The sequence below is a fragment of the Triticum urartu genome, chromosome 2A (assembly GCF_056163025.1).
Source record: "Triticum urartu cultivar PI428250 chromosome 2A, HENAU_Tu73, whole genome shotgun sequence".
Classification (NCBI taxonomy): Eukaryota; Viridiplantae; Streptophyta; class Magnoliopsida; order Poales; family Poaceae; genus Triticum; species Triticum urartu.
In genome coordinates this window covers 181,019,102-181,091,190 of record NC_141874.1, presented here as the reverse complement: position 1 = coordinate 181,091,190, position 72,089 = coordinate 181,019,102, and positions in this window count along the sequence as shown.

Below are 72,089 nucleotides of genomic sequence, written 5' to 3'. Positions count from 1 at the left end.
TAAGGTTACCGGCAACAAAACCCTGCCCCGACATGCGTAAGCTCGTGAAGATGCGTATTCAATTTGACACAGAAGGATAATTGCTATGATTGTTTACATGAGGGGCTCCCCCTCTCAAAATGCTCTTACAATCTTCCGGGGCCACACCCCAGTTTTTATAGGGTAAACAGCAGGGGAACGAGGGATCAGCCGGATATGTCACTCGCCGCGGCCCCCACATCACCTTCAGATGCACCGCTGGCGTCGCGGTCGCCATCGTCGGCATCGCCCCCACCTTCATCGACGCCGGCATCGCTGCCGTCAACCACGTCGCCTTCGTCTGCCACAACCACTACCCCATCGTCATCGGAAGCGAAGGCCTTGACCAGTGCATCCACATTGCCTTCAACCCAATGCGCCAGGTCGCCCCGGATGGCTTCCGGTGCGTGAGCAATGGCGGCGTCAAAATCAAAGTCGGGGTCGATGTTCCGGAGGTGGCTGAAGATGCGGGAGAACGCGCGCCCGAGTAGACTGCAACTCCTCTCCTCAACAAATTGGCGAGCCCTCTCGGAACGGTTCTGCAGGCGCGTCACGACATCCCCAAAGAAGTGGAGGTGGCCGGCGTAATTGTTTGCATGGGGATGAGGAGCATTCTCATCGCAAATATGGCTCAGGGCGCTGTTGGCCCTGTTCCTGGGGTCCTCGAGCATGGGGGCGTGCACACACTCCAACGTCCGTCACTCGAGCACTTTGTCCCTGTTCTGCCGCGTGACGGACTCGGCATCGGCGACCCACTGTTGAAGAGAGAGCAGCTCGGTGCGGGCAGAAGCGAGCTCAGCCTGCGCCGAGGCCAGGGCTGATGCGGTGGCTTCCTCGCGCCGCTCCACCTCGACCAACCTAGACTTGAGGGCAGCAGTCCTACCGGCAGCCCCGGCTTCCACGAGCTTCAGCTTCAGGTTGTGCCTGCTCTCAAGATCCACGCGAGCCTCGGCCACCCGGTGGTTGACCTCTTACTGGGCCCTGACCTCGCGCGCGCTGACGTCGTCCTCCGCTTGAGCAACCTGGTGCTATCTCATCTCCAGCCATTCGAGTTCAAGGCTGCGCTCTACGGCTTCCAGCGCCAGCACCTCCTCGCGCTTCCGGATCTCTTCCTGGTCGGCGGGCGACCCCCTCAATGACTCAAGGGCAGCCCTATGCGCCTCCACCTGCTGATCCAAGATAGCGCTCCAGGCTTGGAGCTCCCACACGTGTTTCTCCCCGGCCTCGCGACAGCGGTCAGCTTCACGAGCCTCCTCCAGAGCTCGGGAGCAGGCCTCACGGGAGGCTGCAAGGGAAGCCTCGGCCTTCATGTTATCTAGCTCACGCTGGTGGCGCCCGAGGTTGATGGCCACTTTCAGCTTGTGCCACTCCTCTGCCAACCGAAGGCCCTCGGTCTCAAGGCACACGTTGACACCCCCAAGTTCTTCACTGAGTCAGTTCATCGCGCCCATTGCCTCCTGGAAGAGCTCATGACGAACAATGCTCTACCTGCGCTCGAACTCGAGCGCACAACCCATCTCGCCCTCCGCTACGGGGGCTGTGGGTGACGCCCGGTGGGGTGCGCCCCCACTCAGCAGGGGGCTGGGGCCTGGCACGGCCCCAGGAGCTAGCCGACCCTCGCGAGGGGCCTGCTGATTGAATAGAACCCCAGGATCAAAGCAAGCCAGTTGCCGACCGTGACCAGGGGAGGAGCCCTTGGCACGCTTGCTGCGCTCCGAGCAAGGCCGCGAAGGAAGGACGGCGAAGGCGCAAGCTCAAGGCGCCTTGATGATGGGCCAACTGCAGCGGTTGACCCCACTCCGTGGGCATCGCATGAGCTTGCAGCGCTCAGGCTTGGCGGGTGCAACGGGACGAGAGGAGCTGCTTATCAGGATATTTTACGGCCTTGGCAGAAGGGGTCATGAGGGGACAATCGTCAGGAAGGAAACCGGCACATAGAAGATCACCAAGATAATGTACTTACTCGTCAACGGCGATATACTTCCTCTGTTTCAACGGCCCAAAGGTGCCGCTACCGCAGCTTGGGGACCCCTTTCTCTTGCGGAGTTCTGCGAAGTCCACGCACAGCCGGCCGAAGCGCTGGACATGGAGGCCGACACGAGGCGCGACTGGAGAAGTGCTCGGAGGGGCAGCCTCAGAAGCGCCAGGATGAGGAGAGCTGGCCGGCTCCACCTTGCAGTGACTTGCCGAGGCCTCAGGAGCCCCGGTCGCGGGAGACGTGGGCTGCATCGCCCCTTCAATCTCTGCCCTAGGGCAATAGTGACGAGACCCCGAGGTCGACGCTTCGGGAGTCCTGGGCGGCATCAGCATCTCGGCACCTTCACTATCGGCCCCCAGCGGTGTACGCCCCCCTGCACCAACACTAGGGGCTAGCTCTGCGCGAACGTCGAGGAAAGTAACCACGACGATGGGGTTCTCGCGGGGCCCCATGAGGCCAGCTGGACGCAATGCCCCCACTGGTCGAAGGAGGGCATATGCTCCGCGAAGGACATCTTGTTCGAGCAACGGTACAAAACACAACTCTTCCTCGGCAAGTCGTACGGCAACGGGACGCCCGTCAGGACCTCAAACACCATTCGCCGCGCCTCATGGGGGAGCTTAGACTCCTGAAGTCTCATGTGGTCCTAGCTGCTGATCAAGGCCCACATCGGCTAGGAGTGGCGCTGAAGCGGAGCAATTCGGCGCTGGACGAACTCCCTCACCACCATAGGCGCAGTCACGCCAAGGTCTTTGAGCCATCTCAACCTCAGCTAGACGGGGACAAGGCATGGATCGGCGAGCCTCCTGTGGCACCAACCGGAGATAGGAATGGCAGGCTCAGACGGAGAAGAGAGCAGGGGGCTGAGCACTCCGGCATCAACAAACACCCACCGTGTCCAGAACCCACTCGCATATGGTGGAAGCTCGAAGTCAATCCCTTCGCCGTCCGTCGCCGCCACGGCTTGAAAGCTCAGGCACCCGGAGCTCTGCCTAGGATCAATCAGGTGTAGCGAGAAGAAGTGGCGGAAAAGATCCACAGAAGGAGCAATGCCGACCATGGCCTCGCAAACGAAGGCAAAGACGGCAAACAGGGTCACGGATTAGGGATCAAGGTGCAACATTTGGATATGATAATGGGAAAGCACCGCGTTGAGGAAGATGGAGAAAGGAGGGACCAAGCTGTCCTAGAGGACGTCGATGAAGAAGGGGACCTCAGTGGCCGTCCGGTCAATGTGAGCACGGGAAGCAGGCCAAGTCACCGTCTCTCCCCACTCGTTGAAGCTGGATGCGAGCATGGGACGCACCTTGCCCATGGCCTCATCGTTGAGCACCCGCGATCGGCCTACTGCGGGCTCGGCGGCCGGGGGCGCACTAGCCGAAGACAGAGGCTTCTTACCTTTATCCGCTTGCGTCGGCGCCATGGCAATGGGGCGAGCAAAGCTAAGGTCAGATTGGAAAGAGGAGCAGAGTCTAGGGGAAGCAGAGGAATTGGAGGAGAATGAAGCAAGCGATGGAAGAATAACCGTGTAGACCGCGGTGGCCGTCTAGCCAGGCGGGTATCAAGGCAACGTGGGGAAGCGGAGACGCCCACGTCCAATCAACCGCCACGCGTCGACCGAGGCTGTAGGCTATTGGGGTCCGCGGCACTCTGCACTTGACCCTTGGCCTTGCCTCGAAGCCAAGCCCGAGCGCGCCTTGGTCCCGGGGGCTACTGCCGGCATTCTGGGAACGGGGGTCCCCTGACTTGCCTGCCTGCGGTCCACGGCGTGGCTTTGCTGGCAGGCATGTACGACCCATCTTCATCAACAAGGAATCAAGACCCTCGCGAGGGGCCAAGCCTCGCCAGGCGGACGACACAAGACCTCCTCAGGAGCGGTCTCGCCAGGCTGGCTCGTGAGGGGCGGAGAGTTCAAGGTCGGGCAAACCTCACGAGGTTCTTGTGACGTGAGCCATGACGATCGAGACCAGGCGGGCGCCAGCGCGCGCTGCGTCCTCATTTCCTCTTTGGTGCTAAGGGGGCAAGCGCAGGCGCGGAGTACCGAGGCATCAAGCAAAGGTTTCCATATTGGTGCAACGAGACCAAGACCAGAAGGACGGCAAGACAGAGGTCACCATGGAGCCCAGGACGGCGTCACCACCAGAACCTTTGGCAGGCGAGGACCACCTTTTGTCAGGATAGCTTGTACTAGCTATCCCCTTTCAAATTGGCCGTTGTTGGCTCACTTCCCGCTCAATATTTGGGGAGAGGATCAGGGCCTCTATAAGTAGGACTAGCCACCACAAAGGCGAGAGGAAGAAGGATCAAGTTCATCCTCAGCCACACAAGTGTACCAAGCACAAGAACACCTCAACCTGAGGAGGTTGTTCTCCCCCTTGTACTGTTCGTCCTCAGCCCAAGAGGCAATCCACCACCACACTGTAGTAGGGTATTACACCACCACGGTGGCCCGAACCAGTATAAATCTTGTGTCCTTTGAGTTACGAGTTCATCGAGTTAGTTCGTGAGATCTAGGCTAAGTTAGGAAACAGATCGATGGCGGGGAGATCTTCGCACGCACCCAAGTGTTCGAACCTTAAGGGTTTTGCCGGAACTCGTGATCTGACAGGATTGACTTCGATGAAACATTTGCTCCGGTGGCTTGGCTTGAGGCCATTCGCATACTACTAGCCTATGCCAACCATCACAACATCCTCCTGTACCAAATGGATGTGAAGAGTGCTTTTCTCAATGGCAAGATTGAAGAAGAAGTGTATGTTGCACAACCACCTGGCTTTGAAGACCCAAAACACCCTGAGATGGTATAAAAGCTCAACAAGGCACTGTATGGCCTCAAACAAGCCCTTCATGCTTGGTATGACACACTTAAAGACTTCCTAAAGAGCAAAGGCTTCAAACCTGGTTCCCTGGACCCCACTCTCTTCACGAAGACATACAATGGGGAAATGTTTGTATGCCAGATCTATGTGGATGACATTATCTTCGGCTGCACTAACAAGAGATACAATGATGAGTTTGGATGCATGATGCAAGAGCAATATCAGATGTCCATGATGGGTGAGCTGAAATTCTTCCTCGGTATTCAAATCCGTCAGCAGAGCAATGGCATTTTCATATCTCAAGAGAAATACCTCAAAGATTGCCTGAAGAAATTTGGAATGCAAGACTACAAAGGGTACACGACACCAATGCCAACCAAAGGTCAATTGGGTCCCGACTACAATGGTAAAGAGTTTGATCAAATGGTATACCGCTCCTTGATTGGTTCCTTACTCTATTTATGTGCATCTAGGCCAGATATAATGCTTAGCATTTGCATGTGTGCCCCGATTCCAAGCGGCACCAAAGGAATCGCATCACTTAGCAGTGAAGCGAATTCTTCGATATTTGGCTTACACCCCAACACTAGGATTTTGGTATCCAAAGGGATCAGAGTTTGATCTAGTTGGATTCTTAGATGCTGACTATGCCGGTGACAAGGTCAATCGCAAGTCCACATCAGGCACAAGTAACTTTCTTGGACGATCTCTTGTCTGTTGGTCTTCGAAGAAGCAGAACTGTGTATCTCTCTCCACTGCTGAATCTGAATGCATTGCTGCTGGATCTTGCTGCGCTTAGCTTCTATGGATGAAGCAAACTCTCAAGGACTATGGCATCCACCTGAAGGAAGTGACACTTTACTGCGACAATGAAAGCGGCATCAAGATTGCCAACAACCCAGTCCAACACTCGAAGACAAAGAACATTCAGATCCGTCATCACTTTCTCAGAGATCATGTCATGAAGGAAGATATTGATATCATTCACATGAACACTGAAGAGCAATTGGTAGACATCTTCACAAAGCCCTTGGATGAGAAAAGGTTTTGCAAGTTGCGGTGTGAGCTAAATATCTTAGAATCCTCGAATGTCCTATAATCGGACACACATCCTAACGCTTATGCATGTTGATGACTTAGATGTGCAACACACGAAGTAACGTATATCTTCAATCAATGAAGACATACACCCTAAGTGTGAAGACATTAATGTGGAATTTGACTTCGGAGCACCATGATAATTGTGCACCGTGTCTGGGTCTAATACTTCCTGTACGGTGGGTAACGCCACCACCAAATTTTTGTTTGATGTGTTTCAATTGGCATCATAATTGCATAGTATTCGCATTTGATTTGTCTCTACATTTAGTTGACTTCATGTTTATCTTCACAATGTTGAGTTGGTCTTATGCTGATATATACATATATTCGTGTTCAGTCCTCTACAACATTCACTTATAGCTATGTCTTCATATTTGAATTTTTCTTGATCTAAGTGAATGTGATCGGACCCTAACCCCTTCTGTGCTTCTACCTCAAACTCTATCTATCTATATCATATGCATTCTATTGAAACCTGTCAATTGTCTTCTCTAAATCCTTGTTAGGAGAAGATAAAGAGAAAAAAGTTTAAATCTATTTTTAATGCCATATCCTTATTGCCTAAATATCAGAGAAGCCGGAACGACCACCCGACAATCCAGGCGTGCGTGGGAACGTGGAACAACTTCCTATATGTTGCATGCACACCACGTGTCCTTCAGATGTGAACTGCCAGGGGCACCTGCGTAATTACGCTGTGATGCCCCCTTCATTATAAATACACACTCATAGCGGTCATTATCTCTTCTTCCACCTCGCCACCTCGCACAAACCCTAGCGCCTCCGCTAGCTCGCGTCGACGCTGGAGATGAAGCACTTAGCTGGCGCAACTTCTTTGACGCTGTCCTCACACCGGCCGTGGACCTCGTCCTCTCTGCCGCCGCCGTAGGTGTCTTCCGCCGCCAAGTTAGGGCGTAGAAGATTGAACTACTCGGCCTCTCTCTCCACCTCGTCTAGCAGTTCGTCAGCGGTAATTAGAAGTTACTTTTTACTACTTTTTGATCCGTCAAATCCATCCAGTTCAATCAAAAGTGGTTTCTTCACTTTCGAATCCGGATCCGTCTTCATCTGCATCTCATATCATGCCAAGTATATTCACTTATGCTTCACAACTTGTTAGATTCCTCACTTGTACTTATTCATGGATTCATACAAATCTGGAACCAACTCTCATCAAATAAGTGAATGTCTTCGCACTATGAGGTCAATGTCTTCAAACCGATTTATCTTCAAAATCTTCTCAGAATGCATATGACCTCTTCCCCTTCCCTCACACCTCTAATGCTGTCACAGGTACATGTTCGTGGGAGAATCCCTTGGTTCTCATAGTCTGCATTCATTTGCAGAGTTCTTACAACGTCATATTCACTCACCTGAAGCCAGTTCATGTCTGACCAGCAAAAGGAAGCCATTCACTGTCTTGAAGCCATTCAATCTGAATATAATGGCAACAGAGAAATCAGCTAGAAAGGGCGGCAGGCAGCGCCATGGGGATACAACTAAGGATTTACCTCCTGATCTGTTTGAAATGTACAAGACAGATCCTGAGGAAAGCTATGGCCAGCGCAAGACCCAAATCCAATGGATTCGAAGATATTGGGCAGAAGAATGGTTCAAATACAGATTTGTGACTCTTGAATATGCTGAAAAGAACGCTATCAAGGGCCCATGGGGAGATATTCTGTACAGAAATCTGCAGGCCAAGTCCAAGTCTGAATTCATTGCTCAAGGCTTCTACCCATGCATGGTCCGAGGACCGAAGCCAGAGAATGTCAACCCATCATCAATGATATGGTGTCGTAAAGACAATATTTTCAAAGGCAACTATCAATTTGCCAAGGAGTCCGCTATCAAAAACAACAAGGAGCTTGGACTCAACTTCAAACCTGGCCCATCGGCTCCAAGGGCTGATGGCACATGCGATGCCAATCCAAATGTCATCGGCCCCTTCTACAACTTCGATGGCCTTCTCTCTCATATAGTTGTACAGAGGGTTATGATGGAGCAATCTGCTGATGACACAGTTTCTGAAGATGCGCCAGCACCACCGCAGCTGAAGCCTAAGAAGTCAAAGGCTTCAAAGCCCTCTGCCTCACCAAAAGCTTCGCGTGTGAGGCCATTGGCCACTGCACCTCCTGAACCCGGTGTGCAATTTGAAGATTTGTCTCTGTCTCCAAGAAGACCGAGAAGACAAAGAAAACGAAGAAGCCCACGAAGATTTCTGGGCATGAACTAACTTCCTGCTGCCGTTCTGTGCAATGAGGATGACACCATCGATCTGTCCAGCGATGAAGATCTTGATGATGATGCCCTTGAGCTACTGATCAAGAGCAAGAAAGAGGCGGAGATCTTCAACGATCTGCCCCTCTTTGACGTGGATATTCTGAACAAATTCACCGACGAGTGGTTTGATGACCAGAGCATCAACATTGATGATCTTTAACTGCCAGTGGACAGCAGCGTCACATTCCATAGAGCCATTGCTAATGTGTTGGCCTTGGCTTAGAAGATAGTTGAGCTCAAGAACAAAATTGATTATGAGAAGGCTCACTTCAAGAAGAACATGGCCAAGCTCAGCGTGGCAGATGTTCAAATCTTCAAGAAGATGTTGCATGACCTCAAGGTATAGTTTCACAAGAAGCGCAATGAAGCCAAAGGTTCAAGAGAGCACATGAAGTACTTTGCACAAAAATGTGTTCAAGCACACAATGAGGCTGAGAAGCGCAAGGCTCTTGGGCGTCCTTGCATCGATCCCAGGATGGCGGCCAAACAAAAGAAGTCTGCTATGACACAGACTGAAGCACCAAGGAAGGAAGCACCTCGCATTGTCTTCCCTGCCAGCATAACATGCTCGAAGCCTAAGGTCACCTCAGCAGCTTCAGAGCTGAAGAAGACAAGGGCCACTGAAGCCGAAGCCAAGAAACGCAAGCACAAGAATGCTTATGATGACGCACCATCAAAGAAGAAATTGAAGACAAAGTCTTCAAAAAAGAGCGTGCTACGACCTCTGAACCCCTTGGTGTTGAGCCCATTTCTGTTGCCCGTCCAACCTCCACCAACCAAGAACGTCGCCTTGTGATCCACGAGCCTGCTTTCACAGAGGCTCCTGAAGATGAAGAAGTTCCAGCTGTTGACCCCATCACAGCTGAAGACATTGGTCGTGAAGACAATGTTGAAGATGATGAAGTCCTTCCTCAACTCGAGCACCAATTGGTATCATCGCCTGTTCTTATGAACAGTGAACTCGTCAGCATCGGTCGTCCCTTGACGCCAATTGCTCTGGATGATTCATGGGCCGATCGCCCTCAACAAGACACCCCCATTCATGATGAGACACCCAGAACTCCACCACCTTAAGTCACCACTCCGGTGCTTGACGACGACAACTACATGGTGCAGACCACTCCATCACCACATACATCGCCAGCTTTCCGCAGGCTTCATAAAGGCCCTAGGCCGCAGGTCACCATGTCGAGCATTCCAGAAGGGGAAGTTCAACAAATCTCAGTAGCACGCCATGTGTTTCCTGAAGTCACCCCTACTGTGAATTTCTCCGAGTCTGAAGCCAAAGCTGCTAAAGACATTCCGGCTGCATCAGCCGATGATGAGCAAGGAGAAAGAGAAGAAGAACGTGTTGCCACACCCCCTGCTACTGATCAAGTTATTCTTGAGGAGAATGTGACTGTGCCTGACCCTCCTGTTATTGAAGAAACGGAGGTTGAAAACACTGAGGCTACCACAAACAACGCTACTGACGCCAATGACGTTGTCATGGCCGAAGAAAATGTGGAGCCTGAAGCTAATGTGGTGCCTGAAGCTCAAGAACAACCTGAAGCCACTGCGAATGCTGAAGCCATCTATGATCGCGGCCAGCTTGTCACAGTGAGAAGGCCCATTTTGGTTCCTCCAACTACTCCTGGACCATAGTACAACTACCATGTTGAGTAGAGGCCTCAGGTTCAGAAGCCAAAGCCCAGGCTGCCAAGGCTTCTAGGTGCTGCCATATCCCCATGATCGTTCAACATGAACAGCTTCAGGGAACACAATACTTTCTTCGACAGCGCCAAGAATCCTTACTCGAAGCCAAAGATCTCTTCCGATTGATTCTGGAGCTATCAGCAGCGTAGCTACTACTCCCGCATCCTATACAATCAAGAGCGAATATTTCCTCACATGCGTCTTGATTGCGAAGCTATTGCTGGGCTGCCCTGTCTGGAAGAAGCTCTTTATTGCTTCAGGGAGGTTGGTCTTCTCCAATTCATGACTGTCAAGGAGCATTGCAATGAAGAGCTTCTGCTGCAGTTCTATTCCACTCTCCACATTCGTGGCTACAACAGGGATCCGAAGACATGGGTCCTTGAGTGGATGTCAGGAGATGTATATCATGAAGCCAAAGCTCAAGACATCATCGAGCTTACTTCCCTGCCCACTCCAGGCGAGTTCTATGAGCCTGGTTGTCAGCGTCATCGCGATGAATTGCAGAGTATCTTCCAGAGGCCTGAACCCAATATGAGCGAGATGCTTAGCATGATGAAGCCACTACCCCAAGATGCTGAATACCCCAAAGAGTTCTTCATCAAAGACCTCGAGTACCTGCCCCACATAGTTTATCATATTCTGAGGTGTACTCTATGGCCAATCAAGGGACACTCAGCTGAAGCCAAACTTGAAGCAGCCATGAAGACTTTGGTGTTTTACATCATCAATGGAATCAGATTCAACACCCAGGATTTCTTTATCAGACAACTTGCTGCATCTGGGATTGATTTGTTTGTCCTGAAGTTCTATGCTCCATGGGTGATGCGCCTGATCAAACTCCACTCTTCTGTTGACTATCAGCCCTCAGCGCACAACCATCTTGTCTTTCTGCCTAAGGTTGATCTGTCCGTCGAAGCCATCTACCCAGAGCCTGCCAAGAAACCTCTATATCTTCATAATGTTGATCACCAAAGCTTCTCACAACCAATGGAGGGTATTCTTGTTCCAAACGCCGCAACTCGATCCTATCCTCTGGCTGGTAATATGCGTGTGCCTCATCGTGCAAACATCGAAGCCACTGACAGTACAATTGCTCAAAGGCCTCGGAAGCGTTCTCGTGTACTCAATGACCGAGAGCTTCTTGCGGCCTTACATCAGAAGCAAGATAAGCCTCATGACTGGCTCAAGCGTCAGATGCAGAGTATCTTGGTGGATGTCAATGACATTTGAAACTTGGCCACCAAGAACTAATTCGTAGCCCATGAAGCCTGTCGGCGGTCTTGGAAGAGTCTCACACTATTATGCCCAGAAGAAGATCTTCGCGAAGATGGCTTCACTTAGGGCTTCAAATTTGATTCCAGACCTCCATGCAATGTAAGCTGGCGCCGCCCTCCATCAATAGAAGATTCTGAGTACTCGTCTTTGGCTACAACTATTGTTGTGAGAGTCGTTGATGAAGAATACGACGCCACTTCACCAACCATGGATGCACTGCATCTCGACACTGCCCCAGGCCCTTCTGCACCACTGAACTCCAGCGTCGACCCGGCACCTTCATCTACTCCTAATGGGGACGAGTAGATACTCTATGTCTTCAAACATTTTTGGTCATTACTGACAAAAGGGGGAGAAGCATATGAGTTGATAGTCTCCAAGCGGGTCCTTCTGGGTGCTTGCACTATTTTTCCAAGTGTTTACAACTCTCGTCTTTTGATACATTTGGTTCTTTGGGTTGTAACACTTAAACTCGATGGGCGTCTGCTACTTTTTCTGCTACTCTGTGATGCGATGATAAATTCCGCATGAAGTCATTCTGCAGACGTCCATTTTCCACTATGTATGTCATTATCTTCGTTATATCTTTATATGCATGATGAATTGTCTTCATAAGTTGAAGAGGATCTCCACAAAGTAAAACCTGCCATGTGCATCTGCATTCAAAAGCAAACTACTTATATGCACATCTTCAGGGGGAGCCTTTTTCTACTTATGAAGACAATGCCGTAATTCTCAACTTTCACATACTTTTATCCCCGTTGAAAACTTCAACCAGTTTGTCATCAATCACCAAAAAGGGGGAGATTGTAAGTGCATCTAGTGCCACCCCTAGTTAGTTTTGGAGTATTGACGACAAACTTAGTTGAGGGACTAATGTGTTTGTGAGAATTGCAGGATAACACAGGTAGTAGTCTCATATTGATTCGTTTTACCTACTAGAGATGACCCCTAAAAATGTGTGAAGACATTGAAGACAATGGTGGTCTGTGAAGAGATTCATATTGAAGACTATGACATGAGAAGATATGTTATGAAGACTATGGACTGCAAAGACATAGTTGTTTCGTAGTTTCCTTTTCTTCTTTGTTGAGTCATAGGAACCACCATACTGTTAAGTGGGGTCCAAATGAACAAATTCAGAGTGACTGATGTGATGCTCAACTAAATCCGATGTCTTTGAACGAAGACAATGAGAGCAAATGTTATCCAGAGCTGGATGAGTCAGTGTTTCTTGGAGCCCAAGTAAAGCTGCCGCGTGTGTTTGAAATCTGACGGTTGGACACGTGTCAGTTCCTTGGTGACCCAGGGTCATTTTGGACAAATCAGGTTGGGTTGCCTCCTGGCTATAAATAGCCCACCCCCTACAACATAAATTGGTGGCTGCTCAGATTTAGTACACGGCTTTTGTGGTTTGAGAGCAACCCACCTCCGAAGCATTTGAGAGAGAGATCCTTGCGATGACAAAGCCCAAAACACCCAGAGCCAAAGAGTGTTAGGCATCACTGAAGTCTTTCTGTCCGCGTGATCTGAAGACTTGTTACACTTGAGGACTATGAATCCTCCAACCGGTTAGGCATCGCGTTTTGAGCATCCAAGAGTCATTGTGGATTGCCGGTGAACGAATTCTATGAAGGTTTGCAAGTCTACCTTGAAGACTTACCAGAGTGATTAGGCGAGGACTAAGTGTCCTTAGCTCAATGGGAATAAGGTGAAGATGCAGTCTTCTGAGTTAAATCTCAGCCTCCCTATCCAGACGTACAGTTGTCACAGCAATTGGAACTGGTCCAACAAATCCTTGTCCTCTCCAAGCAACTGGTTCTATCTCGTACCTCTCTTTACTTACAGTTTGTCTTCATGAAGTCATTTCCTGCTTGCATGATCTGATTGACTTCACTGTGTGAAGACTATTGTTGGTTGGCTTCATACTATCTTCCATCCTGATCCATACCACCTAGCTGCTAATAGTCTTTGTGCTTTCACTTCATTGCTTACTTGACTATGGCTTGTCTAGTGTAGTCTACCTTTCGCTGCATATCAATAGGTTCATTTCTTCTGTTAGTCTTCAAAGCCCCCATGTTTTGATGACTTTCATAAAAATCGCCTATTCATCCCCCCTCTAGTCAACAACTAGCACTTTCAAAAACAATGTGGAATAGTTTCACAACTCACACCACGTGGAACACCACAACGTAATGGTGTGTCCGAACGTCGTAACCGTACTTTATTAGATATGGTGCGATCTATGATGTCTCTTATCGATTTACCACTATCGTTTTGGGGTTATGCATTAGAGACGGTTGCATTCATGTTAAATAGGGCACCGTCAAAATCCATTGAGACGACACCATATGAACTATGGTTTGGGGATGTGACACTGATGTCAAAAGGCTTCAACCTAATAAGCTCGAACCTAAATCGGAGAAGTGCGTCTTCATAGTATACCCTAAGGAAACAATTGGGTACACCTTCTACCATAGATCCGAAGGCAATATCTTTGTTGCTGAGAATGGGTCCTTTCCAGAGAAGGAGTTTCTCTCAAAAGAAGTGAGTGGGAGGAAAGTAGAACTTGATGAGGTAATTGTACGTTCTCTCAAATTGGAAATTAGCACATCAGTGAAATCCGCTCCTGTGATGCCTACACCAACTAGAGAGGAAGCTAATGATGATGATCATGAAACTTTGGATCAAGTTACTACTAGACCTCGTAGGTCGAACAGAGCACGTTCCGCACCAGAGTGGTATGGTAATCCTGTCCTGGCAGTCATGTTATTTGACCGTGGCGAACCTATGAACTATGAAGAAGATATGACGAGCCCAGATTCCGACAGATGCCTCGAGGCCATGAAATCTGAGATAGGATCCATGTATGAGAACAAAGTGTGGACTTTGGTGGACTTGCCCAATGATCGACAAGCCATTGAGAATAAATGGATCTTCAAGAGGAAGACGGACACTGATGGTAGTGTTACTATCTACAAAGCTCGACTTGTCGCAAAAGGTTTTTGACAAGTTCAAGGTGTTGACTACAATGAGATTTTCTCACTCGTAGCGATGCTTAAGTCTGTTCGAATCATGTTAGCACTTGCCGCATTTTATGAAATCTGGCAAATGGATGTCAAAACTGCATTCCATAATGGATTTCTTAAAAAAAGAATTGTATATGATGCAACCAAAAGGTTTTGTCGATCCTAAAGGTGCTAACAAAGTGTGCAAACTCCAGCGATCCATCTATGGACTGGTGCAAGCATCTCGGAGTTGGAATATACACTTTGGTAAGGTGATCAAAGCATATGCTTTTAGACAGACTTATGGTGAAGCTTGTATTTACAAGACAGTGAGTGGGAGCTCTGTAGCATTTCTGATATTATATGTGGATGACGTATTGTTGATTGGTAATGATATAGAATTTCTAGATAGCATAAAAGGATACTTGAATAAGAATTTTTTCATGAAAGACCTCGGTGAAGCTGCTTATATATTAGGCATCAAGATCTATAAAGATAGATGAAGACACTTGATAAGATTTTTCAATGAGTACATACCTTGACAAGATTTTGAAGGAGTTCATAATGGATTAGTCAAAGAAAGAGTTCTTGCCTGTATTTTAAGGTGTGAAGTTGAGTAAAACTCAAAGCCCGGCCACGACATAAGATAGAAAGAGAATGAAAGTCATTCCCTATGCCTCAGCCATAGGCTCTATAAAGTATGCCATGCTGTGTACCAGACCTATTGTGTATTTTGCCGTGAGTTTGGCAAGGGGTTGCAATAGTGATCCAGGAGTAGATCACTGGACATCAGTCAAAATTATCCTTAGAGGACTAAGGAGATATTTCTCAGTTATGGATGTGATAAAGAGTTCATCGTAAAGAGTTATGTCGATGCAAGATTTGACACCGATCTGGATGATTCTAAGTCTCGATCCGGATACATATTGAAAGTGGGAGCAATTAGCTAGAGTAGCTCCATGCAGAGCATTGTAGACATAGAAATTTGCAAAATACATACGGATCTGAATGTGGAAGACCCGTTGACTAAACTTCTCTCACAAGAAAAACATGATCACACCTTATTACTCTTTGGGTGTTAATCACATGACAATGTGAACTAGATTATTGACTCTAGTAAACCCTTTGGGTGTTGGTCACATGGCGATGTGAACTATAGGTGTTAATCACATCACTACAAAAAAATACACTTCCGTGATGATACGTGTTTGTCATAGTAGGTCACTTTTTTGTCATGCATGCACATCCATGACGATTTTATGACAGAATCAAGATAGTCATACCTGTACTGTCGTAGAAGTGTTCCATGACAATACTAAAATTATCATCATGGAAGTGTCCACTTCCGTGACGATAAATGGCGCGTCATGGAAGTGCTTTCATCAAGGGTAACCGACATGTGGCATCCACCATAACGGGTCGTCGTTAAGCTACCAGGTTCCAGTTTGAATCCGATAACCCGTTAATAGCCCTGACCAATGGGGATTTTCCACGTGTAAAATCATCATTGGCTGGAGGAAACACGTGTCGGCTCACTGTTGGGACAGGTGTCATCCACTCATTGGACCGAAGGCGTCTATGATACGTCAACATGTGGCATGACCCAACAAAGGCCCATTCCTGTGAAAAGGCCACCCTGTTTGACTTGGTCAAAAGGTAGCGGGCCGGCCCACGGAAAGCCTGTTAACGACATGTTTGCATATAGCCCATTTACAGCCCGCTAACCCAGCCCGCTTATCCGAATTAGGCCCAGTAGCCACATTTGGGCCGTCCAATATGATTCCAACCCTTTTTAACTTACGGCCCTTGTATGGCCAATGGCGTCTTTCGGCCCATATGACGCCCTTTGTAACTCTTGGGCCATTAACGGCCTGTGGTGAAACTGGCCCATAATGAATAGTGTATCACTTTATACCCATTAACGACCCATTATTCCATTGGGCTGTTTCCAGACCATGTTATCTTTCGGCCTTCTCAGGGCTCATTTCCAGCATTCGGTTACTTACGGCCCGTTACTGGCCTTTTCTACTTGTAGGCCAAATTCAGCCCGTGGTTCCAGTCGGCCCGTCTATGGCCCGTTAATCCGTTGAGCCATTTTCATAGCGTCATCAAATACAGCCGATTAACGATGGCCTGCTATGGTCAGCCCATGAACGGACAATTCCAACTCTAGCCCGCTGACGACCCATAATGCGGTTTGTTATTGGCCCATGTTTGTCCAATCGATCATATGGCCCGTAGAAGGCCCATTGATGCTACGGCCCGTAGAAGGCCCATTGTTTCTACGGCCCATAGAAGGCCCTTTGTTTCTACGGCCTGTAGGAGGCCCAGGGTCACTACAGTAAATATGTAGCCCATGGTTATTGTGGCCTAGTTTTAAAAAATAGGTTATTGCGGCCACTAGCAAACCACGGAAAAAGAACTGCACTGACTACAAGCAAACAAATAAACAAGACAACAACGAAATAAATAAGCAAGCAACTTATGCTAGGCTATCACGACTATTACACATATTACATCCATTGGGCATCAAAGTTCGCCACCAGTGCAAATATTGGGAACAAAGTAGAATATCACATACACTAGTTGTCAAAATTGGCGACCAGTGCAAATAAACGCCACAGCAAAACAAGTATAGAACTAAAACCACTTCAGAAGAGCTCAAGAAACAATATCCTGGGTACCCATAATGCTGGCAAGATGCTTAGCAAGCTTATTAACTTTCTCTTGTTTGGCGCTTAAATCCTCCAGCGCTTGCTATTGCACCAGAAAGTATGCATTTGAATTCTGCAGGGACTTCCTCAGTCCTACAGCTTCTGTCGCAGAACATCTGATCGATGTCTTTCAACTTGAAGTTGAGACTCAAGAAGCCGAACTGGTTCAGGCAGCGAGTTCGAAGAGCTGGTGCTAGCAGTAGTAGCCAGTAACTCGAACACTACATCAAGACAAGACTTTGGGGTTGTCTCAGTGTCTTCAATATAGTTTTTATCAGCTTTCTTAGAGACCAACAGGGATGTCTCACTATCTTGAACCTTATTTGCATTACTTCCTTTACCATTGCATAACGGGGTACTTTTTTCCAATATCTTATCTGCATTCTAAATGAGAAACAAACAGACACATCACAGGTTCACCATGTTGTATATGAAACTCATTTTGGTAAACCAGTTCAGTAGTAAGCTGGACAGGATAAAAACATGAAACAAACATATATCTATGTAGTATGGTCACTGTATGGTCTATATCATTCTAGTTTATGTTGCCAAATCAAGATAGAGACAGTTCAAATCATATCTATTTAAGACAAAGCGGCATAGACAGAATAAAAGTGGGGGAAACTACACAACAATAACAACACTTGTAATGTGCATGGCATGAGAACATAATTGTTTATTCAATTGAAACTAAAATCAACAAAGAGCAAGTTACAACAGCAAACACGTTAAAGAAATAGGTTTAAAACATACCTATTGCGCCATGGAGTTTCAATTGCATCCTTCAAATTTGAAATTAGTTGGTATTAGTAAATACAGTGATGCAAGAGCAAAGGAGTATGAACCATAGCTACGGAACCTGACATGAGAACAATTCTTCTTCTACTTTAAGCGTTGACTTGGGGTTCGGAGTGGTGGTCCTCGTGCTTTGGGCACTGCAGTTGCCTTACTAACTGCTCGTGTTTGGGAGCTCTGTGGTGGAGACAGTGCTGTGTCAACTGGAATTGGGTTACTATCTACTGGGGTTGGGGTTAGAAGGGGTGTAGCTAGTTCTCTGTCCAACCGGGTAGGGGTAGAATCTGTGTGAGTCTGGGTTATGTGTGTTGGGGCTGGTTCTTGGGAAAGTACAACCGTGGTTCTATCGACATCGACAGGTAGCACAATCTTTTCTGAAGACCGTGTTTTTACTCCCACAGATACTCTCATCACCCCCTCCAATTCAAATGGCTCATAAACAAGAAAAGTAATTGAATGTAAAGACATTGTAAGATAGACAGGTGCAATGGATAGTAGGGAAGAAAACAGGGCATGAAATAATTCACAGTTATGTTGTCTAACCAAACAGAATAGCATGACATAATTTCACATATATGATGGCTAATTAAACAGGATAACATGATACAATTTCACATGTATGATGGCTAACTAAATAGGATAGAATGACATACTTCAAAATATGATGACTATGTAAACATGATGACATGATATAACTATACGATGTGTCTATTAAAGTGGTTGGCATGCCATAATTCACAAACATGTCGTCGATGGAAACATGATGGCATGAATAATTCATGGATAGAATGACATAATTCAAAATATGATGACTATGTAAACAGGATGAGATGATATAAATATATTATGTCTTTACAAAATGGGTTGGCATGCCATAATTCAGATACATGTTGTCTATGTAAACATCATGGCATGATATAATTCAAATATATGTTTTATATACTCCCTCCATTTCAAAATATAGTGCGCCCGCGCTTCCCAAGGTCCAACTTTGACCATAAATTTAACCAACAAGACCAACTGCGGCGGGAGAAAAAATTATATAATTGAAACTTCTTTCGAATATGAATTCACTGATATAATTTTTGCTACCACCGCAATCAGTCTTGGTAGTTAAATTTACGGTCAAAGTTGAAGCACGGGGATAGAGGAAGCACTACATTGTGGAACGGAGGGAGTACTAAGCAAGTGAGCAGAGGGCAATCGCATATATGATGTGTCAACTAAGGAGATGGCATTCAATATTGTGTATATGATGTAAAAACTAAGCATTGCAATACAACAGATGCATGATATGAGTAATATAACCCTTCCAAGATTGAGCATACACCTTAGGGGGAAAATAGGACTGGTTATCTGCCTCTTAATCCTCCCCCGAGGAGCTATCTGTAACCAGCAAGATATCTGCTTCAGCAGGTAGCATTGTCTGGTCTGAAGACCTTGTTTTCACTCCGGATTTCTCCATCACCAATTCAAATGGCCGATGCATAGGAAGAGGAGTTGAATATACAAACATTGCTGACAAATCTAATGAGAAATACAAAAAAAGATGACATGATATAATTCACATATATGACGCTTGGCTAAACAACATGGCATTGCATAATTCACATATATAGTGCCTTACAACAAAATAACATCGCATAATTCACATATATAATTGAAAGTGCTAGTTATCGACTAGAGGGGGTGAATAGGCGATTTTTATGAAAGTCTTCAAAACACGAGGTCTTTGAGGACAAACAATAGAAATGAAGCTATTGATATGCAGCGGAAGGTAGACTACACTAGACAAGCCATAGTCAAGATTGCAATGAAGTGAAAGCATGAAGACTATCAGCAACTAGGTAGTAAGGATCAAGATGGAAGATAGTGTGAAGCCAAACAGTAAACAGTCTTCACTCAGTGAGGTCAATTAAATCATACAGTCAAGCAATTACTTCATGAAGACAAACAGTAAAGTAAAGGAAAATGGAAGATAGAACCAGTTGCTCGGTGAAGACAGGGAGTTGGTAGACCAGTTCCAGTTGCTGTGACAACTGTACGTCTCGTTAGGGAGGCTGAGATTCAACTCAGAAGACCACGTCTTCACCTTATTCCCCTTGAGCTAAGGACACCCAGTCCTCGCCCAATCACTCTGGTAAGTCTTCAAGGTAGACTTCCAAACCTTCACGGACTTCGTTCACCGGCGATCCACAATGACTCTTGGATGCTCAGAACGCGACACCTAACCGTCTGGAGGATTCACAGTCCTCAAGTGTAACAAGTCTTTAGGTCACGTAGACAGAAAGACTCCAGTGATGCCTAACACTCTTTGGCTCTGGGTGTTTAGGGATTTGTCCTCGCAAGGATCTCTCTCGCAAATGCTTCGGAGGTGGGTTGCTCTCAAACGACAAAAGTCGTGCACTAACTCTAAGCAGCCACCAACTTATGCTTTAGGGGTGGGCTATTCATAGCCAGGAGGCAACCCGACCTAATTTGTCCGAAATGACCCTGGGTCACTACGGAACCAACACATGTCCAACAGTCGGATTTCAAACACACGCGGCAGCTTGACTTGGGCTACAAGTAAAGCCGACTCATCCAGCTTTGGATAAGATTTGCTCTCATTGTCTTCGCTCGAAGACACAGGATTTGGTTGAGCAATACTTCAGTCACTCTGACTTTCTTCACTTGGACCTCACTTAATAGTACGGTGGTTCCTATGACTCAACAAAGAAGAAAAGGAAACTACTAAACAACTATGTCTTCGCACTCCATTGTCTTCATATGAATGTCTTCTCATGTCATAATCTTCATCGTGAATGTCTTCACGAACCACCATTGTCTTCAATGTTTTCACACATTTTTAGGGGTCATCTCTGGTAGGTAAACTGAATCAATAAGGGACTACTACCTATGTTATCCTACAATTCTCACAAACACATTAGTTCCTCAACCAAGTTGGTCGTCAATACTCCAAAACAACTAGGGGTGGCACTATATGCACTTACAATCTCCCCCTTTTGGTGATTGATGACAAAGCGGTTGAAGTTTTTAACGGGGATAAAAATATGTGAGAGTTAAGGATAAAAGCATTGTCTTCATAAGTTGCAAAAGCCTCCCCCTGAAGATGTGCATATAAGTAGTTTGCTTTTGAATGCAAATGCACATGGCAGGTTTTACTTTGTGGAGATCCTATTCAAATTATGAAGACAATTCATCATGCATATAAAGAGATAACAAAGATAATGACATGCATAATGAAAAATGGGCGGAATGGCTTCATGCGGGATTTATCATCGCATCACAGGGTAGTAGAAAAAGTAGCAGACGACCATCGAGTTTAAGTATTACAACTCAAAAACCAAACTGTTTCAAAAGACGAGAGTTGTAAAGACTTAGCAAAAATAAATGCAACCACCCATAAGGACCCGCTTGAAGACTATCAACTCGTATGCTTCTCCCCCTTTTGTCAGTAATGACCAAAAAAGGTTTGAAGACACAGAGTATCTACTCATTCCCAGTTGGAGTGGATGATGGAGCAGGGTCGTTGTTGGAGTTTGGTGGTGTAGACGGGCCTGACGCAGAATCCAGATGCAGTGCAACCATGGTCGGTGAAGTGGCATCGTCTTCTTCATCGACGACTCTTGCAACAATAGTTGCACCGAAGATGAATGTTCAGAATCTTTAGTAGACGGAGTGCGACACCAACTTGCATTTGGTTGAGGCCGGGAGTCGAACTTGAAGTTCTCTATGAAGCCATCTTCGCGAAGATCTGTAAGTGCATCTAGTGCCACCCCTAGTTGGTTTTGGAGTATTGACGACAAACCTGGTTGAGGGACTAATGTGTTTGTGAGAATTGCAGGATAACACAGGTAGTAGTCCCTCACTGATTCGGTTTACCTACCGGAGATGACCCCTAAAAATGTATGAAGACATTGAAGACAAAGGTGGTATGTGAAGGTATTCACATTGAAGTCTATGACAAGAGAAGACATTGTGTGAAGACTATGAAGCACGAAGACTTAGTTGTTTTGTTGTTTCGTTTTCTTCTTTCTTGAGTCATAGGAACCACCATACTGTTAAGTGGGGTCCAAGTAAACCAGTCAGAATGACTAAAGTGATGCTTGACCAAAATCTTATGTCTTCGAGTGAAGAAAATGAGAGCAAATCTTATCCAGAGCTGGATAAGTCAGCTTTGCTTGTAGCTCAAGTAAAGTTGCCGTGTCTGTTTGAAATCTGACCGTTGGAACACGTGTCAGTTCCTTAATGACCCAGGGTCATTTCAGACAAATCAGGTCGGGTTGCCTAGTGGCTATAAATAGCCCATCCCCTACACCATAAATTGGTTGGCTGGTAAAAGTTAGTGTACGACTTTTGTCGTTTGAGAGCAACCCACCTCTAAGCCTTTGAGAGAGAAATCCTTGCGAGGACAAAGCCCTAACCACCCAGAGCCAAAGAGTGTTAGGCATCACTGAAGTCTTCCTGTCTGTGTGATCTGAAGACTTATTACACTTGAGGACTGTGAATCCTCCAGCCGGTTAGGCGTCGCGTTCGGAGCATCCAAGAGTCATTCTGGATCGCCGGTGAACAAAGTCTGTGAAGGTTTGGAAGTCTACCTTGAAGAGTTACTAGAGTAATTGGGCGAGGACTGGGTGTCCTTAGCTCAAGGGGAATAAGGTGAAGATGCGGTCTTCTGAGTTGAATCTCAGCCTCCCTAACCAGACGTACAGTTGTCACAGCAACTGGAACTGGTCCAACAAATCATTGTCTTCAACGATCCACTAGTTCTATCCTTCCCATCTCTTTATTTGCAGATTGGTCCTTGTGAAGTCATTGCCTGTTTGCATTATCTATTTGTCTTCACTGTGTGATTGCTTGTTCTGATTGGCTTCATACTATCTTCCATCCTGATCTATACTGCCTAGCTGCTATTAGTCTTTGTGCTTTCATTTCATTGAATACTTGACTATGGCTTGTTTAATGTAGTCTACCTTCCGCTGCATGGGAATAGGTTTATTTCTATCGTTTGTCTTCGAAACCTCCATGTTTTGAAGACTTTCATCAAAATCGCCTATTCACCCCCCTCTAGTCGATCACTAGCATTTTCAATTGGTATCAGAGCAAGGTACTCCCTTGTTCTGTGTGAATCGGTTTAACCACCTGGAGTTTTAGCTATTTCGACTGCAGGGATAATCAAAGTCTCCGTTGCGTGCCCAGCCTTCGATGGAACTGAATATCCCTACTGGAAGAATAAGATGCGCATGCATCTGGAAGCCATTGATGTCGACCTCTGGTATGTCGTCAAGAATGGCGTCCCCAAGGCTGGTGAAGGTGTTACCGTTGCTGATGTCAAGAAGTTTGTTCAAATGGATTCCACTGCCAAGAATATCATCTATGGTCATCTGACCAAAGGACAGTATGACCGTGTGAGTGCTCCAGAAACATCCAAGCTAGTCTGGGACTGGCTCTCCAAGGTCAACGAAGGCGTCTCAATCCAAAGAGATCAAAGAATCAGTGTCCTTCGCAACCTCTTCAACCGCTTCAAGAGAAACGACAATGAGAATGTCCAGCTCACGTTTGATCGACTTACTGACATCACAAATGAGCTTCAAGCTCTCGGCGTTACTGAGATCACCAAGCATGAAGTCGTCAAGACACTCCTGAGATCACTTGACAGCTCGTTTGACACCCTAGCCCTGATGATTCAAGAATGCCCTGACTTCAAGACACTCGATCAGTGTGACATACTTGAAAGGCTCAACACACATGAGTTTCAGCTTTCTGAGAAAAGAGACATCTACGGTCCCAACTATGGGAAAACTCGTGCTTTGAAGGCAAAAGTAGTTTCCTCATCTGAAGAAGAATCTGACTGCAGTTCTGATGATCCTGAAGACATTGGAAAGGAGCTTGCTATGCTTGTGAATAAGTTCCAGAAATTCACCAAGAACAAAGGCTTCAGAAAGTCCTCACAATCCAGCTCAAGGAATGATGAAGCTTATGATCATAAATACAAGAAGAGAACATGCCACAAGTGCAAGAAACCTGGTCACTACATCTCTGAGTGTCCGCAGTGGGACAATGAGAACAACAAGAATAAGTAGAGCAAGGAATATGATTCTAACGACAAGAAGAAGAAGAAATACTCAAAGTCTTCTTCCAAGTCTTCCTCAAAGTCTTCATCACGCAAGAAGAGCTCATCTGGCAAGGCTCGTGTGTTTGTTGGCAAGGAAATGGATTCAGAGGAGGAGTCTGCTTCTGAGGAGGCGAAGGTGGAGTTTGAGGAGGAGTCCGATTCTGGCGTTGCAAGTCTGGCTACAGCCTACGTTGCCAAGTCCATATTCAACACTGAAGACAATGACTTCATCACCGACGCCGATGCTAATGACAAGGACAACTCCGCTCCCACCTACTGCTTCATGGCATGCGGTGCCAAGGTAAACTCACGCACTACTCACTATCAAACATCCAGTGAAGATGACTCTGATTGTGGTTCCAAACCCAGCTACAAAACACTTGCTAAAATTGCAACTGAACAACAGAAAGCTATGGAACATATTAAAAAACTGTTAGACAAAAGCGATGACCTGTTAGACGCTGAAATGACTCGATCTCAGTCCTTAATTGAAGACATAAAAAATCTTCATGTTAAGTATGAGGAACTTGAAAGTCGTCATGAAACGCTCTCAACAATTCATGAAAAGCTTTCCTATGATTATCTTCAAAGGAAGCAAGATCTTGAGAAATTGAGAGTGGCTCATGAAGATCTTCAAAAGGAAAACGAGTCACTTCGCGCCAAACACATCAGTTTCGCTCAGGAAGGATTTGAACCACCATGTCTTAAATGCATTGAGCGTGACAACGCTACTTCTGTTGCTGGATGTTCTACTGATGCTACTGTTGCAATATCTTCAACTGTTGATGTGGTAACCAACCCCTCTGCTAAGGATGCCACTGGTATTGCTGATGAAAATGCTAGGTTGAAGACATTGCTTGAAACAGGGATGTATAAAAGTCTCAAAGGGCATCAGACACTATGTGATGTCCTCAAAAGGCAGATCCTGAACCGAAACCCTAGGAAAGAGGGTGTTGGGTTCGAAAGGAAAATGAATGCTGATGGTTCTTACTGGAAACCTGAGCAGTACCCCAAAACCACATGGGTTGCTGCAAAGGAACCTTCAGTTGATCCATCGACCCTATCTGGCTTCACTTGTGTTAATCCCATTGTTATTGATGAATCCTTTGATGCAAACTATAAACTGTTTAAGAATCAGAATGGTGAAGTGTTTGCCAGGTATATTGGTACTAACTGCAGGAATGGGCCACCTATGAAGAAAGTATGGGTGCCGAAAAAGTGTCTGGAGAATCTTCCTGTGAATGTCGTCATGACACCACAAGTGAATAAGAAAAACCCCAGACCACATGCTTCATGTGGTCCAAAGGCTTCATACAGACAGAGGACTCACCTGAGTCGCACTAACGCAAACGTTTTGCAGGGAAACCATAATCAGGCCTATGAATATGAGCGCATTTCATCAAACTGCCATGTTCATAAGACCAAGAACTACTCTGCTTATTCTTATGAGTACTATTGTCCACCTGCAAGACTATTTGGTAGGGATCCAAAGCCAAAGTTCTCGGATGCTGCACTTAGACTCGTTGCTTCAAAGCCACCCTTGAAGATGTGGGTGGCTAAGAAAGCTTAACTCTCTTTTGTAGGGAAGGGTCTCCAGCCGAAAATCAAATGCGTCTGAAGCTATTGCTGGGGACCTTAAACATCTTGTAGGGCGCAAGATCAAATGCCCAAATGGTCTTATTATGTATTTTGTTCCTGAGTCGCTTGCTACTTGCCCTATCAGTCCTAACCTCGATCTAAGCTTTCATAATCCACTTGCTCGTCAAATGTTTATGCTTCACAATTCTCTTCGTGAAGCCTATCCCCCTAACTGCACTATAGGGTATGACACCAGCTGCTTCAGAATGGATTATTGATAGTGGATGTACTAATCACATGAAGGCAAGCGAAGTCTTCTCATGGACTCAACCTTACGTCCATCTGACAAGAGTCACATCACATTTGCTGATACTGGTAAAAGCAAGGTATTGGGTCTACGTAGAGTTGCAATCTCAAGGGATCAGCACATGGATAAAGTGATGCTTGTTGAATCCCTTGGTTTCAACTTAATGTCTGTCTCAATGCTTTGCGATTTAAACATGATTGTGATGTTTCGAAAATATCTTTGCCTTGTTCTAATGGAATCTGACAAGTCTCTAGTCTTTGAAGGGTATCGGAAAGATGATTTGTACATGGTAGATTTCTCAGCAGGACCACAACTTGCCATATGTCTTCTTGCAAAAGCTTCAGAATGCTGGCTCTGGCATCGGAGGCTAGGGCATGCTGGCATGAGGAACTTGCATACTCTTGCAAAGAAGAAGCACGTCATAGGCATCGAGGGTGTCAAGTTCAAGAAGGATCACTTATGCGGTGCCTGCGAAGCTGGAAAGATGACGAGGGCCAAGCATCCCTCAAAGACAATCATGACAATGACTCAACCCTTTGAACTACTACACATGGAACTCTTCGGTCCCACTCACTACTCAACTCTTACTACTACTGCTTGTCTCGATGGCTTTGTCATTGTTGATGATTATTTAAGATATACGTGGGTGCATATAATCCTCTACAAGACTGAAGTGCAGGATGTCTTCAGACGCTTCGCCAACCGAGCCATGAACAACTATGGCGTCAAGATCAAGCACATCAGAAGTGACAATGGCACCGAATTCAAGAACATCGGCCTCAACACTTATCTTGATACTTTGGGCATCACTCATGACTTCTCAGCCCTGTACACGCCGCAACAGAATGGCATCATGGAATGCAAGAACAGAACACTCATTGAGATGGCTCGGACGATGCTCGATGAATACAAGACTCCAAGGAAGTTCTGGCCCGAAGCCATTGATACTGCGTGCCATGTCATCAACCGTGTTTATCTTCACAAGCTTCTGAACAAAACATCCTATGAACTCCTCACTGGTAAGAAGCCAAACGTCAGTTACTTCAGAGTATTTGGTGCCAGGTGCTGGATCAAGGATCCTCATCACACTTCAAAATTTGCACCAAAAGCACATGAAGGTTTCATGCTTGGTTACAGAAAGGATTCGCACTCCTACAGAGTCATCAACCCCTTTCACTGTAAAGTGGTTGAAACTGTGGATGTGCGGTTCGATGAGACTAACGGCTCGCAAAGAGAGCACCTGCCAAATGTGCTAGATGATGTTCCATCCAGTGAATCCATCAAGCTTATGGGAACTGGAGAAATCATACCGTCTGAAGCACAGACTGAAGAGGAACTCATCATCTCTGCACCTGATCAACCTGAAGACAATACTCAGCCCGAAGACAATCCTTCTAACAATGACAATGATCAGCAAGAGCAAAATCTTCATCCTCGTGTTGCAAATGAAGTACAAATTGAGAAGATAATCGATAGCATCAATACTCACTCGAGCAAGGGCAACACAACTAGCAAATTTCTGTGGGCACTTCGCATTCGTCTCAATATCTGAACCCAAGAAAGTTGATGAAGCCTTCATGGAACCTGAATGGGTTCAAGCTATGCAAGAAGAGCTTCAACAGTTTGAGCTGAATAATGTATGGGAACTGGTCAAGCGTCCTGATCCTCGTAAGCGCAATATCATAGGCACTAAATGGATATATCGCAACAAGCAAGATGAGCATGGTCAAGTTGTCAGAAACAAGGCTCGTCTCGTTGCTCAAGGATACACTCAAGTTGAAGGAATTGACTTCGATGAAACATTTGCTCCCGTGGCTTGGCTTGAAGCTATATGCATACTGCTGGCCTATGCAAATCATCATAACATTCTTCTGTATCAAATGGATGTGAAGAGTGCCTTTCTCAATGGCAAGATTGAAGAAGAAGTGTATGTTGCACAACCGCCTAGCTTTGAAGATCCAAAACATCCTGACATGGTTTACAAGCTCAACAAGGCACTGTATGGCCTCAAACAAGCCCCTCGTGCTTGGTATGACACACTCAAGGACTTCCTGGAGAGAAAAGGCTTCAAACCTGGTTCCCTGGATCCCACGCTCTTCACGAAGACATATGATGGTGAACTGTTTGTGTGCCAAATATATGTGGATGATATTATCTTCGGCTGCACTAATCAGAAATACAATGATGAGTTTGGATACATGATGCAAGAGCAATATCAGATGTCCATGATGGGTGACCTGAAGTTCTTCCTTGGTCTTCAAATACGACAACAACACAACGGTATCTTCATATCTCAAGAGAAATACCTCAAGGATTGCCTGAATAAGTTTGGAATGCAAGACTGCAAAGGTTACACGACGCCAATGCCTACCAAGAGTCATCTAGATTCTGACGCAAATGGTAAAGAGTTCGATCAAAAGGTATACCGCTCCATGATTGGTTCTTTGCTTTATTTATGTGCATCTAGGCCAGATATCATGCTTAGTGTTTGCATGTGTGCCCGATTCCAAGCGGCACCAAAGGAATCGCATCACATAACTGTGAAGCGAATTCTTCGATATTTGGCTCACACCCCAACACTAGGATTATGGTATCTAAAGGTCTTAGAGTTTGATCTAGTTGGATTCTCGGATGCTGATTATGCTGGTGACAAGGTGGATCGCAAGTCTACATCAGGCACATGTCACTTTCTGGGACGATCACTTGTGTGTTGGTCTTCAAAGAAGCAGAACTATGTATCTCTCTCCACTGCTGAATCTAAATACATTGCTGGTGGATCTTGCTACGCTCAGCTTCTATGGATGAAGCAAACACTGAAAGACTATGGCATTCATCTGAAGCAAGTGCCACTCTACTACGACAATGAAAGCGCCATCAAGATCACCAACAACCCAGTTCAGCACTCAAAGACAAAGCACATTCAGATCTGTCATCACTTTCTCAGAGATCATGTCATGAAGGAAGATATTGATATCATTCACATCAGCACTGAAGATCAACTGGCAGATATCTTCACAAAGTCCTTGGATGAGAAAAGGTTTTGCAAGTTGCGGTGTGAGCTAAATATCTTGGAATCCTCAAATGTCCTGTGATCATGCACACATCCTAACACTTATGCATGTTGATGACTTAGATGTGCAAACACACAAAGTAACGTATATCTTCAACAAATGAAGACTTACACTCTAAGTGTGAATACATTAACACGGAATTTGACTTCGGAGTGCCACGATAATTGTGCGCCGTGTCTGGGTCTAATATTTCCTATACGGTGGGTAACGCCACCACCAAACTTTTGTTTGGAATACTTTCTGTTGGCGTTACATTTGCAAAGTCTTCGCATTTTGTTTGTCTTCATTATTAACATGGCTTCATGTTTATCTTCAATGTATTGATTTGGTTCTCGTCCTCTACAGCATTCACTTATAGCTATGTATTCTAGTTGAATCTTTTGAACTAAGTGAATGTGATCGGACCGTGACCTTTCTATGTTCATGTCTTAAGTCTATCTATCCAAATCATATGCATTCTATTGAAACTGTCAAAACGTCTTCTCTGCGTCCTTGACAGCAGAAGACATAGAGACAAACATTAATCTGTTTTCAATGCTCAATCCTTGTTACCTGAAACCCGGATAAGTGGGAACGACGACCTGACAATCCAGGCGTGCGTGGGAACATGGAACAACCTCCAATGTATTGCATGATCGCCACGTGTCCTTCAAATGTGAACCGCCAGGGGTACCTGTGTAATAACACTATGTCGTCCTTGTCCCTATAAATACACGCCTCACCCCAGTCATTATCTCTTCTTCCACTCTCGCACAAACCCTAGCGCCACCGCTAGCCCTCGACGACGCCGGCGATGAAGCGCTTAGCTGCCGTGACCTCACCGACGCCGTCCTCACGCCGGCCGCGGACATCATCTTCTCCGCCGTCGCCGTAGGTGTCCTCCGTCGCCAAGTTAGGGCATGGAAGATCGAACTGCTCGGCCTCCTCTCCCACTCCGTCTAGCAGTTCCTCGTGTGGTAAATAAAACCTCTTTTTACAGTCTTTTTGATCCGATAGATTCATCCTTTTCAACCACAAGTGGTTTCTGTTCCTACAAGTTGGATCTATCTCATTCTGCATCTCTTAGCATGCCTAGTATGTTCACTTATGCTTCAGAAAGTAGTTAGATTCCTCACTTGTACTTATTTGTGGATTCATACAAATCTGGAACCAACTCTCTACATATGAGTGAATGTCTTCGCACTATGAGGTCAATGTCTTCTAAACTGATTTATCTTCAAAATCTTCTGAGAATGCATATGACCTCTTCCCCTCCCCTCGCATCTCTAATGCTTTGGTTCTCATAGTCTGCATTCATTTGCAGAGTTCTTACAGCGTCACATAAATTCTCCTGAAGCCAGTTCCTGTCTGACCAGTAGATGAAAGACTTTGACAATGTTGAAGCCTTTTAGTCTAAACTTCATGACAACTCAAAAATCAGTCAGGAAGGGCGGCAGACAACGCCGTGGAGACACTGCTAAGGACCTACCACTGGATCTCTATGAGTTATATAAGTCAGATCCAGAAGAAACCTATGGAGAACACAAGAACCGAATCCAATGGATTCGAAGACATTGGGTAGAGGAATGGTTCAAGTACATATTCGTCACCAAGGAGTATGCTGAGAAGAATGCCTTAAAGGCCCCCTGGGGAGATATAATATACAAAGGTCTTCAGCCCAAGTCGAAGTCCGAAGCTATTGCTCAAGGCTTCTACCCCTGCATGATTCGTGGACCTCAGCCTGCTGATGCCGACCCATCCTCTCTGTTATGGTGTCGTGAAGATAATATGTTCAAGCACAACTATTGGGCTGCAAAGAACTCGGCCAAGGAAAACAAGAAGTCTTTGGGATTAGACTTCAACCCAGGCCCCTCTGCACCACGAGCTGACGGCACACGCGAAGCTGAACCCAATCTTATTAGGCCCTTCTACAACTTAGAAGGTCTCATCACTCACATTCAGGTTCAAGGGGTAGCCGTGGACCACTCTGCAGATGACTCTGATTCTGATGAAGCGCCTGCACCTCCGAAGCCTATGAAGCAACAGAAACCAAAGGCTTCAAAGCCCCCCTCTGCACCAAAGGTCTCACGGGCGAAGCCTCTGGCCACTGCACCTCCTGAAGTCGGTGTGAAGTCTGAAGATCTCACGCATCTCCAAGTCTGCCAAGTTGAAAAAGCCCATGCAACCCACTGGTCAAGCACTGACCCCTGCTGCTGTTTTGAGAAACAAGAATGACGCCATTGATCTGTCCAGCGACGACGATCTTCACGATGACGCTCTAGGGCAATTGATAAGAGCAAGCAAGAGGCGGAAATCTTCAATGATCTTCCTCTCTTTGATGTGGAGATCCTGTACAAGTTTATTGATGAGTGGTTTGACAACCCAGATGTCAGTTTTGATGATCTTCAGCTTCCAATTGGCCTCAGCGTCTCCTTCCATGGAGCCATTGCTCCTGAGCTGGCTCTTGCCCAGAAGATTGTTGAGCTGAAGCACAAGATTGACTATGAAAAGGCTCAGTTCAAGAAGCACATGGCCAAGCTCAATGTTGAAGACATTCAAAACTTCAAGGTCATGATGCATGAGCTCAAGGAGGCATTCCACAAGAAACGAGAAGAAGCAAAAGGTTCTCGTGAGCACATGAAGAATCTTGCTGCCAAATGTGTTCAAGGCTACAATGAAGCTGAAAAGCGCAAGGCTTTGGGGAGACCAGGCATCGACCCCAGAATGGCTGCCAAGAAGAAGAAGAAGCCAGCTATGGAAGAACCAGAAGCATCAAGGCAGGAAGAACCTTGCATTGTCTTCTCAGCTAGTATGACAGGCTCGAAGCCTAAGGTCCCCACAGTGGCTTCAGAATTCAAGAAAACTAGAGCAGCTGAAGCCGAAGCCAGAAAGCGCAAGACCAAAGCCACCACTGATGATGCTCCCCCAACCAAGAAAAGGAAAACAAAGAAGAGAGACTGGGCTGCTTCCACAGAGCCGCTCCTTGTCGAGCCAATTTCTGTTGCTCGTCCTGCGTCTGAACATCGTGAACGTCGCCAGTAGTTCATGAGCCTGCTTCCACAAAGGCTCCTGAATCTGAAGAGAATCCAGCTGTTGACCCCACCACAGCTGAAGACATTGGTCCTCATGACAATGTTGAAGATGATGAAGTCCTTCCTCAGATCGAGCACAATTTGGTATCATCGCCTGTTCTCACGAACAGCGAACTCATCAGCATTGGTCGTCCATTGACCCCAATTACTCAGGATGACTCATGGGCTGATCACCCTCAAGAATCCCCTCGTACTGAAGAAACACCAATCACTCCCCCACCACAGGTCACCACTCCGGTGATTGACAGTGAAGACTTTGAGGCCCAACCAACTCCATCTCCACAGGCGTCGCCAGCATTTCGCAGGCTTCGCAAAGGACCAAGGCCACAGGTCACATTGTCAAGTGTTCCAGAAGGAGATGAACGCCAATCCGTTTCACACGAAGTCTTTCCTGAAGCCTCTCCTACTGTGAACATTCCTGAATCTGAAGCCAAAACGGCTGAAGATATTTCGGCTGCATCAGCCGATGACCATGAAGAAGAACCAAGAGAAGAAGAACATTTTGGTACACCCCCGTCCAACCCTGAAGTTGTTCTTGAGGAGAACGTGTCCGACCCTCCAGCTCCTGAAGTGGAGGTTACCAATACTAAGGCGGCCACCAATATCAACACTGAAGCCGATGACGTTGTCATGGCTGAAGCTAATGTGGTGCCTGAAGCTAATGTGGTGCCAGAAGTAAATGCACCTAAAGCCAATGCCTCTGCTCCTGTACCTCCTCCAAGGCCACACACCATCGAGCAAGCATATGATCGTGGACAGCTTGTTACCATCCGCTGGCCAATCCTGGTTCCTCCGCCTGCTCCCGGACCTTAGTTTGCCTATCATGTGGAGCACATGACTTAGGTCCAGAAGCCAAAACCAAGGCTACCATGGTTTCCAGGTACTGCAACTTCACCAGGATCATTTAATATGAATGGATTCAAGGCACACAACAGATTCTTCGACAGTGACAAGAACCCCTACACAAGGCCAAGAATCCCCTCTGATCGATTCTGGAGTTATCAGCAGCGAAGCTATTATTCATGCATCTTGTACAATCAGGGACGCATCTTCCCTCACATGCATCTTGATTGTGAAGCCATTGCTGGAATGCCATGTCTTGAAGAAGCCCTTGACTACTTCCGTGATGCGGGTCTGCTGAATTTTGTGACTGCAAAGGAACACTGGAATGAAGAACTTCTGCTTCAATTCTATGCTACCCTCCACATTCGTGGATACAACAGGGATCCGAAGACTTGGATCCTTGAGTGGATGACAGGAGATGTTCATCATGAAGCTAAAGCTCAAGACATCATTGAGCTCATATACCTGCCTACTCCTGGTGAATACTATGAACCAGGTTGTCAACAACACCAGAATGCTTTGGAGAGCATTTTCCAGAAGCCAGAACCCAACATGAGCCAAATGATGAGCATGATGAAGCCTTTGCCTCATGACGCTGAATACCCAACCGAATTTTTTGTTGAAGACCTAGAGTATCTACCCCGCACCATTTACCATATCATCAGAAAAACTCTATGGCCTGTCAAAGGACATTCATCTGCAGCGAAGCTTGAAGGAGCAATGAAGACTTTGGTTTTCTATATCTTCAATGGCATAAGCTTCAATGATCAAGACTTCTTCATCAGGCAGTTGGCTACATCTGGCTCCGACATTTTTGGTCTGAAGTTCTATGCTCCATGGGTAATGCGTCTCATCAAGCTTCACTCTGCCTTCAACTATCAGCCGTCTGCGCGCAATCATCTTGTATTCTTGCCAGAGGTTGATCTGTCTGTTGAAGCTATTTACCCAGAACCTGCAAAGGATCCAATTTATCTTCACAATGTTGATCATCAAAGCTTCACCCAGCCCATTGAAGGAGTTCAGGCAGTCTCTCGTGTTTATCCCTTGGCTGGTAACACATGCGCCCCTCGCGCCCAAACTGAGGCAAGTGGAAGCACCATTGCCCAAAGGCCTTGGAAGCGATCTCGTGTTCTCAATGACCGAGAGCTTCTTGTCACGCTACATCAGAAACAGGATAAGCATCATGACTGGCTTAAGCGTCAGATGCAAAGCCTCTTGGTGGATGTCAATCGCATTCGCAATCTTGCCACCAAGAATGCCTTTGTCACACATGAAACCTGTCGGAGGTCTTGGAAGAGTTTGACTTTGCTCACTGCTGAAGAAGATCTTCAAGACGATGGCTTCACAGAAAGATTCAAGTTTGACTCCACTCCTCCAAGGAATGCTCACCTGCGTCGGACTCCCACACTTGAAGACTCTGACTATTCGTCCTCAGCTGGGACGGTGAATGCCAGAGTCATCAATGACCAAGATGACGCCACTTCACCACCTCCACCTTCAGCGCATCTCGACACTGCACCAAGTTCTTCTACACTACCGGACCTCAATGGCGACCCTGCTGCTTCGCTATAACGCCCTCGATGCGGCTATCTCTCCCATGTGTCGAAGCACGACTTAGAGGCATAACCGCATCGAAAGCAATGTCGCAAGTGAGGTAATCTTCGCAAACAACCCATGTACATAAATAAAGGCCTCAACTTGGGAAATCAAGAGTGCCACTGGAAAGGTGAGTTGATTTCGGTTGAAATCGATATAAAGATCACCGGAATCGGATCCACGGTTTGGAAATGGCAAGCAAAAAACAAATATGGCACTGGTCTGCGATAAACAGCAAGTAGCCATCTAAATGCATCAAGATAAATATGCTACAGCACTCAAACATATCAGCAAAATACATGGCAGGGATCCACTCATGATGCTTGACAAAAGGTAAACACTGAGCTACAGCTAATTCACTCATTAACAGGTTCAAACAAGCATGGAAAAAATGCAAAAGATAACAGGTTTCAGACTTAGTGAAATTAACAGCATGTCAGGAATTTATCATCAGGAAGCAATGTTTAGAGCACGATAACTACATGCTATAGGAACATATAATGGCAAAGCAAGGCATGGTATGAAGCTACTCAAAGCATATAACAAAAGTCCCTTAGTGACCATGAGCCAAAAGGGATCAGAAAATACAATTACAAGCATGTGAACATAGCAAAAACATAAACAGATTCAGACTTAGTGAAAACTGGAGCATGGCAAAACAGATAATGAGTAGGCATTTTTACGAGCTCGATGCACTCACTACGAGGCATTGCATGACAAACTAAGCATACACCCAGCAAATATACATGGCATAGAAGCTAGACATGGAAAGAACAACAACATAGCATGCACGGATCAACAACAAGCTCGGCAAAATCGCTAAACATGTTAACAATCTGTCAGGAACATTTTATAGCAAAAGTAGAGCTCGATTGAATCAAGCTAGGGTACTCCATAATTGCAAACAAAGACATGGATGGATAGAGCACAACATTATATACAAAACATCCTTACTAATCATGCTCAAAAGAGGCACGGATCACTAGGAAACAACATGAACATATGGCATGAAAATAATGACAAGGCAAGGACTTAGTGAAATTCTAAGTCCCTGAAATCAGCATCATTGAGTAAGCTACTTTGCATGCTTGTGCTAGTCACCACTAAGATCACAAAATACATGGCATACACCCCTGTAAAGATGACATGGCATTCTACAAAACACATGTAGAGCTCAGGATCATAGCATGCACACATTAATCATGGCAAAAATGACAAAAGAGCATTTGCTGAAACAGATCTGCAACTATCATCACATAGCCCTCTTCCAATAGCATTTCAGGCATCAAGATGAGCTCAAATGGAAATGATGCAATGAGATGAAATGATGTACTCGTCAAGACGAACATTTTGATATGCTACACGCACGAATCGGAGCTACGATAAGGAAGTTATGGCATGTCAAAGTATGCAAAACTACTAGGGTTAGGGACGAAAAAGTCAACCCCGAGATTTCGGATCTGAGATCCAGATCGGGCCGGCACTGTAGCACGCACACACTTTGAGGTTGAACGGAGGGGATTGCCGGAGTTCGTCACGGTGGCCGAACTTGCCGAGAAGGAGCTCGCCAGGGTCGTCGGGGCCAGCGAGGGGCGCCGCGGTGGTGGCCGGCGATGGCGCGTTCGAAGACGGCGGGTGGCGGCCGGAGCGGAGGCTCGCCGGCGCGGTGAAGCAGGCTGGCGTCGAGGAGCTAGAGTTCGTCGCCGGCTCGGAGATGCGGCCACAAGCTCGGGTAGCCCGGGCGGCGCACGGGAGGAGAAGGCGCGGGGAGGCGGCGGCCCGGTCGGGCGCGGGGAGGGCCGGCGCTGGGCCTGCGGGCCCGCGTCGGTGGGAGGCGGCGGCGGCCACGTGGCAGCTTGCCACTGGCGCGGAGTGGCGGCGCGGTGCGTCCGTCGCGCCTGGACACGTCCGGCACGGCGAGGAGCGGGGAGCTAGGGTTTCGGGGGAAGAAGACCCAGAAATTTCGTGGAGAGGTCAATTTATAGAGGTAGGAGGAGCTAGGAGTCTCCAAATTGAGCATGGTTTGCGGCCATGTGATCGTGATCAAACGCTCTAGATGATGGAGGAGGTTTAGGTGGGTTTTGGGCCACTTTGGAAGGGTGTTGGGCTGCAACACACACGAGGCCTTTTCGGTCCCTCGCGTTGGAGTATCAAACGAAGTCCAAATAACACAAAAACTTGACAGGCGGTCTACCGGTAGTAAACCAAGGCCGCATGACAAGTATCGGTCCAATCCGAAAAATGTTTAACCCCCACACACGAAAAGAGGTAGAAAGGGACACCGGAGGACATAGGAGCGCCAGAATGCAAAACGAACAACGGGGAAAATGCTCGGATGCATGAGATGAACACGTATGCAAATGCAATGCACATGATGACATGATATGAGATGCATGACAAAGACAAAACACACGGAGACAAAAACCTGACAACGAGAAAATAGAATAACTTAGCGCCGGAAACGGCAAGAGTTGGAATACTAATAAGGTAAATTACATCCGGGGTGTTACAACACTCCACCACTATGAAAGGATCTCGTCTCGAGATCTAGGACTGGAAAAACTCAGGGTACTCGGAACAGAGGTGGTCCTCGCGTTCCCAGGTGGCTTCACGATCGGAATGACGTGACCACTTGACTTTGAGGAATTTGATAGACTGGTTGCAAGTCTTGCGCTCAGCTTCTTCAAGAATAGCAACGGGGTGCTCACGATAAGACAGGTCTTCTTGGAGATCAATGTCTTCGAAGTTGACGGTGTGGTCAGGAGTCTTGAAGCACTTGCGGAGTTGAGACACATGAAACACGTCGTGCACGTTTGCAAAGTTGGAGGGAAGCTCAAGTTGATAGGCTAGATCACCTCTCTTGCTGATGATCTTGAAAGGACCCACGTATCTAGGGGCAAGCTTCCCTTTGATACCGAAGCGACGAGTACCTTTCATTGGAGAGACACGGAGGTAGACATGGTCTCCGATCTCGAAAGCCAAGTCACGATGCTTGCTATCATAGTAACTCTTCTGGCGCGATTGCGCGGCTTTGAGATTATCACGAATGACTTTGCACATCTCTTCTGCCTCTGTGATCAAGTCATTTCCAAGAAGTTGATGTTCACCCATCTCTGACCAGTTAAGAGGAGTACAACACTTCCTGCCATAGAGAATTTCAAATGGGGCCTTGCCCGAACTCATTTGGAAGATGTTGTTGTAGGAGAACTCGGCATATGGAAGACAATCTTCCCACTTCATACCGAAAGAGAGGACGCAAGCCCTCATATCTTCAAGAATCTGATTTACTCGCTCGACTTGGCCACTAGTTTGAGGATGAAAAGCTGTGCTGAAACGGATGTTGGTGCCCATGGCCTTCTGAAAAGAATCCCAAAACTTGGAGGTGAAGATGCTGCCATGATCTGAAGATATCAACTGCGGAATGCCGTGCAGAGAGACAATCCGGGAGGTATAAAGCTCTGCCAATTGAGCTGCTGTGATGGATTCTTTGATAGGAAGGAAATGAGCCACTTTAGTGAGTTTGTCGATGACAACGAAGATAGCATCATTGCCATGCTTGGACTTTGGAAATCCAGTAACGAAGTCCATCTCAATGTGGTCAAACTTCCATTTTGGAATGGCAAGAGGTTGGAGGAGACCAGCTGGTCGTTGGTGTTCTGCCTTCACTCTTCTGCAGACATCATATTCATTCACGAACTGAGCAATCTCACGCTTCATTCGAGTCCACCAGTACGACTGCTTGAGGTCATGGTACATCTTTGTACTTCCAAGGTGAATGGAGAGGAGTGAATTGTGAGCCTCGTTCATAATGACTTTGCGAAGGTCACCTTTAGGCACAACAATGCGATCCTCGAAGAATAGAGTATCCTTGTCATCAAGGCGATAGCACTTGTACTTAGGTTGACTCTTGGCAATCCCAATCTTCACCTTCTTCACCATAGCATCAAGAAGTTGAGCCTCGTGAATCTGATCTTCCAAAGTAGGAGAGACATGGAGGTTGGCCAGAAATCCTTGAGGAACAACTTGCAGATTGAGTTTGCGGAAAGCTTCACAAAGCTCGGGTTGGTAAGGCTTGATAATCAGACTGTTGCAGTAAGCCTTCCTGCTCAATGCGTCAGCAATTACATTGGCCTTGCCTGGAGTATACTCGATACTCGGATTATACTCTTGAATCATTTCGACCCAATGAGTTTGTCTGAGATTGAGGTTTGGCTGAGTGAAGATGTACTTGAGACTCTTATGATCAGTGAAGATGTCCACTTTTCTTCCCAATAAGAGATGTCTCCAAGTTAAAAGAGCATGCACAACTGTCGCCAACTCGAGGTCATGAGTGGGGTAGTTCTTTTCGTTGGGCTTCAACTGGCGAGAGGTATAAGCCACAACTTTCTTCTCTTGCATCAACACTGCACCAAGACCTTGAAGGGAAGCATCACAAAAGACCTCGAACGGTTTGGATTCATCAGGAGGAGTCAGAACTGGAGCAGTGACTAACTTCTCTTTCAGGGTGTTGAAAGCGATGTCACATTCAGGAAACCAGACATACTTCACATGCTTCTGCAAGAGGTTGGAAAGAGGCTTCGCGATCTTAGAGAAGTTCTCAACGAACCTTCGACAATAGCTTGCGAGACCAAGGAAGCTGCAGAGTTGCTTCACGTTTTGAGGTGGTTCCCAATTCACAATTGCAGACACCTTATCAGGATTCATAGCAATGCCCTTGGCACAGATGATATGCCCAAGGTAGAGAACCTCATTGAGCCAAAACTCACACTTAGAAAACTTCGCATAGAACTTATGTTCTCTGAGCTTATCCAGCACCAAACGCAAGTGGTTGGCATGATCCTCCTCCTTGTTCTTGGAAAAGACGAAAATGTCATCGAGGTAGACCAAGACGAAGTCATTTGTGTAGGCGTTGAAGATGAAATTCATCATGCGAGAGAATGTCGGAGGAGCGTTGACGAGGCCGAAAGACATGACAGTGTATTCATATGAACCATAGCTTGTTTTGAATGCTGTCTTAGGGATATCTTGTTCGTGAATGCGAATCTGGTGATAGCCCATACGGAGATCAAGCTTGGAGAATACTTGAGCACCTTTGAGTTGTTCAAACAGCTCGTTGATGTTGGGAAGTGGGTACTTGTTCTTTATGGTCTTCTTGTTCAATGGACGGTAGTTGACACAAAGTCAGTCCGTTCCATCCTTCTTCTTCACAAAAAGAACTCCACAACCCCACGGAGAAGAACTTGGTCGGATGAGACCCATTCGCTCTTGAATATCGAGTTGCTTCTTCAGCTCTTTCAACTCTTCAGGTCCAAGCTTGTAAGGACGTTTGCAAACAGGTTCCATGCCAGGCTCAAGATCGATGACGAATTCAACTGACAGGTGCGGAGGCATTCCTGGAAGCTCTTCTGGAAAGACGTCTTGAGATTCGCAAACGACCGGAATTTGAGAAATGGCATCCAGCTCACCCTTCTCATTGAGAGAAAATAGTCGAATGGTATCATCCCTTGCGGCAAAGGCAATTACATCCTCAGACGAATGAGTCAATTGAATCTGCTTGGCAGCACAATCAAGCTGAGCCTTGTGCTTAGAAAGCCAGTCCATTTCGAGAATAAGATCAATATCTGAGTCTCCAAGAACCGTAGGAGAAGACGGAAACTTGTAGTCGCCCAACGTGATAGTAACATCCGGAACCATGGAGTTAACGTTCATGCGTTTACCCGGAGAGACAACTGCTATCGGTCTAGGCAAAACTTGGAGAGCCAATTCATGCTTAGATGCAAAAGGTCTCGAGATGAAACAATGCGATGCACCAGTGTCAAAAAGAACTTTTGCAGGAATATCGTTAACAGGAAGGTTACCCATAATCACATCTGACGAGTCATGTGCCTGAGCTGCATTCATCAAGTTGACCTTGGCGTGCTTGGGGTTATGCTTGACCACTGCGGTGCTGGCAGACCTCACAGGAGGAGGAGGAAGACGCCTCTGATTGAAGCATTTGTTGGCATAGTGACCCTTCTGCTGACACTTGTTGCACGTGACCTCCGAGAGCGGACGGTGATACAGAGCACTTGATCTTGGAGCTTGAGCCGAAGTCTTGTTCTAAAAGCCTGGGTTGGGTGGGTGGGAAGATCCATTGCCACCTTTGCTCTTTTGCTGATAAGGCTGACGGAACGGAGGAGGAGGCAGCCAATACTTTTGCTGCTTAGCCACTTGAGTTGAGGAAGAAGGAGTCGCATCTCTGACTCGCTTCTTGGAAGCATCGCACTTGAGTTGAGCAGTCTCTTGTTTCAGTGCCATGTTGTAAAACTCATCGTACTTCTGAGGCTCGAAAAGCACAAGAGCAAGTTGAAGATCTTATCTGAGGCCACCCCTGAACAAGTAAATCATGCTCTTCTCGTCAGGGACGTCCTGCTTGGCGAAACGAGCGAGCCTCTGGAACAGAATGTTATACTGGTAAACAGACAAGCTGCCTTGCTTCAAGTTGCGGAATTCCTCACGCTTGCTTTCAACAACACTCCGAGGAATGTGATGAGCTTTGATGTCTTGACGGAATTCATCCTAGGTAATCACACGGCCACCTCTAGAATCTTTGTATTGCTGAAACCATTCTGCAGCTTGGTCTTTGAGTTGGAAGGAGGCAAACTTGACAAAGTCCTCAGGCCTGACGTTGCTGCACTCGAAATGCTTGCAGATATCCATGAGCCAATCATCAGCGTCTGAGGCCTCGACACAGTTGTTGAAGGTCTTTGGCTAGTTAGCAAGGAACTGGTTGAGTGTAGCAAACTGATTCTGATTGTTGCCATGGCCATGATTCCCTTGATTGCGCTCTTTGCAAAATTTGCATGATCAGCTGCGTGTTTGCATTGGTAGTGGCCATCACAGCTTGCCATGCCTCCGGGGGTGGAGGTGGTGGTGGCGGATCCTGATTCTGATTCTGACCCTTAGCAGGAGCCATCCTGAAGAGGGTGACATCCGTTTGCATCTTGACAAACAAATATTTAAGCTGAATCAAATGGATCAAAACTGCACATATAGTCTTCACATCCGAACAAAATGAACGAATGAATTCCAATTGAAATGGTCACACTTCCATAAATTGATAAGCCACTTAAATAGAGGTAGAAGAATAAAACAACAAGGTATGGACAAGAACAAATACTTGGTGATGATTACCCAATCCCAAACCAAATATCCGCGGAAGAAGAACTAGAGCTACAAGAATTCCCACCTATGAAACTCCCGAACCTTTCTGGTTATGCAATCAGGTGTTGGGGATACAGGGGAAGCATAATATCTCACCCAAAGCTAGCAAATCCTACATCCAGTTGTATCCATCCTTCAACACATAACCAAGAAAACTTCGGAAATCATTTACCTCAACCTTCGAAAAGCATCCGTTATACGAGTTATGGCAATACTCCCAAACTCCTGCCCCAGTAATGGGTGGCATTGAGGTTATCTCACCAACAAATGCATAAAAGAGATTTTTGATGTCGGCGAAACTCAGATATTCTAGAGTCTCAACGCTAAAATTGTGACGACAACACCTCGGAGCTCAACTCCCCAGGACACTGCCACAACCCCTAAATGACAGGAGGCACCAAGAACAATGTTCTCATCACAAAACCATCGGAACGATTCCAAGATACCCGCATGATCCTAAATTTTTTTAGTGAAATTTGAGAAGAGAAGAGTCAAAACTCTATGTCAGGATGCCTCACCAGAGCGTCGAAGGGACTGAGGAGTTAAAAGAATTCCTAACTCTCCGATATATATAATCCTAAATGACTCAAAACATTTTTCTAGACTCAACAACGCCAACGATTCGATCAAGCAGGGAGCTCCTAAGGTCGGGGCTGGCTCTGATTACCAACTTATAACGCCCTCGATGCGGCTATATCTCCCACGTGTCAAAGCATGACTTAGAGGCATAACCGCATTGAAAGAAATGTCGCAAGTGAGGTAATCTTCGCAAACAACCCATATACATAAATAAAGGGGAAAGGTACATAGTTGGCTTACACTCGCCGCGTCACACAAATACATAAATAAGTCATTACATTCATCCAATACACTCAAGGTCCGACTACGGAACCAAAATAAAGATCAACCCCCAAATGCGGCAAAGTCCCCGATCGCCCCAACTGGGCACCACTACTGATCATCTGGGAAAGACATGTAGTAACAACGAGAATCTTCATCGAACTCCCACTTGAGCTCGGTCCTATCATCTGGAGCGGTATCATCAGTCCCTGCATCTGGTTTTGGAAGTAATCTGTGAGTCACGAGGACTCAGCAATCTCACACCCTCGCGATCAAGACTATTTAAGCTTATAGGTAAGGTAAAGGTATGATGTGGAGCTGCAACAAGCAACTAGCATATATGGTGGCTAACATATTCGCAAAAGAGAGCGAGAAGAGAAGGCAAAGGCACGAGTGACAAACTATGATCAAGAAGTGATCCTAGAACAACCTACGTCAAGCATTACTCCAACACCGTGTTCATTTCCTGGACTCCGCCGAGAAGAGACCATCATGGTTACACACGCGGTTGGTGCATTTTAATTAAGTTAAGTTTGAGGTTATCTACAACCGAACATTAACAAACTCCCATCTGCCCATAACCGCAGGCACGGCTTTCGAAAGTTCAAATCCCTGCAGGGGTGTCCCAACTTAGCCCATCACAAGCTCTCACGGTCAACGAAGGATATTCCTTCCCCCAAGACAATCTGATCAGACTCGGCATCCCGGTTACAAGACATCTCGACAATGGTAAAACTAAACCAGCAAAGCCACCCGAATGTGCCGACAAATCCCGATAGGAGCTGCACACATCTCATTCTCAGGGCACACCGGATTGTCCAAGGTTCCGGTAGGCCAGCCCAGAGTTGCCCCTAGTGGCCACCGGTAGCTGACAGGTTGGACCAACACTCAGAGGAGCACTGGCCCGGGGGTTTAAATAAAGATGACCCTTGAGTCCGCGGAACCCAAGGGAAAAAGAGGCTAGGTGGCGAATGGTAAAACCAATGTTGGGCCATGCTGGAGGTGTTTTATTCAAGGCGAAGTGTCAAGGGGTTCCCATTATAACCCAACCGTGTAAGGAACGCAAAATCCGGGAACATAACACCGATATGAAGGAAACTAGGGCGGCAAGAGTGGAACAGAACACCAGGCATAAGGCCGAGCCTTCCACCCTTTACCAAGTATATAGGTGCATTAAGATAAACAAGATAATATTAGTGATATCCCAACAATAAACATGTTCCAACAAGGAACGATCTCCAATCTTCACCTGCAACTAGCAACGCTATAAGAGGGGCTGAGCAAAGTGGTAACATAGCCAAACAACGGTTTGCTAGGACATGGTGGGTTAGAGGTTTGACATGGCAATATGGGAGGAATGATAAGCAAGTGGTAGGTATCGTAGCATAGACATAGCAAAAGAGCGAGCATCTAGCAAACAAAGATAGAAGTGATTTCGAGGGTATGGTCATCTTGCCTGCAAAGTTCTTAGAGTTGCCTTGATCCTCATAAGTGTAATCTATGGCTCCTCATTCACGTACTCGTCTCCCGGCTCTACCAAAACAAGGACAACAAACAAAAGGGAACACAATCAACCACGTGCAATGCTCAAGCAACATGATGCAAACATGGTATGATATGCGGGATGCGATATGTGATGCATATGCATTATTTGGAAAGGAATGATTGAACCTGCCCTCAACTTGGGAAACCAAGAGTGCCATTAGAAAGGTGAGTTGATTTCGGTTGAAATCGATATAAAGATCACCGGAATCGGATGCACCGTTTGGAAATGGCAAGCAAAAACAAATATGGCACCGGTCTGCGATAAATAGCAAGTAGCCATCTAAATGCATTAAGATAAATATGCTACAGCACTCAAACATAGCAGGCAAATACATGGCAGGGATTCACTCATGATGCTTGAAAAAACATGAACACTGTGCTACGGCTAATTCACTCATTAACAGGTTCAAACAAGCAGGGCAAAAATGCAAAAGATAACATATTTCAGACTTAGTGAAATTAACAGCATGTCAGGAATTTATCATCAGGAAGCAATGTTTAGAGCACGATAACTACATGCTACAGGAACATACAATGGCAAAGCAAGGCATGGTATGAAGCTACTAAAAGCATATAACAAAAGCCCCTTAGTGACCATGAGCCAAAAGGGGTCAGAAAATACAATTGCAAGCATGTGAACATAGCAAAAACATAAACAGATTCAGACTTAGTGAAAACTGGAGCATGGAAAAACAGATAATGAGTAGGAATGTTTACGAGCTCGATGCACTCACTATGAGGCATTGCATGACAAATTAAACATACACCCAGCAAATAGACATGGCATAGAAGATAGACATGGCAAGAACAACAACATAGCATGCACGGATCAACAACAACAAGCTCGGCAAAATCGCTAAACATGTTAACAATCTGCCAGGAACATTTTATAGCAAAAGTAGAGCTTGATTGACTCAAGCTAGGGTGCTCCATAATTGCAAACAAAGACATGGATGGATAGAGCACAACATTATATACAAAACATCCTTACTGATCATGCTCAAAAGAGGCACGGATCACTAGGAAACAACATGAACATATGGCATAAAAATAATGACAGGGCAAGGACTTAGTGAAATTCTAAGTCCCTGAAATCAGCATCATTGAGTAAGCTACTTTGCATGCTTGTGCTAGTCACCATAAAGATCACAAAAATAGATGGCATACACCCCTGTAAAGATGACATGGCATTCTACAAAACACATGTAGAGCTCAGGATCATAGCATGCACACATTAATCATGGCAAAAATGACAAAAGAGCATTTGCTGAAACAGATCTGCAACTATCATCACATAGCCTTCTTCCAACAGCATTTCAGGCATCAAGATGAGCTCAAATGGAAATGATGCAATGAGATGAAATGATGTACTCGTTGAGACGAACATTTTGATATGCTACACGCACGAATCGGAGCTACGATAAGGAAGTTATGGCATGTCAAAGTATGCAAAAATACTAGGGTTAGGGACGAAAAAGTCAACCCCGAGATTTCGGATATAAGATCCAGATCGGGCCGGCACTGTAGCACGCACGCACTTCGAGGTTGAACGGAGGGGATCACCGGAGTTCGTCGCGGTGGCCGGACTTGCCGAGAAGGAGCTCGCCGGGGTCGCCGGGGCCAGCGAGGGGCGCCGCGGTGGTGGCCGGCGGTGGCGCGGTCGGAGACGGCGGGCGGAGTTCGGAGCGGAGGCTCGCCGGCACGGCGAAGCAGGCCGGCGTCGAGGAGTTGGAGTTCGTCGCCGGCTCGGGTAGCCCGGGCGGTGCGCGGGAGGAGAAGGCGCGGGGAGGCGGCGGCCCGGTCGGGCGCGGGGAGGGCCGGCGCTGGGCCTGTGGGCCCGTGTCGGTGGGAGGCGGCGGTGACCACGCGGTGCGTCCATCGCGCCCGGACATGTCCGGCACGGCGAGGAGCGGGGAGCTAGGGTTTCGGGGGAAGAAGACCCGGAAATTTCATGGAGATGTCTATTTATAGAGGTAGGAGGAGCTAGGAGTCTCCAAATTGAGCACGGTTTGCGGCCACGTGATCGTGATCGAACGCTTTAGATGATGGAGGAGGTTTAGGTGGGTTTTGGGCCACTTTGGAAGGGTGTTGGGCTGAAACACACACGAGGCCTTCTCGGTCCCTCGGTTAACCGTTGGAGTATCAAATGAAGTCCAAATGACACAAAAACTTGACAGGCGGTCTACCGGTAGTAAACCAAGGCCGCATGACAAGAATCAGTCCAATCCGAAAAATGTTTAACCCCCACACACGAAAAGAGGTAGAAAGGGACACCGGAGGACATAGCAGCGTCGGAATGCAAAATGGACAATGGGGAAAATGCTCGGATGCATGAGACGAACATGTATGCAAATGTAATGCACATGATGACATGATATGAGATGCATGACAAAGAAAAAAACACACAGAGACAAAAACCTGACAAAGAGGAAATAGAATAACTTAGCGCCGGAAACGGCAAGAGTCAGAATACAAATAAGGTAAATTACATCCGGGGTGTTACATTCACCTACTCCTTATGGGAACGAGTAGAAGCTCTATGTTTTCAAACCTTTTTGGTCATTACTGACAAAAGGGGGAGAAGCATAGAGTTGATAGTCTTCAAGAGGGTCCATATGGGTGGTTGATTTACTTTTTGCTACTTTTGCCAAGTGCTTACAACTCTCTCTTTTGAAACATTTGGTTCGTTTTGAGTTGTAACACTTAAACTTGATGGTCGTCTGCTACCTTTTTCGACACTATGTGATGTGATGATAAATTCCGCATGTGCGACGATAAATTCCGCACGAAGTCATTTTGCAGACGTCCATTTTTCATTATGCATGTCATTATCTTCATTATATCATTTCATGCATGATGAATTGTCTTCATAAGTAGAAGAGGAGCTCCGCAAGTGCAAGTTGCCATGTGCATTTGCATTCAAAAGAAAAATACTTACATGCACATCATCAGGGGGAGCCTTTTTGCTACTTACGAGACAATACTTAAATCCTTTACAATTTCACATACTTTATCCCCGTTGAAAACTTCAACCAGTTTGTCATCAATCACCAAAAGGGGGAGATTGTAAGTGCATCTAGTGCCACCCCTAGTTGGTTTTGGAGTATTGATGACAAACCTTGTTGAGGGACCAATGTGTTTGTGAGAATTGCAGGATAACACAGGTAGTAGTCCCTCACTGATTCGGTTTACCTACCGGAGATGACCCCTAAAAATGTATGAAGACATTGAAGACAAAGGTGGTATGTGAAGGTATTCACATTGAAGTCTATGACAAGAGAAGACATTGTGTGAAGACTATGGAGCACGAAGACTTAGTTGTTTCGTTGTTTCGTTTTCTTCTTTGTTGAGTCATAGGAACCACCCTACTGTTAAGTGGGGTCCAAGTAAACCAGTCAGAATGACTGAAGTGATGCTTAACCAAAATCCTATGTCTTCGAGCAAAGACAATGAGAGAAAATCTTATCCAGAGCTGGAGAAGTCAGCTTTGCTTGTAGCTCAAGTATAGTTGCCGTGTGTGTTTGAAATCTGACCGTTGGAACACGTGTCAGTTCCTTAATGACCAGGGTCATTTCGGACAAATCAGGTCGGGTTGCCTAGTGGCTATAAATAGCCCACCCCCTACACCATAAATTGGTTGGCCACTTAGAGTTAGTGCACAGCTTTTGTCGTTTGAGAGCAACCCACCTCGAAGCCTTTGAGAGAGAAATCCTTGCGAGGACAAAGCCCTAAACACCCAGAGCCAAAGAGTGCTAGGCATCACTGAAGTATTCCTGTCTGTGTGATCTAAAGACTTATTACACTTGAGGACTATGGATCCTCGAGCTGATTAGGCGTCACGTTCTGAGCATCCAAGAGTCATTGTGGATCGCTGGTGAACAAAGTCTGTGAAGGTTTGGAAGTCTACCTTGAAGACTTACCAGAGTAATTGGGCGAGGACTGGGTGTCCTTAGCTCAAGGGGAATAAGGTGAAGACGCGGTCTTCTGAGTTGAATCTCAGCCTCCCTAACCAGACATACAGTTGTCACAGCAACTGGAACTGGTCCAACAAATCATTGTCTTCAACGAGCCACTGGTTCTATCCTGCCCATCTCTTTATTTGCAGATTGGTCCTTGTGAAGTCATTGCCTGTTTGCATTATCTATTTGTCTTCATTGTGTGACTGCTTGTTCTGATTGGCTTCATACTATCTTCCATCCTGATCTATACTGCCTAGCTGCTATTAGTCTTTGTGCTTTCATTTCATTAAATACTTGACTATGGCTTGCTTAGTGTAGTCTACCTTCCGCTACATGGGAATAGGTTTATTTCTATCGTTTGTCTTCGAAACCTCCATGTTTTGAAGACTTTCATAAAAATCGCCAATTCACCCCCCCCCTCTAGTCGATCACTAGCACTTTCAAGATCGTCTTCAAGATAGAGCATTGTGAGGCTCTTCCAGGACCGCCGACAGGCTTCATGAGCAACAAACGAGTTCTTGGTGGCCAAGTTACGCATGCGATTGACATCCACCAAGAGACTCTGCATCTGACACTTCAGCCAGTCATGATGCTTGTCCTGCTTCTGATGCAATGCCACAATAAGCTCTCGGTCATTGAGTACATGAGAACGCTTTCGAGGCTTTTGGGCAATTGTACTTGTAGTGGCTTCAGTGTTAGCGCGGTGTGGCACTCTCATGTTTCCAGCCAGAGGATAAGCGAGGGTTTCAGCATTGGGGACAAGAATTCCTTTAATAGGCTGCGAGAAGGTTTGATGTTCAACATTCTAAAGATGTAGGGGCTTCTTCGCAGGCTCAGGGTAGATGGCTTCAATCGACAGATCAACCTCAGGCAAAAACACAAGATGATTGCGTGCTAAGGGTTGATAGTCAATAGTGGAATGAAGCTTAATCAAGCGCATCACCCATGGTGCGTAGAACTTCAGACCAAATATATCAATTCTAGAGGCAGCAAGTTTTCTGATGAAGAAATCCTGTGTGTTGTAGCTGATGCCGTTCATGATATAGAAAACCAGAGTCTTCATGGCACCTTCAAGTTTAGCTTCAGAAGAATGTCCCTTGATGGACCATAGAGTACGCCTCAGAATATGGTACACCGTGCATGGCAAGTACTCGAGATCCTTCACAAGGAACTCCTTTGGGTATTCAACGTCTTGAGGCAATGGCTTCATCATGCTAAGCATCTGGCTCATGTTTGGCTCAGGCCTCTGAAAAATGCTCTACAACTCATCTCTATGACACAGACAGTCAGGTTCATATAACTCACCTAGAGTGGGCAGGGAAGTAAGCTCGATGATGTCTTAAGCTTTGGCTTCGTGATGTACATCACCTGTCATCTACTCAAGGACCCAAGTCTTCGAATCCCTGTTGTAGCTGCGAACATGGAGGATGGCATAGAACTGCAGTAGGAGCTCTTCATTCTAGTGTTCTTGGTTAGTCACAAAAGGCAAAAGACCAACATCCCTGAAGCAGTCAAGAGCTTCTTCTAAACATGGCAGCCCAGCTACAGCTTCACAATCCAGACGCATGTGTGGAAAGATCCTCTCTTGGTTTTACATGATGCATGAGTAGTAGCTTCGCTGCAGATGGCTCCAGAATCTGTCTGAGGAGATCCTTGGATTCGTTTAAGGGTTCTTGGAGCTGTCAAAGAAGGTGATGTGCTCTCTAAAGCTATGCACGCTAGTTACAGTGCTTGGAAGCCTTGGCAGCCTCAGCTTGGGCTTCTGAACAGGAGGCCTCTGCTCCACATGGTAATCATATTGTGGCCCGGGAGCAGTGGGTGGAACCATAATTGGCCATCTTACATTGACAAGATGACCTTCATGGTTGAGGTCCTGTTCCATGGTGTGAGGCCTTGGGGGAGGAATAGTGCTATTAGAGATGATTGGAGTCACGGTGGCTTCGTCATTTACAGTAGCTTCAGGCTCCACATTGTCTTCAGCCATGACAGAGTCATTGGCTTCAGTGGCGTTGTTTGTGGCAGCTTCAAGGTTTTTAACCTCCATCTGTTCATGGACTGGAGGGTCGGTCACAAACACATTCTCCTCGAGAATGACTTGACCACTTGCTGGGGGTGTGGCTTCTCTTTCTTCTTCTCTTTCTTCTTTGTCTTCATCAGTTGATGCAGCCAGAATGTCTTCATCAGTCTTGGCTTCAGACTCTGAGGTAGTCGCAGAAGGAGTGGCTTTAGGAAACAGTTGACGTGATACTAAGCTAGTGTGTTGCGCTTCTCCTTCTGGGATGGTGGACATGGAGACCTGTGGCCGGAGGCCCTTGCGAAGCCTACGAAACGCTGGCGACGCCTTTGGAGATGGAGTGGTCTGTTCCATGTAATTGCCGTCGTCAAGCACCAGAGTGGTGACTTGAGGTGGTGGTGTTCTTGGTATCTCATCTTGCAGAGCGGTTTCTTGTTGTTGTTGCTCGGCCCATGAGTCATCTTGAGCAATTGGCGTCAATGGACGACCAATGCTAATGAGTTCACTACTCGTGAGAGCAGGCGATGATACCGACCGGGGCTCGAGCTGAGGAAGGACTACATCATCATCTACGTTGTCTCCGTGACCAATGTCTTCAGCTGTGATAGGATCAGTAGCTGGAACTTCTTCACTTGCATGAGCCTTTGTTGAAGCAGGCTCATGGATCAAAAGTCGACGCTCTTGGTTGGTGGAGACAAGAAGAGCGACAGAGATGGGTTCAACATTGAGGGGCTCTGAGGCAGCAGCATGCTCTTTCTTTGAAGACTTTGAAGTGTTGGTCTTCAACTTCTTCTTGGAGGGAGCATCATCAGAAGTATCCTTGTGCTTCCTCTTCCTAGCTTCGGCTTCAGCCTACTGTGTCATCTTCATTTCTGAAGCTGCTGAGGGGACCTTTGGCTTCGAGCCAGTCATACTAGCAGGGAAGACTATGCGAGGTTCTTCCTGCCTTTGAGCTTTGGATTGGGCCGCAACAGACTTCTTGTTTTGTTTGGCAGCCATCCTCGGGTCGATGCTAGGACGCCCAAGAGCCTTTTGCTTTTCAGCTTCATTGTGGGCTTGGACACATTTCTGAGAATAGTACTTCATGTGCTCGCGTGAGCCTTTGGCTTCTTCACGCTTCTTGTGGAATTCTTCCTTAAGATCATGCAACATCTTCTTGAAGATTTGCACATAAGCCACACTAAGCTTAGCCATGTGCTTATTGAAATGTGCCTTCTCATGATCTATCTTGTTCTTGAACTCGACGATTTTCTGAGCCAAGGCCAATTCATTGGCAATGGCTCTTATGTCCACAGGCAGCTGTAGGTCATCAATACTGATGCTCTGGTCGTCAAACTACTCATCGATGAAATTGTTCAGAATATCAACATCAAAGAGGGGCAGATCATTGAAGATCTCCGCCTCTTGCTTCCTCTTGATCAGCATCTCAAGAGCTTCATCACCAAGATCTTCATCGCTGGATAGATCAATGGTATCATCCTTGTTGCGCAGAACGGCAGCAAGACTCAATTCATGCCCAGAAACTTTCTTGGGCTTCTTGGGCTTCTTGGTCTTCTTGGTACTCTTGGACACGCGAGACAGGTCTTCAGACTGCACACCGGGTTCAGGAGGTGCAGTGGCCAATGGCTTCACAGTTGAAGCGGTTGGTGCAGCAGAGGGCTTCGAAGCCTTTGATTTCTTCTTCTGCTTTGGTGGTGCTGGCACTTCTTCAGATTCAGCGTTATCTGCAGATTGATCTATGGTGGCCCTCTGAGTAGCAATGTGGGAGAGGAGCCCATTGAAGCTAGTGAAGGGCCCAATGATGTTAGGATTGGCATCGCAAGTGCCATCCTGTCTTAGAGCAGATGGACCAGGGTTGAAGTTGAGTCCAAGATCCTTCTTGTTCTTCGCAGCTGACTCCTTTGCGAACTGGTAGTTGCGCTTGAACAGATTGTCGTCACGACACCATAATAAGGATGATGGGTCGGCATTCTCAGGCTGCAGTCCTCGGACCATGCACGGATAGAAACCTTGGGCAATAGCTTCAGTCGTCGACTTTGGTTGCAGGTTCTTGTACAGCATATCGCCCCATGGGCGCTGCTTGATGGTGTTCCTCTCAATATATTCAGCAGTGACAAAGTTGTACTTGAACCACTGTTCTGCCCAATATCTTTGAATCCATTGGATCCGGGTCTTGCGCTGATTGTAGTTTTCCTCAGGATCAGCCTTGTACAACTCATACAGATCCGGAGGCAGATCAAGAGCAGTATTGCCTCGACACTGTCTACTACCTTTCCTAGCAGACTTCTCTGTGGCCACGATATTGAAGCAGATAGGCTTCAGAATGGTGAAAGGCTTCCGTCTACTGGTTAGACAAGAATTGGCTTTGGGAGAGTGAATATGTTGATGTAAGAACTCTGCAAATGAATGCAGACTATGAAAATCAAGGGATTCCCCCACAGACATGTAAGTGTGACGGCATTAGAGGTGCGAGGGAAGGGGAAGAGGTCATATGCATTGTCAGAAGATTTTGAAGATAAATCAGTTTGAAGACATTGACCTCATAGAGCGAATACATTCACTTATTTGAAGAGAGTTAGTTCCAGATTTGTACGAATCCATGAATAAGTACAAGTGAGGAATCTAACTAGTTATGAAGCATAAGTGAATATCCTTTGCATGATATGAGATGCAGACAGAGACAGATCTAGATTTGGAAGTATAGAAACCACTTTTGGTTTATGTGGATGGATTTGACGGATCAAAAAGATAGTAAAAAGTGAGATTTATTTACCGCTGACGAACTGCTAGACGAGGCAGAGAAAGAAGCCGAGCAGTTCAATGTCCCACGCCCTAACTTGGTGGCGGAAGACACCTACGGCGGCGGCGGAGAGGACGATGTCCGCGGCCGGTGTTAGGACAGCATCGAAGAAGTCACGACAGCTAAGCGCTTTGTCTCCAGCGTCGACGCTTGCTAGCGGAGGCGCTAGGGTTTGAGCGAGGTGGCGAGGTGGAAGAAAAGATAATGACCGCGCGGTGTGGATATTTATTAGGTAGAGGTCTACACAGCGTAATTACGCAGGTGCCCCTGGCGGTTCACATCTGATGGACACGTGACGTGCATGCAACTCATTGAAAGTTGTTCCATGTTCCCACGCATACCTAGTTTGTCGGGTGGTCGTTCTGGCTTCTCTGGGATTCAGGCAAAAGAGATATATCATTGAAAGCATTTTTAAATGTGTGTCTTTGTATCTTCAGCTGACAAGGATGTAGTGAAGACATTCGACAAGTTTCAACAGAACGCATATGACTTAGATAGATAGAGTTTGAGGAATAAGCACAGGGGGGTTAGGGTCCGATCACATTCACTTAGTTCAGAAAAATGGCAAATTTGAAGACATAGCTATAAGTGAATGTTGTAGAGGACAGAACACCATATACATATACATAATATATATATCAAAAGATTGAATCAACATTGTGAAGATAAACCATGAAGATAAATCAATGTTGAAGACAAACCAAAAACGAAGTCAATGCAATCATGAAGCCAAAAGAAAATCTTCGAGAAAGTTTGGTGGTGGCGTTACCCACCGTATAGGAAGTATTAGATCCATACACGGTGCACAATTATCGTGGCGCTCCGAAGTCAAATTCTGTGTTAATGTATTCACACTTAGAGTGTATGTCTTCATTGATTGAACATATACGTTACTTTGTGTGTTGCACATCTAAGTCGTCAACATGCATAAGAGTTAGGATGTGTGTACAATCAGAGGACATTTGAGGATTCTAAGATATTTAGCTCACACTGCAACTTGCAAAACCTTTTCTCATCCAAGGGCTTTGTGAAGATATCTGCCAATTGCTCTTCAGTGTTGACGTGAATGATATCAATATCTTCCTTCATGACATGATCTCTGAGAAAGTGATGATGGATTTGAATGTTCTTGGTCTTCGAGTGCTGAACTGGGTTGTTGGCAATCTTGATGGCGTTTTCATTGTCGCAGTAGAGTGGCACATGCTTCAGGTGGATGTCGTAGTCCTTGAGAGTTTGCTTCCTCCATAGAAGCTGAGGGCAACAAGATCGGGCAGCAATGTATTCAGATTCAGCAGTGGAGAGAGATACACAGTTCTGCTTCTTCGAAGACCAACAGACAAGAGATCTTCCAAGAAAGTGACATGTGCCTGATGTGGACTTGCGATTGACCTTGTCACCAGCATAGTCAGCATCTAAGAATCCAACTAGATCAAACTCCGAGCCCTTTGGATACCATAATCCTAGTGTTGGGGTGTAAGCCAAATATCGAAGAATTCGCTTCACTGCTAAGTGATGCGATTCCTTTGGTGCCGCTTGGAATCGGACACACATGCAAACGCTAAGCATTATATCTGGCCTAGATGCACATAAATAGAGTAAAGAACCTATCATGGAGCGGTATACCTTTTGATCGAACTCTTTACCATTGTCGTCGAGACCCAATTGACCTTTGGTTGGCATTGGCGCCATGTACCCTTTGCAGTCTTGCATTCCAAACTTCTTCAGGCAATCTTTGAGGTATTTTTCTTGTGATATGAAGATGCCATTACTCTGCTGACGGATTTGAAGACCGATGAAGAATTTTAGCTCACCCATCATAGACATCTGATATTGCTCTTGCATCATATGCCCAAACTCATCACTGTATCTCTTGTTAGTGCCGCCGAAGATAATGTCATCCACATAGATTTGGCATACAAACATTTCACTGTCATATGTCTTCGTGAAGAGTGTGGGATCTAGGGAACCAGGTTTGAAGCCTTCTCTCTTCAGGAAGTCTTTGAGTGTGTCATACCAAGCTCGAGGTGCTTGTTTGAGGCCATACAGTGCCTTGTTGAGCTTGTATACCATGTTAGGATGCTTTGGGTCTTCAAATCCAGGTGGTTGAGCAACATACACTTCTTCAATTTTGCCGTTGAGAAAGGCACTCTGTACATCCATTTTATACAGAAGAATGTTGTTGTGGTTGGCATAGGCTAGCAATATGCGAATGGCTTCAATCCTAGCCATAGGAGCGAAGGTTTCATCGAAGCCAATCCCTTCAACTTGTGTATAACCTTGAGAAACAAGACGAGCCTTGTTTCTGACAACTTGACCATGTTCATCTTGTTTGTTGCGATATATCCATTTGGTGCCAATGATATTGTGCTTGCGAGGATCAGGTCACTTCACTAGCTCCCAAACATTGTTCATCTCAAATGGTTGAAGCTCTTCTTGCATAGCTTGAATCCATTCATGTTCCATGAAGGCTTCATCAACTTTCTTGGGTTCAGATATTGCGTAAAATGCAAAGTGCCCACAGAAATTTGCAAGCCGTGTTGCTCTTGAATGAGTGAGTGGTCCAGGTGCATTGATGCTATCAGTTATCTTCTCAATTTGTACTTCGTTTGCAACACGTGGATGGGCTGGACAAAGATTTTGCTCTTGCGGGTCATTGTCTTCATCTTCAGCACTGGCTTCAGGCTGAGCAGTGTCTTCGGGTTGATTAGGTGCAGAAATGATGATTTCCTCTTCAGCCTGAGCCTCCGAAGGTAAGATTTCTCCAGTACCCATAAGCTTGATAGATTCACTTGGTGAGGCTTCATCTAGCACATTTGGCAGGTGCTCTCTTTGCGAGCCGTTAGTCTCATCGAACCACACATCCACAGTTTCAACCACTTTATAGTGAAAGAGGCTGAAGACTCTGTAGCGTGAATCCTTTCCGTAGCCAAGCATAAATCCTTCATGTGCTTTCGGTGCAAATTTTGAAGTGTGATGTGGATCCTTGATCAAACACCTAGCACTGAATAATCTGAAACTGCTGACGTTTGGCTTGTTACCAGTCAGGAGCTCATATGATGTCTTCTTTAGAAGCTTGTGAAGATATTAACACGTTTGACGTGGCATGCAGTATCAATAGCTTCAGGCCAGAACTTCCTTGGGGTCTTGTACTCATCAAGCATCATCCGTGCCATCTCAATGAGGGTTCTGTTCTTGTGCTCCACGATGCCATTTTGCTGAGGTGTGTATTGAGCTGAGAACTCATGTGTGATACCTAATGTATCAAGATAAGTGTCATGGCCAGTGTTCTTGAATTCAGTGCCATTGTCACTTCTGATATGCTTGATCTTGATGCCATAGTTGGTCATGGCGCGATTGGCGAATTGTTTGAAGACATCCCGCACTTCATTCTTGTAGAGAATTATGTGCACCATGTATATCTTGAGTAATCATCAACAATGATGAAGCCATAGAGGCAAGCAGTGGTAGTGAGGGTATAGTAGTGAGTAGGGCCAAATAAGTCCATGGGAAGTAGCTCGAAGGGACGTGTCATCATGATTGTCTTCGAGTGATGCTTCGTCCTAGTCATCTTTCTAGCTTTGCAGGCACCACACAGATGATCCTTCTTGAACTTGACGCCCTCGATGCCTATGACATGCTTCTTCTTCGCGAGAGCGTGCAAGTTCCTCATGCCAGCATGTGATACGTCTCCAACATATCTATCATTTTTTTATTGTTCCATGCTATTATATTATCTGTTTTGGATGTTAATGGGCTTTATTTTACAATTTTACATTATTTTTTGGACTAACCTACTAACCCAAGGGCCAGTGCAAATTGTTGTTTTTTGCGTATTTCAGTGTTTCGCGGAAAAGGAATATCAAACGGAATCCAAACGAATGAAACCTTTGGGGGAGTTATTTTTGGAACAAACATGATCCGGAGGACTTGGAGTGGACGTCAAGCAGTCAACGAGGAGTCCACGAGGCAGGGGGCGCGCCCTCCCCCTACTGGGCCCCTCGTGGCTCAACCGACCTACTTCTTCCTCCTATATATACTCATATACCCTAAAAACATCTAGGAGCACCCTGAAACCCTGTTTCCACCGCCGCAACCTTCTGTACCCAAGAGAACCCATCTTGGGGCCTTTTCCGGAGCTCTACCGGAGGGGGCATCTATCACGGAGGGCCTCTACATCAGCTCCATGGCCTCTCCGGTGATGTGTGAGTAGTTTACTTTAGACCTTCGGGTCCATAGTTATTAGCTAGATGGCTTATTCTCTCTCTTTGAATCTCAATACAAAGTTCTCCTCGATCTTCTTGGAGATCTATTCGATGTAACTCTTTTTGCGGTGTGTTTGTCGAGATTCGATGAATTGTGGGTTTATGATCAAGTCTATCTATGAACAATATTAGATTCTTCTCTGAAATCTTTTATGTATGATTGGTTATCTTTGCAAGTCTCTTCGAATTATCAGTTTGGTTTGGCCTACTAGATTGATCTTTCTTGCAGTGGGAGAAGTGCCTAGCTTTGGGTTCAATCTAGAGGTGCTCGATCCCCGTGACAGAAAGGGAAATGACACGTATTGTATTGTTGCCATCGAGGATAAAAAGATGGGGTTTATATCATATTGCTTGAGTTTATCCCTCTACATCATGTCATCTTACCTAATGCGTTACTCTATTGTTATGAACTTAATACTCTAGATGCATGCTGGATAGCGGTCGATGTGTGGATTAATAGTAGTAGATGCACGCAGGAGTCGGTCTACTTGTCACGGACGTGATGCCAATATACATGATCATGCCTAGATATTCTCATAATTATTCGCTTTTCTATCAATTGCTCGACAGTAATTTGTTCACCCACCGTAATACTTATGCTATCTTGAGAGAAGCCACTAGTGAAACCTATGGCCCCCAAATCTATCTTTTAACATATAAGTTTCCAATATGTTTTATTTTGCAATCTTTACTTTTAATCTATATCATAAAAATACCAAAAATATTATCTTATCATATCTATCAGATCTCACTCTCGTAAGTGACCGTGAAGAGATTAACAACCCCTTTATCGCATTGTTTGCGAGGTTCTTATTTGTTTGTGTAGGTACGAGGGACTTGCGTGTGGCGTCCTACTGGATTGATACCTTGGTTCTCAAAAACTGAGGGAAATACTTATGCTACTTTGCTGCATCACCCTTTCCTCTTTAAGGGAAAACCAATGCAGTGCTCAATAGGTAGCAGCACGCCCTAGCCTCCGATGCCAGAGCCAGCATTCTGATGCTTTTGCTAGAAGACATACGGCCAGGTGTGGTCTTGCGGAGAAATGTACCATACACAGATCATCCTTTCGATATCCTTCGAAGACTAGAGATTTGTCAGATTCCATAAGCACAAGGCAACGATATTTTCCAAATATCACAATCATGTTCTGGTCACAAAGCATTGAGACAGACATTAAGTTGAAACCAAGGGATTCAACAAGCATGACTTTACCCATGTGTTGATCCCTTGAGATTGTAACTCTATCTAGGCCCAACACTTTGCTTTTGCCTATGTCAGCAAAGGTGATGTGACTCTTGTCAGATGGACGTAGGGTTGAGTCCATAAAAAGACTTCGATCACCAGTCATGTGGTTAGTGCATCCACTGTCCATGATCCACTCTGAAGCCTTCGGTGTAGTACCCTATAGTGCAGTTGGGGGGATAGGCTTCACCAAGAGAAGTGTGAAGCATAAACATTTGAAGAACAAGCATATTATGAAAGTTCAGATCCTGGTTAGGGTAGATAGGATGTTTGTCAAGAAATCCCAGGACGAAATACATAGTAAGACCATCCGGATATTTTATCTTGCGTCCCACAAGATGTTTTAGGTCCCCGGCATAAACATCAGAAGCTTTTGATTTTTGGCTAGAGACCATTCCCTGCAAAAGAGAGTTAAGTCTTCTTAACCACCCACATCTTAAGGGGTGTCTTAGAAGCAATGAGTCTAAGTGCAACATCTGAGAATTTAGGCTTTGGAGCCTGGCAAATAGCCTTGCGGGAGGTGAATAATACTCACAAAAATAAGCAAAATAGTTCTTGGTCTTATGAACATAGTGGTTTGATGGAACACGCTCATATTCATACATCTGGGTATGGTTTTCCTGCAAAACATTGGTGTTAGGGTGACTCTGATGAGTCCACTTTCTGTATGAAGCCTTGGGACCATATGAAGTTTTGGTTTGGGTTTTGTGTCTTCTTCCCAGGTGGGGTCATGATGACATTCACAGGAAGCTTATCAAGACAACTTTTGGGCACCCAGATCTCCTTCAAAGGTGGCCCATTCCTGTAGTTAGTACCAATATACCTGGCAAACACTTCACCATTATGATTCTTAAACAGTTTATAGTTTGCATCTAAGGATTCATCAATGATTATAGGGTTAGCACAAGTGAAGCCAGATAAGGTAGACGGATCCACTGAAGGTCCCTTTGTAGCAACCCATGTGGTTGTGGGGTACTGCTCAGGCTTCCAGTATGAACCATCAACGTTCATTTTCCTCTCGAACCCAACACCCTCTTTCCTAGGGTTTCATTTCAGAATCTGTTTCTTGAGGACATCACAAAGATTATGATGCCCTTTGAGGCTTTTGTACATCCCTATTTCAAGCAATGTCTTCAACCTAGCATTCTCATCAGCAATAGTAGTGGTATCCTCAAAAGAGGGGTTAGTTTCCACATTAGCAGTTGAAGACATAGCAACAGTAGCAGTAGTAGAACATTCAGCAATAGATAAAGCATTATCACACTCATGACATTTGAAACATGGTGGCTCAAAGTCTTCCTGAGCGGTACTGGTCTGTTGAGCGCGAAGTGACTCATTCTCCTTTTGAAGATCTTCATGAGACGCTCTCAGGTTCTCAAGTTCTTGCTTCCTTTGAAGATAATCATAGGAAAGCTTCTCATGAGTAGATGAGAGAGTTTCATGACGACTTTCAAGTTCTTCATACTTAACATGAAGATTTTTAATGTCTTCAATTAAGGACTGAGTTCGAGTCATTTCCGCGTCCAACAGGTCAACGCTTTTGTCTAGCAATTTTTTAATGTGTTCCATAGCATTTTGTTGTTCTGTTGCAATTTTAGCAAGTGTTTTGTATTTAGGTTTAGATTCAAATTTAGAGTCATCTTCACTGGATGTTTGAAAGTAAGCATCGCGTGAGTTTACCTTGGCACCACGTGCCATGAAGCAGTAGGTAGGAGCATAGTCATCCTCATCAACAGCATTAGCGTTGGCGGCGATGTCATTGTTTTCAGTGTTGAAGATGGATTTGGCAACATATGCTGGCGCTAGAGCCAGGCTTGCCACGCCTGAATCTGACTCCTCCTCTGACTCCACCTCAGCCTCCTCGGAAGCAAACTCCTCCTCTGAATCCATTTCCTTGCCAACAAACGCATGAGCCTTGCTTGATGAGCTCTTCTTGTATGATGAAGGCTTTGATGAAGACTTTGAAGAAGACTTTGAGGATTTCTTCTTCTTCTTCTTGTCATCAGAATCATATTGTTTCCTCTTATTCTTCTTCTTCTTCTTGGTCTCATTGTCCCATTGAGGACACTCAGAGATGTAGTGACCAGGTTTCTTGCATTTGTGGCATGTTCTCTTCTTGTAGTCACGAGAGGAAGCTTCATCATTTCTTGAGAAGGATCTTGAAGACTTTCTGAAGCCTTTCTTCTTGGAGAACTTCTGGAACTTCTTCACGAGCATAGCTAGCTCCCTTCCAATGTCTTTAGGATCCCCAGAACTGTAGTCAGATTCTTCTTCGGATGAGGACACAACCTTTGCATCCAAAGCCCGGGTTCGGTCATAGTTGGGGCCATAGATGTCTCTCTTCTCAGATAACTGGAACTCATGTGTGTTGAGTCTCTCAAGTATGTCAGACAGATCGAGAGTCCTGAAGTCAGAACGTTCTTGAATCATCAGGGCCAGGGTGTCGAATGAACTGTCAAGTGATCTCAGAAGCTTCTTGATGATTTGGTGCTTGGTGATCTCAGTGGCGCCAAGCGCGCGAAGCTCATTTGTGATATCAGTGAGGCAATCACACATGAGCTGGACATTCTCATTGTCGTTTCTCTTGAAGCAGTTGAAGAGGTTGCGAAGAACATCAATCCTTGAGTCTCTCTGAGTTGAGACGCCTTCGTTGACCTTGGAGAGCCAGTCCCAGACTAGCTTCGCAGTTTCCAGTGCACTCAGGGTCGTACTGTCCTTTGGTCAGATGACCACATATGATGTTCTTGGCAGTTGAATCCAGTTGAATGAACCTCTTAACATCAGCAGTGATGACACCTTCACTGACCTTGGGAACACCATTCTTGATGACATACTAGAGGTAGACATCAATGGCTTCGAGATGCATGCGCATCTTGTTCTTCCAGTAGGGGTAATTAGTGCCATCAAAGACAAGGCACGCAGCAGAGACCTTGATTATCCCTGCAGTCGACATAGCTAAAACTCCAGGTGGTTAAACTGAATCACACAGAACAAGGGAGCACCTTGCTCTGATACCAATTGAAAGTGCTAGTTATCGACTAGAGGGGGGTGAATAGGTGATTTTTATGAAAGTCTTCAAAACACGAGGTCTTTGAAGACAAATAATAGAAATGAACCTATTGATATGCAACAGAAGGTAGACTACACTAGACAAGCCATAGTCAAGATTGCAATGAAGTGAATGCATGAAGACTATCAACAACTAGGTAGTAAAGATCAAGATGGAAGACAATGTGAAGCCAAACAGTAAACAGTCTTCACTCAGTGAAGTCAATCAGATCATACAGGCAAGCAATGACTTCACGAAGACAAACAATAAAGTAAAGGAAAGTGGAAGATAGAACTAGTTGCTCGGTGAAGACAGGGAGTTGGTAGACCAGCTCCAGTTGTTGTGACAACTGTACGTCTGGTTAGGGAGTCTGAGATTCAACTCAGAAGACTGCGTCTTCACCTTATTCCCCATGAGCTAATCACACCCAGTCCTCGCTGAATCACTCTAGTAAGTCTTCAAGGCAGACTTCCAAACCTTCACATACTTCCTTCACAGGCATTCCACAATGAATCTTGGATGCTTAGAACATGACGCCTAACTGGTTGGAGGATTCACAGTCCTCAAGTGTAACAAGTCTTCAGGTCATGCAGACAGAAAGACTTCAATGATGCCTAATACTCTTTCGGCTCTAGGTGTTTTGGGCTTCGTCCTCGCAAGGATCTCTCTCTCTCAAATGCTTCAGAGCTGGGTTGCTCTCAAACGACAAATGTCGTGCACTGACTCTGAGCAGCCATGAATTTATGGTGTAGGGGGTGGGCTATTTATAGCCAGGAGGCAACCCGACCTGATTTGTCCGAAATGACCCTTGGTCACTAAAGAACCGACACATGTACAATGGTCGGGTTTCAAACACACGTGACAGCTTGACTTGGGCTACAAGTAAAGCGACTCATCCAGCTCTGGATAAGATTTGCTCTCATTGTCTTCGCTCGAAGACATAGGATTTGGTTGAGCATCACTTCAGTCACTCTATCTTTGTTCACTTGGACCCCACTTAATAGTATGGTGGTTCCTATGACTCAACAAAGAAGAAAAGGAAACTGCAAAACAACTATGTATTCGCACTCCATAGTCTTCATATGAATGTCTTCTCATGTTATAATCTTCATCATGAATATCTTCATGAACCACCATTGTCTTCAATGTCTTCACACATTTTTAGGGGTCATCTTTGGTAGGTAAACCAAATCAATAAGGGACTACTACCTGTGTTATCCTGCAATTCTCACAAACACGTTAGTCCCTCAACCAAGTTTGTTATCAATACTCCAAAACCAACTAGGGGTGGCACTAGATGCACTTACAATAATGTCTTGCAACAAGATGGCATTGCATAATTCACATATATGGTAATTAGACACTAAACATGTGGCATTCACACAAAGCATGTCTAAACTAAGAAAATGACATACCAATGCAAGACACCATACACACGATATGAGCAACATAACCCTGCCAAGTTAGAGCATGCACCTCGGGGGGGGGATAGGACTGGTCATCTGTCTCTGAATCCTCCTCTGAGAACCTACCCATAACCAGCAAGACATGCGCTTCGTCAGATGCTATTCATCACACAGGGTGTAGAATAAGTTATTCTTCACCTGAGGTAATCTTACGATCATTTCATAATTAAATTACATTTGGAATTCAAATAGTTACATTCCTATTGATTCACTACGTAAAATTTGGTATAAGAAAAAAATATAGGCCATAAGACAAGAAAATTTGCAGTTTATGTATATTTTACACTATGTTTTTACGTTTGTAATTTTACATAACATAAAATATTTTTTACGGTGATTATATATTTTCTTATGGGCGCTTTTTATGTTAGAAATAAGACAAAACTTATGGAATGTAAAATTATGGTGCATTGATGATAAATTGAGGGGGGTGAAGAATAACTATTCCTCACCCAGGGTGACGAATAGTCAATGAAGACCTTGTTTCCACTGTCGGATCACGGGTTCTGGCAAAACCCTCAAGGTTCGAACTATGAGGTGCGCGTGAAGATCTCCCCCTACTGATCCATGTCCTAGCTTTGCTAAGATCTTACGGGCTAACTCGACGGACTCACAACACAAAGGACACAAGATTTATACTAGTTCGGGCCACCGTTGTGGTGTAATACCCTACTCCAGTGTGTGGTGGTAGATTGCCTCTTGGGTTGAGGATGAACAGTACAAGGGGAAGAACAGCCTCTTAAGGAGAGGTGTTCTTGTGCTCGGTGAACTTATGGTTGTTCTCATCTATCTTGATCCGCTCGATCCCTCTAGCTATGGTGGTGGCTAGTCCTATTTAGAGAGGCCCTGGTCCTCTCCCCAAATATTGAGCGGGAAGGGACCCAACAACGCCCAATTTGAAAGGGGACAACTAGTACAACTTATCCTGACAAAAGCAGTCTTCGCCTGCCAAAGGCTCTGGTGGTGACGCTGTCTTGGGCTCCACGATGACCTCCGTCTTGCCGTCCTTCTGGTCTTGGTCTCATTGCATCGATATGGAAACCTTTGCTTGACACCTCGGTACTCTGCACCTGCGCCCGCTCCCTTAGCACCGAAGAGGAAACAGGGACAATGTGCGTGATGGCGCCCGCCTGACGCCCGCCTGACCTCGATCATCATGGCTCACGTCATCGGAACCTCGCAAGGTTTGCCTTGCCTTGAACTCTCCGCCCCTCGTGAGCTAGCCTGGTGAGGCCTCTCCTGAGGAGGTCTTGTGTCATCCGCCTCATGAGGCTTGGCCCCTCGCGAGGGTCTTGAGTCCTTGCTGGTGAAGATGGGCCATTCGGGCCCCCTCACAGAGCCACACCGTGCGCCGCAGGCAGGCAAGTTTGGGGACTCCCATTCCCAGAACGCCGACAGTAGCCCCGGGGCCTAAGGCGCGCTCGGGCTTGGCTTCGAGGCGAAGCCAAAGGGGCAAGTGCGGAGCGCCGCATGCCCCAATAGCCTGCAGCCTTGGTCGACGCGTGGTGGTTGATTGGACGTGGGCATCTTCGCTTCCACATGCTGCCTTGGAATCCGCCTGGCTATGCGGCCACCGCAACCTACATAGTTATTCTTCCATCGCCTTCGCCATACTCCTCCAATTCCTCTACTTCCCCCAGACTTCTCTCCTCTTTCCAATCTGACCTGAGCTCTGCTCACTCCACCGCCATGGAGCCGATGCAAGTGGATAAGGGGAAGAAGCCTCTGTCTTGGGCTAGTGCGCCCCCGGCCGCCGAGCCCACAGTTGGCAGATCGCTGGTGCTCAACGATGAGGCCATGGGCAAGGTGCGTCCCATGCTCGCCTCTAGCTTCGATGAGTGGGGAGGGACAGTGGACTGGCCTGCATCTCAAGCTAGCATTGACCGGAAGGCCACCGAGTTCCCATTCTTCATCGACGCCCTTTGGGCTGGCTTGGTTCCTCCTTTCTCTGCCTTCTTCAATGCAGTGCTCGCCCATTATCACATCCACATGTTGCACCTTGATCCTCAATCAGTGACCCTCCTCGCCATCTTCGCCCTTGTTTGCGAGGCCATGGTAGGCATTGCCCCTTCAGTGGCCCTTCTCCGCCACTTCTTCTCGCTGCACCTGATTGATCCCCGAAAGAGCTCAGGATGCCTGAGCTTTCAGGCCGTGGCGGCGACGGCTGGCGTGGGGATTGATGATACGTCTCCAACGTATCTATAATATTTGATTGCTCCATGCTATATTATCTACTGTTTTGGACATTATTGGGCTTTATTATCCACTTTTATATTATTTTTGGGACTAACCTATTAACCGGAGGCCCGTCCTAGAATTGCTATTTTTGCCTGTTTTAGGGTTTCGAAGAAAAGGAATATCAAACGGAGTCCAAACGGAATGAAACCTTCGGGAACGTGATTTTCTCAACTAATAAGACCAGAGAGACTTGGACCCTACGCCAAGAAAAGAAATAGGAGGCCACGAGGTAGGGGGGCGCGCCCACACCCACCAGGCGGGCCCTCCACCCTCGTGGGCCCCCTGTTGCTCCACCGACATACTCCTTCCTCCTATATATATCCACGTACCCCCAAATGATCAGAAACGGAGCCAAAACCCTAATTCCACCGCCGTAACTTTCTGTATACACGAGATCCCATCTTGGGGCCTGTTCCAGAGCTCCGCCGGAGGGGGCATCGATCATGGAGGGCTCCTACATCAACACCATAGCCTCTCCGATGAAGTGTGAGTAGTTTACCTCAGACCTACGGGTCCATAGTTAGTAGCTAGATGGCTTCTTCTCTCCTTTTGGATCTCAATACAATGTTCTCCCCCTCTCTTGTGGAGAACTATTCGATGTAATCTTCTTTTTGTGGTGTGTTTGTTGAGACCGATGAATTGTGGGTTTATGATCAAGTCTATCTATGAATAATATTTGAATCTTCTCTGAATTCTTTTATGTATGATTGGTTATCTTTGCAAGTCTCTTCGAATTATCAGTTTGGTTTGGCCTACTAGATTGATCTTTCTTGCAATCGGAGAAGTGCTTAGCTTTGGGTTCAATCTTGCGGTGTCCTTTCCCGGTGACAGTAAGGGCAGTAAGGCACGTATTGTATTTTTGCCATCGAGGATAACAAGATGGGTTTTTCTTCATATTGCATGAGTCTGTCCCTCTACATCATGTCATCTTGCTTAAGGCGTTACTCTGTTTTTAACTTAATACTCTAGATGCATGTTGGATAGCGGTCGATGAGTGGAGTAATAGTAGTAGATGCAGGCAGGAGTCGGTCTACTTGTCTTGGACGTGATGCCTATATACATGATCATACCTAGATATTCTCATAACTATGCTAAATTCTTTCAATTGCTCAATAGTAATTTGTTCACCCACCGTAGAATACTTATGCTCTCGAGAGAAGCCACTAGTGAAACCTATGGCCCCCAGGTCTATGTTTATCATATTGATCTCCTACTACTTAGTTATTTCCTTTGCTATTTATTTTGCCTTTATTTTACTTTGCAACTTTATCATAAAAATACCAAAAATAGTATCTTATCATATCTATCAGATCTCACTCTCGTAAGTGGCCTTATAGGGATTGACAACCCCTATTTGCGTTGGTTGTGAGGATTTATTTGTTTTGTGCAGGTACGAGGGACTCACGCGTAGCCTCCTACTGGATTGATACCTTGGTTCTCAAAAACTGAGGGAAATACTTACGCTACTGTGCTGCATCATCCCTTCCTCTTCGGGGAAAACCAACGCAGTGCTCAAGAGGTAGCAAGAAGGATTTCTGGCGCCGTTGCCAGGGAGGTCTACGCAAAAGTCAACATACCTAGTACCCATCACATACCCTTATCTCCCGCATTACATTATTTTCCTTTTGCCCCTCGTTTTCCTCTCCCCCCACTTCACCCTTGCCATTTTATTTGCCCTCTCTCTCTCTCTATCCTCCCTCTCTATTTGCCTCTTTTTGCTTGCTTGCTTTTTGTTTGCTTGTGTGTTAGTTTGCTTGCTGGTCACGATGGCTCAAGATAATACTAAATTGTGTGACTTCACCAATACCAACAATAATGATTTTATTAGCACTCCGATTGCTCCTCTTACCGATGCTGAATCTTGTGAAATTAATACTGCTTTGCTGAATCTTGTCATGAAAGATCCGTTTTTCGGCCTTTCTAGTGAAGATGCCGCTACCCACCTAAATAGCTTCGTTGATTTGTGTGACATGCAAAAGAAGAAAGATGTGGATAATGATATTGTTAAATTGAATCTATTTCCTTTTTCGCTTAGAGATCGTGCTAAAGCTTGGTTTTCGTCTTTGCCTAAATATAGTATTGATTCATGGAACAAGTGCAAAGATGCTTTTATCTCTAAGTATTTTCCTCCCGCTAAGATCATCTCTCTTAGAAATGATATTATGAATTTTAAGCAACTTGATCATGAACATGATGCACAAGCTTGGGAGAGAATGAAATTAATGATACGTAATTTCCCTACTCATGGTTTAAATTTGTGGATGATGATACAAAAAATTTATGCCGGAATGAATTTTGCTTCTAGAAATCTTTTAGATTCGGCCGCGGGAGGCACTTTTATGGAAATCACTTTAGGAGAAGCTACTAAACTCCTAGATAATATTATGGTTAATTATTCTCAATGGCATACTGAAAGATCTACTAATAAAAAGGTGCATGTGATTGAAGAAAGTAATGTTTTGAGTGGGAAGATGGATGAACTTATGAAATTATTTGCTAATAAGAGTCTTTCTTCTGATCGTAATGATATGCCCTTGTCTACTTTGATTGATAATAATAATGAATCTATGGATGTGAATTTTGTTGGTACGAACAATTTTTGTAACAACGCGTATAAATGAAATTTCAACTCTAGGCCTTATCCTAGTAATCCCTCTAATAATTATGGTAATTCCTACAACAATTCTTATGGAAATTATAATAAGATGCCCTCTGATTTTGAATCTAATATTAAAGAATTTATTACTTCGCAAAAGAATTTTAATGCTATGATTGAAGAAAAATTGCTTAAGATTAATGATTTGGCTAGGAACGTTGATAGAATTGCTATTGATGTTGATTCTTTGAAACTTAGATCTATTCCACCTAAGCATGATATCAATGAGTCTCTCAAAGCCATGAGAATTTCCATTGATGAGTGCAAAGAAAGAACCGCTAGGATGCGTGCTAAGAAAGATGCCTTTATAAGAGCGTGTTCTTCTAGTTCCTCTCAAAATAAAGATGAAGATCTAAAAGTTATTGATGTGTCCCCTATTAAATCTTTGTTTTGCAATATGAATCTTGATAATGATGGGACTGAATATGATCCACCTTTACCTAGAAGGCGTTCCAAGAATTCGGAATTTGTTGATCTTGATGCTAAATTTGATAAAAGTGGGATTGAAGAAATTAAAACCCTAGATGTTGCTAAACCCACTATTATGGATTTCAAGGAATTTAACTATGAAAATTTATCTTTGATTGATTGTATTTCCTTGTTGCAATCCGTGCTGAATTCTCCTCACGCTTATAGTCAAAATAAAGTGTTTACTAAACATATCGTTGATGCCTTGATGCAATCTTATGAAGAAAAACTTGAATTGGAAGTTTCTATCCCTAGAAAACTTTATGATGAGTGGGAACCAACTATTAAAATTAAAATTAAAGATCATGAATGTTATGCTTTATGTGATTTTGGTGCTAGTGTTTCCACGATTCCAAAGACTTTGTGTGATTTGTTAGGTTTCCGTGATTTTGATGATTGCTCTCTAAACTTGCACCTTGCGGATTCCACTATTAAGAAACCTATGGGAAGAATTAATGATGTTCTTATTATTGAAAATAAGAATTATGTGCCCGTAGATTTTATTGTTCTTGACATAGATTGCAATCCATCATGTCCTATTATTCTTGGTAGACCTTTCCTTAGAACGATTGGTGCAATTATTGATATGAAGGAAGGAAATATTAGATTCCAATTTCCATTAAGGAAAGGCATGGAACACTTTCCTAGAAAGAAAATTAAATTACCTTATGAATCTATTATGAGAGCCACTTATGGATTGCCTACCAAAGATGGCAATACCTAGATCTATTCTTGCTTGTTATGCCTAGCTAGGGGCGTTAAACGATAGCGCTTGTTGGGAGGCAACCCAATTTATTTTTTTCCTTGCTTTTTGATCCTGTTTAGTAATAAATAATTTATCTAGCCTCTGTTTTGGTTGGGTCATTTGTGTTTAATTAGTGTTTGTGCCAAGTAGAACCGTTGGGAAGACTTGGGGAAAGTCTTGTTGAACTTGCTGTAAAAAACAGAAACTTTAGTGCTCACGAGAACTGCTGCCATTTTTATTTAGAGAGTGATATTTAGTTAATTATTTTTGAAGATGATTAATATATAAATTCCTCACGTCCAGCAATCTATTTTAGAATTTTAGGGGTTCCAGATCTTGCGCTAGCTACGGATTACTATAGACTGTTCTGTTTTTGACAGATTCTGTTTTTCGTGTGTTGTTTGCTTATTTTGATGAATCTATGGCTAGTAAAATAGTTTATAAACCATATAAAAGTTGGAATACAGTAGGTATAACACCAATATAAATAAAGAATGATTTCATTACAGTACCTTGAAGTGGTCTTTTATTTTCTTTCACTAACGGAGCTCATGAGATTTTCTACTTTAAGTTTTGTGTTGTGAAGTTTTCAAGTTTTGGGTAAAGATTTGATGGATTATGGAACAAGGAGTGGCAAGAGCCTAAGCTTGGGGATTCCCATGGCACCCCAAGATAATCTAAGGACACCTAAAAGCCAAAGCTTGGGGATGCCCCGGAAGGCATCCCCTCTTTCGTCTACTTCTATCGGTAACTTTACTTGGAGCTATATTTTTATTCGCCACATGATATCTGTTTTGCTTGGAGCGTCTAGTATTATTTGAGTCTTTACTTGTTAGTTTACCACAATCATCCCTGCTGTACACACCTTTTGAGAGAGCCATACATGATTTAGAATTTGTTAGAATACTCTATGTGCTTCGCTTATATCTTTTGAGTTATATAATTTTGCTCTAGTACTTCACTTATATCTTTTAGAGCACGGTGGTGGATTTGTTTTATAGAAACTATTGATCTCTCATGCTTCACTTAGATTATTTTGAGAGTCTTAAATAGCATGGTAATTTTCTTAAAATCCTAATATGCTTGGTATACAAGATTAATAATAAAAACTTTCTTATGAGTGTGTTGAATACTATGATAAGTTTGATACTTGATAATTGTTTTGAGATATAAAGATGGTGATATTAAAGTTCTGCTAGTTGAGTAGTTGTGAATTTGAGAAATACGTGTGTTGAAGTTTGTGGTTTCCGTAGCATGCACGTATGGTGAGCCATTATGTGATGAAGTCGGAGCATGATTTATTTTTTGATTGCCTTCCTTATGAGTGGCGGTCGGGGACGAGCGATGGTCTTTTCCTACCAATCTATCCCCCTAGGAGCATGCATGTAATACTTTGCTTTGATGACTTGTAGATTTTTGCAATTAGTATATGAGTTCTTTATGACTAATGTTGAGTCCATGGATTATACGCACTCTCACCCTTCCACCTTTCCTAGCCTCTCTAATACCATGCACGTTTCGCCGGTATCATACACCCACCATATACCTTCCTCAAAACAGCCACCATACCTACCTATTATGGCATTTCCATAGCCATTCCGAGATATATTGCCATGCAACTTTCCACCATTCCTTTTATTATGACACACTCCATCATTGTCATATTGCTTAGCATGATCATGTAGTCGACATCGTATTTGTAGCAAAGCCACCATTCATAATTCTTTCATACATGTCACTCATGAGTCATTGCATATCCCGGTACACCACCGGAGGCATTCATATAGAGTCATATTTTGTTCTAAGTATCGAGTTGTAATTGTTGAGTTGTAAGAAAAATAAAAGTGTGATGATCCTCATTATTAGAGCATTGTCCCAGTGAGGAAAGGATGATGGAGACTATGATTCCCCGACAAGTCGGGATGAGACTCCGGACGAAAAATAAAAAAAAAAGAGAAAAAGAAAAGAGGCCATAAAAAAAGAGAAAAGGCCCAAATAAAAAAAAGAAAAATAAAAAAATGAGAGAAAAAGAGAGAAGGGACAATGTTACAATCCTTTTACCACACTTGTGCTTCAAAGTAGCTCCATGATCTTCATAGTAGAGAGTCTCTCATGTTATCACTTTCATATACTAGTGGGAATTTTTCATTATAGATCTTAGCTTGTATATTCCAATGATGGGCTTCCTCAAAATGCCCTAGGTCTTCATGAGCAAGCAAGTTGGATGCACACCCACTTAGTTTCTTTTTGAGCTTTCATATACTTATAGCTCTAGTGCATCCGTTGCATGGCAATCCCTACTCACTCACATTGATATCTATTGATGGGCATCTCCATAGCCCGTTGATACGCCTAGTTGATGTGAGACTATCTTCTCCCTTTTTGTCTTCTCAACAACCACCACTCTATTCCACCTATAGTGCTATATCCATGGCTCACGCTCATGTATTGCGTGAAAATTGAAAAAGTTTTGAGAATGTCAAAAGTATGAAACAATTGCTTGGCTTGTCATCGGGGTTGTGCATGATTTAAATATTTTGTGTGGTGAAGATAGAGCATAGCCAGACTATATGATTTTGTAGGGATAACTTTCTTTAGCCATGTTATTTTGAGAAGACATAATTGCTTTGTTAGTATGCTTGAAGTATTATTATTTTTATGTCAATATGAACTTTTGTCTTGAATCTTTTAGATCTGAATATTCATACCACAATTTAGAAGAATTACATTAAAATTATGCCAAGTAGCACTCCGCATCAAAAATTCTGTTTTTATCATTTACCTACTCGAGGACGAGCAGGAATTAAGCTTGGGGATGCTTGATACGTATCCAACGTATCTATAATTTTTGATTGCTCATGCTATATTATCTACTGTTTTGGACATTATTGGGCTTTATTATCCACTTTTATATTATTTTGGGACTAACCTATTAACCGGAGGCCCAGCCCTGAATTGTTGTTTTTTGCCTGTTTTAGGGTTTTGAATAAAAGGAATATCAAACGAAGTCCAAACAGAATGAAACCTTCGGGAACGTGATTTTCTCAATGAATAAGACCAGAGAGACTTGGACCCTAGGTCAAGAAAAGAAACAGGTGGCCACGAGGTAGGGGGGCGCGCCTGGCCCCACCAGGCGCGCCCTCACCCTCGTGGGCCCCCTGTTGCTCCACCAACGTACTCCTTGCTCCTATATATATCCACGTACCCCCAAACGATCAGAAACGGAGCCAAAACCCTAATTCCACTGCCATAACTTTCTGTATCCATGAGATCCCATCTTGGGGCCTGTTCCAGAGCTCCGTCGGAGGGGGCATCGATCACGGAGGGCT